Source organism: Nicotiana sylvestris, chromosome 2 (assembly GCF_000393655.2).
Source record: "Nicotiana sylvestris chromosome 2, ASM39365v2, whole genome shotgun sequence".
Lineage (NCBI taxonomy): Eukaryota > Viridiplantae > Streptophyta > Magnoliopsida > Solanales > Solanaceae > Nicotiana > Nicotiana sylvestris.
Window position 1 is genome coordinate 70,868,173 of NC_091058.1, and position 72,089 is coordinate 70,940,261.

At 38.3% G+C, this 72,089-nt stretch overlaps 2 protein-coding genes across 6 annotated transcripts; both read right to left on the reverse strand.

Annotated features, from left to right (window-relative positions):
• Positions 1-15,980: 15,980 nt before the first annotated feature.
• LOC104241040 (phosphoinositide phosphatase SAC6-like) lies at positions 15,981-37,135 on the reverse strand. Of its 5 annotated transcripts, none has more exons than XM_070167980.1 (22): positions 37,095-37,135; positions 36,956-36,972; positions 36,118-36,285; positions 35,943-36,026; positions 35,456-35,583; positions 35,261-35,352; positions 34,694-34,751; positions 34,483-34,539; positions 34,370-34,403; positions 34,171-34,251; positions 33,801-33,907; positions 32,671-32,757; positions 32,497-32,574; positions 32,221-32,291; positions 32,037-32,135; positions 31,033-31,132; positions 30,835-30,943; positions 30,660-30,732; positions 18,794-18,887; positions 18,162-18,254; positions 16,844-16,910; positions 15,981-16,381 (listed from the first exon to the last, which is right to left on the reverse strand). In XM_070167980.1, exons 3-22 carry the CDS (start codon positions 36,263-36,265, stop codon positions 16,251-16,253), a joined length of 1,791 nt encoding a protein of 596 aa, XP_070024081.1. In that variant the 5' UTR covers positions 36,266-36,285; positions 36,956-36,972; positions 37,095-37,135; the 3' UTR covers positions 15,981-16,250. The 5 variants fall into 5 exon arrangements, with proteins under 5 accessions (XP_070024081.1, XP_070024080.1, XP_009794246.1 ...); XM_070167979.1 differs by having other exon boundaries at positions 36,934-36,972; XM_009795944.2 differs by lacking the exon at positions 37,095-37,135 and having other exon boundaries at positions 36,956-37,084.
• A 2,599-nt stretch (positions 37,136-39,734) lies between these two features.
• Positions 39,735-44,249, reverse strand: LOC104241039 (catalase isozyme 1). The gene is made up of 8 exons (XM_009795943.2): positions 44,054-44,249; positions 43,602-43,698; positions 42,602-42,879; positions 41,295-42,071; positions 40,873-40,962; positions 40,603-40,670; positions 40,396-40,489; positions 39,735-40,019 (listed from the first exon to the last, which is right to left on the reverse strand). The coding sequence occupies exons 1-8, from the start codon at positions 44,066-44,068 to the stop codon at positions 39,960-39,962; spliced, it is 1,479 nt and encodes a 492-aa protein (XP_009794245.1). The 5' UTR covers positions 44,069-44,249; the 3' UTR covers positions 39,735-39,959.
• Between the last annotated feature and the right edge of the window lie 27,840 nt (positions 44,250-72,089).

The window sequence follows — 72,089 nt, forward strand, 5'->3', positions numbered from 1 at the left end:
TGCTTTTACCCTCGGTAATCTTGTTTGCTGATACTACATAAAAAATCTAGTAAACCCAGGGACCTTTGTCATCGTTGGTTTCTATGAAGGGCACAATGGTGCCTCCCATGGTGCACGCAGTGTCTTCCCCATGCAGCACGATATCTTGTCGGTCCCATTCAAACTTGACCATTTGATGCAAGGTGGATGGCACCGCTTTGGCCGCGTGGATCCGCGGTCATCCCAACAAAAGGTTATAAGATACCGCGGCATCCAATACCTAGAACTCCATAGTAAACTTAACCGGGCCGATGGTCAACTCGTGTACAATATCCCCCACGGTGGCCGTTCCACTTCCGTCAAATCCTCGGACGCAAATAATGTTCTTGTGGATCCTACCGTGGTCAATCTTCAACTGGTTCAGGGTGGATAATGGACAAATATTGGCACTTGAGCCGTTATCCACCAACGCCCGAGTAACTGCCGAACCTTCACATTTGACAGTCAAGTAGAGAGCTTTATTATGTTCTGTGCCTTCCACTGGCAGATCATCATCAGAGAACGTTACCCTGTTTACCTCAAAAATTTTGTTGGCAATCGTTTCAAGGTGGTTTACTGAAATTTCATTGGGCACATGAGCTTCATTCAGTATCTTCATCAGGGCCCGGCGATGCTCATCCGAATGGATCAATAATGATAACAACGAGATCTGGGCCGGTGTTTTCTTCAATTGTTCGACCACAGAGTAATCCTGCACTTTCATCTTTTTTCAAGAACTCCTCCGCCTCTTCTTCCGATACAGGTTTCTTTGTTACTGCTGGGTTGGACCTTCTCAACTCCACGGGAGCAAAACACCGTCCCGACCGAGTCAGTCCCTGCGCCTCACAACTATCCTCCTCCACTTGCTTTCCCTTGTACATTACCACTGCCTTTTCGTACTTCCAAGGCACAGCCCTGCTATCAATCACTGGCAATTGAACCACCGGCTTTATAATGGCCGGTTCCCTGCAGACCCCTTTCACAACAACTACGGGTGTGGATGATGTTCCTGATACCACCAATTTGGCTGGCTCTGGTTTCTTTGTTGCGGTGGACGGATTCTTCCCTAATATCACCACTGGTTTGACATCTTCCCCCTTCAACTGTACCCCTGCTTCCCCACCGGTCGGTTCTTCTTTCGGAGCGGCATGGATCATCATCACCGTCGGTGAGGGTTTCCTCGGCTCTCCTCCCTTGTACACCAACTCGATCATGTGAGCTTCGTGGTGTACTGGCAATGGGTTTTGGTTGATGTTGGGTGCCTCCGGCGTCTGGACCTCGATCTTGTTGGCATCAATAAGATCTTGTATTGCATGCCTCAACCTCCAACATTTTTCGGTATCATGCCCTAGCATTCCTGAGCAGTACTCACAGCTTATCGATCGGTCCAAATTTTGGGGTGGGGGGTTTGTCCCCCTAGGCTCGACAGGATTCACCAAACCTAGCTGCCTCAATTTGTGGAACAAGGCGGTATAGGTCTCTCCCAACTCAGTAAAGGCTCTCTGTCTCTGTAGCCTGTCATTTCTAGCAACTTGATTTCCTTGAAAGCCCGCCCCTGGAGGGTTCCTGTATGCCCTTGGTGGAGGATAGACATTTTGTGGTGGAGGGTATGTATTCTGTGGAGGTGCATATGCGTTTTGGGTAGGTGCATATGTGTTTTGGGGAGCCGGCGCGCGTCATTGCGGGCGAACCGGAGGCTGAGTGTATGTTTGGGCTTGGTGCACAGAGAAGTGTGGCTCTTGAGGTGGATAATAGTGTTGTGGCGGGCTGTATGGATAATTTGGATTGTGGGGTCTGGGTTGGTTGTAGTATGGTTTGCCGGACCTGGACCAACCGCCTGTCTCAACCGTGGCGACTTCTTCTTTCTTCTTCCTCCCCAGTGCACCTCCCGTGTCGCTCTAAATAGCCTGGGTCGTTGCCTTGAGCGCTGAGTAATTCAGGATTTTATCAGACCTCAGTCCATCCTCTATCATAACCCCTATCTTTACTACTTTGTTGAAGGATTTTCCAACTGTTGTCACCAAGTGACCAAAGTAAGTTGGATCCAGCGTTTGCAGGAAGTAGTCTACCATTTCTCCCTCTCTCATGGGAGGATCAACCCTGGCTGCCTGTTCTCTCCAGCGGAAACCAAACTCACGAAAGTTTTCCCCAGGCTTCTTTCCGGTCCTCAGTAATGTGAGACGGTCAGGGACTATCTCGAGATTATATTGAAAGTGACTTGCGAAAGCCTGTGCTAGATCATCCTAAGTGTACCATCTGCTGGGATCTTGTCTGGTATACCATTCCAATGCCGATCCACTTAAGCTTTGACCAAAATAAGCTATCAGTAGCTCATCTTTGCCGCCCGCGCCTCTCATTTTGCTGCAAAAACCTAGCAAATGTGCCATAGGATCACCGTGCCCTTCGTATAAGTCAAACTTGGGCATTTTGAACCCTGCCGGGAGTTGGACGTCCGGGAAAGAGCACAGATCCTTGTAGGCCACGCTGACCTGGTTGCCCAATCCATGCATGCTCCTGAAGGATTGCTCCAGGCTTTTGAACTTCCTCATTACCTCATCCTGCTCTGGAACCTTAACCGACTTTTCAATCTCCGGTGGGACCTCTAAGTGTGGATTATAGGTATGGGGTTCTGGTGCATTGAATGTGGGTTCAGGGGGATAGTACTGCGCATCGTGAGCCTGAAACAACGGCTCACTAGTTGATCTTTACAGTGTGGCTGGTGTGGGTCCCATAAAAGTGGGAACATTTGGTGTTGGGCAAGGTTGATGGGGTGGTGGAGCTTGGGAATCATAGGTGCTTCTCTCCTAATAATAGCGGTGATTCGGGAGGCTTGTTGAAGGGCCGGAGTGAGGGTATTCCGGCATATGCCCTAGTGGTTCAGGGTTCTTTTGTACTTTAGCCAAGGCTAACTGCATCGCATTCATCTCCAATCCCATCCTCTCTATCTTCTCCATTGCCTCTTTCAGCAACTGGCTTACTGGCCTTTCTTCCTCGGCACTATTTTCTGAAGTAGTCATGATTATTGGTACAGGTCCCTTGGATCTGGTTTGATAAGGATGTGTTGCCAGAATGCTTTAACAACTAACTGTCTGGTATTTGCGGAAAACAACAAACTTGTTAGCGTTAGAGTTTAACAGATTTGGTAATATCACGTTGGGGATGCAATGCTCCTAAGCAGTTAACCATTTCTAACATGTTTTTGCTTCAACCGCATGCGTCATCCCGGCTTGCTTTATTTGTGCCTTTAAAGTGTTTTGGGAACCCCCCCCCCCCCCGTTTTTCTCTCTATTATTCTTTTCTTTTTTCCTTCTCTCTCTTTCCTTTTTCTTTTCTTTTTTTTCTTTTTCTTTCTTTTTAGTGGCGGTCGAATCTTATGTGGATTGCCTACGTATCACGTCTCCGCGTGAATCAGATCGGGCGTAGTTCTGCCACAAAATAAAGACACAAAATTCTTTTGGAATGATTCAATTCATCACCAAAATTTGCTATTACAAACTACTTATTTCAAACAAAGAAATAGCGAAAATACAGATTCCAAAATTCTTAACATGACTTGAAAAAACAACATATGGGAAGACAATGGACCCATAAAGCCAACAAACAAGACTCGAACTAGGGATACATTAAAGATTTCAATTTAGGTGCTCGCGAGGCATCATTCGGCCTTTCCGCGGGTTTTGGTGTAAGACCCCTCTGCAAGCTCTTCAACTCATTCATGATCCGGTGGACGTAGCCCATGATGGAGGCCAGAAGGGTATCACGAGGTATTTGCTCACCTGCTAGGCATCTCATGTAGATGTAGTGCCCAATCTCATCAATCCTTCCTCGGATGTTGTCCCTTTCAACGAACAGTTGCTCTATTCGCCGGTTCTTTAGTCCCAGTATTTGAGCATTGTCGGCGAGTCGATCCTGAAACCTCTCCATTCGTTTTTCCATTCTGGCCATTAAATCATAACAGCGCCTTCTGTCTGTCCGGGCATCCCGGGCTTGTTTAAGGACCCGCTCCTGAAGAGTGGAGTTTGTTTCTCTCAACAGTCCAATGCTTATTTCAGAATCCCTTATGACTTGTTGTAGATGCTTTCTCCGTGCCATTGTTCCTTTTGCCCATCTGACCCGCATTCTTGCTATGCAAGCCTCGGATCTCTCCAAGTCTTCTCGGCTTTTGCTGACTTGATTTCTTAACTCTGCTATCAACATTTCATCGGAGCGACGTTTCTGTCGATTGTTGTTACTCTTACTGACTTGGCGAATTCGGGCTTTCAGTGCCTGGTTTTCTTTGGCTAATTTGTTCTTTTCACCCTGCTCCGAGGCGACTTGCACGTTGTTCTCAAATATAAGCCTTTCAACTTGTCACTTCAGCTTCCCGATTTCAGCCCGGTAGCCTTCCTCTCTCACTAACCAGCCCCACTGTTCCTGTGAATCATCCGTAAATTGTTGGACGTGAACTCTTTTAGCAGGTCTCTGACGAATCTGGAACCTTCTCCCGAACCAAACATCGTACTTTGGGTCTACCTCACCCTTAGCCAGTTCTCGAACCATAGTCTTGGGCTCAAGGAATCTACATTCGTGCCACAGCTTTCTAATTTTTCCTTCGGGGAATACGACCCCTGGGCTCAGCTCAATGGCGTGCTTGCTTAGATCCTCATCAGTGGGAATTACTTGAAATCTTCCTAGCTGGTGCAATACCCGATGAGGCGCATATGGTTGGAGGCTGCGAAGTCCCATCAAAAGAATATGACATTCCTCGGCCGCCATGTATATTACCTCAGTATCAGGCAACCACCCAAATGCCCATTCAATTTGGTCGGCTGTTGGTAACCTCAATCGTGCAAGCCATGCTTCGACACCTTCGGGGAATACAACGCCTGTCATCCGTTTCTCAAAACCACTGATACAGTTTTCTTCGGTCAATCCGTGGTTCATGTATCCCACTCGGTGACAGATGTGTTCTTGCATCCACAGCTGGAGTAACAGATTGCATCCCTGGAAGAAATTGCCCCCTTCTCGGCATATAGTTAAAGCTCGGTAGATTTCGGACAAAACCAAAGGAACCACAGTGTTGTTAGTTCTTTTAATTGCAACATCAGCCATCCCTACAAGGCCTATCTCTATTTTCTTATCATTGCGGGGACAGACCACGATTCCCAGGAATGCTGTTATGAATGCCAAAGTACGTCTCGCCTCCCACTTGTTTCTGTTCCCAGCATGAATTAGTCCGAGGTTCGGCTCTTCAAAACCCTGAGGAGTACCATACCGTTGATATAAGAATTGGAGAGCACAACATCCTCTCGACAAATCATCATTTTGCACCTTCCGACTAATGCTTAGCAAATCCAAAAACCCGTGCGGAGATACTGGTCTTGGTGAAAGTAAATATTATCCTCTTAATTTCCCATTCAATCCCGCATATCCGGGGATTTCCTCTAGTGTAAGTGAAAGTTCAAAGTCAACAAAACGGAATACATTGCGGGTTGGGTCCCAGAACGGTATTAGAGCCTCGAGGATATCTGTCCTTGGCTTGATATTCAGCAGATTGACAAAACCTCCCAAAATTCTTCCCACTATCTCTTTACTATCGCCTTCCAGATCATTCCACCACATGTGGAGTTGTAGAGGGACCTCGCTAAAGACTGAGAACGTTTCATTTTGATTTGTGCTCATCCTGTACATTTATTAAGGTGATTAAAGAATGAAAAACTTTTATTCGACTCAAAACAAAACTATCTATATTCCATTTTGTTTTTAATTGAAAATGAAGGACTTGGTTTTCAGATACGGCCTTTCAGCACTTCGGGGACGAAGATTTTAAGGTTGTGTAGGTCTACCGGTCAAAAAATCACACAAATGGCTGTTTGGGCAAATTCAGCCTTCCGGCGTCCCTTTCGGGAATACTCGGCTATTTATGGCAAAATAGCCTAACTCGATTTGTTTTTCTGATGAAATTAACATTTGGCATGTTTTGGTTATTTTAGCAAAAGGGGAGGTTGAACCCGTTTAGGGCTGCCTACGTATCTCACATCCGGTGAGAATCAAACCGGCGTAGTTCGCCAAATTAAACAAACTATATATATAAAAACAACAACATATTTTCACTTCCCTCGGCAAATAACCTATTTTGAAACAAAAATCAAGACTCTTTTCCTATTCATTTTTCATGGCAAGACAACCTATATATTTTTTTATTTAGTTTTTCAACAAACAATAAAACAACCTATTTTCCAAACTAACATAAAGACTCTTTTCGTTTTCTTTTCTGCGATCAATTTCCAAAACTAAAGACTCTTTTTTTTCTATTTTTCCTTTGCCTAAAACCAACTATCAAAAATAAAGATTTTTTTTATTCGACAGAGTTTTGACACTATTTGGACATTGTTATTTTTTCAAAACAGAAGATTAACCCTATACATTGCTATTTTTCTTTCTTTCTCTCTTTTTTTTTCAATATTCAAAACCGGTCATCATGCAAGTCCAAATCAAATAAATGCACAAGCAGTGAGTAGGATGCATCAGGATGGTCTTTTCTGTTTCAGGTTGCTATTCCTAGACGGACCCAACCCCTGTGTTGAGTCCCCTAAGTCAAAAATGCACATGATGCAGATAAGCGTTCCTACTAGGGATCCGGCATGAAGTTGAGTTATTCTAGGTTCAGAACCTGGGTGTTTGTTCTAGACCTGGCTTACCCGAGCGGACAGCTCGAGCCGAGGGGGGGCAGCGTACCGGGAATACAGAAGCTTCACCGGCTTAGCAACTTGTCCGAACCTCGTTCTAAATTGGGATTTGACACTATACAGAAAAGAAGTCGTACGAAGTACACCCTTCTTCATGATTTAGAAGACTCAGAGAGGAGATGGGTTTCGGCACAGTTTATACACAGTTCACGTAATATCAAAGCGGTAAAAGCAGCATTTAGCACATTAGGCTCAATCATGTAAAAATCAGATAAAACCAAATATAACAATTTATATGAGCTCGAATTTCTAACCCTGAACCACTGGTTCTGGGTTAAGTCCCCAGCAGAGTCGCCAGAGCTGTCACACCTCCTTTTTCCGGCACCGCGAGGTGCGTAGGGAGTTTTTTCCAATTAAAGGACAGTCGAAACGGGATTGGTTTAATTATTTCAGAGTCGCCACTTGGGAGATTTAGGGTGTCCCAAGTCACCAATTTTAATCCCAAATCGAGGAAAAGAATGACTCTATATTACAGTCTGCGTACCAGAAACCCGAGAGAAGGGGTTAGGCATTCCCGAGTTCCGTGGTTCTAGCACGGTCGCTCAACTGTCATATTCGACTTGTTTATCTGATTTTATACAATTATGAGCTCATGTGCAAATTTTAACTCTTTACCACTTGTATTATATTTTTAAAGGAATGTGAACATCGTTTAAAAACATGTCTTTGGATTGCGTCACATGAAATGCACCCGCAATCCGGAACATATTTTTATTCAATATTTTGGGATTTGGATTTGGGTCGCATGAAATGCACACCCGAGTTTAAGAAGGTAAGATTAATTAAATCGCGCCTAAAGAGTCTAACGCGTTATTATCATTTCTGGGTAAGGCCGTGGAATTTTGCTAAATGGCCTATCCCGAGTTCTAAGGAATCAACACATACATTTTTTGAGGGCCCCGCAATCTATGCGTTTTATTTGGCGAGGCTCGTCTCATTTTATTTAAAAGGTCGTCCTATAGTGGCTATGTTTTCTATTGAGTTTGTCTCTAATAATGAAAGAAGAAGAACGGTCCAACTTTATTTACATGCTTACAAGTTAGTTATAGTCGGGTTCCAAATATGATTTGCAAAATCCGAAACATGAACGCGTATATGGGCAGTTATTTAGATATTACGGGCCCAGGCCCAATATGCATAACGTGAAACTCGACCTGGGCCATCCTTATTCCAATTTGGCCTAGTTAACCTATTTTGTATATGTTTGACATTTATAAGGGGGCTGAAATGTAAAGTACTGCTTGTCTGATCAAGCAATATCCCTACCAATTTAAAAAAAAACAGGCTATTTGTTTAAAGAAGTAACTATTGGGTACCTAACATGCTTCTTGACAACAATGATGAACTAACAGAACAGGGCTACTGCAACATTAGTCCCTTTTAATTATAAGCAAAACATAGAATTCTCCAACTAAATGATATGTATAAAGGTTCAGTTACATCACAGCTAACTACATGGTTCTAGTAGAGAAAGTAAATTGTCATACATATAACTAATGTTCAGTATATTTCTAAAGCGAATTCAAAATAACTTCAACTCTTCATTTTTTTGTATTCATGCTTCAAATTTCAGCCTACATTGACCAATGTATCAGTTGTGTACCTGGTATAGGAAAGCAAAAGAAGTTGAGGAATGATCAGTGCAGTAGTAGCATACACAACAACAGCAGCAACAGAAAACAGCAACACAACCCCAGCAGTCAGATTTTTTGTTACCAACAGCAAACCCAGCAAAACAACATCCAATAATACCTAGTAGGAGAAACCAGCAACAGATTTAAACCAAACAAAAGTCCAGTGAACTTTCAGACCAACAGAAAGCCAAGAACACTCAACTGAAACAGTGTTCAACAAGTAAAGGGCCCAGTTTGCGGCCCAGCAGCATCAAAACAAATACAGGCTAAGCAGAGAAGGAAGCAGATGCAGAAAAGCAGTAGCTTCTGATTGTTATGTTCAAAAATCCAGCACACTCTTAACTCTCTATTACTCTGAAACAGCCTATCCTCTAAAGGTTGGAAGACCAGCCTTGTTTTTGCTTTTATTGTTCTATCAACCCTTAAAACTGTCCAGCCAGAAAAAAAACCTCTCCCCTTTTGTTCTAAAACCAACCTATTTATAAGCAAAGTAGGCAAGCATCAGGCTTCCTTGATCCCTTCAGCCCTTACCCCTTTAAACTAATCGACAATGCCCATCCTCATGACAGCCCTCTCATGGGTTTTTGTACCCAGGAGGTATGGGGAGACTATAATATTCAATTACCCCATGCTATCAAGTTTTGTTCCCCACTATTGTACTAGTTTAATCATATTTCATTACCCTACTGTCAGCCCAACTTAAACTGACCATTTTCTGAACAAACCCCAAACTACCCCTTTTAACCCCTGGTTATTACTGTTTTAACCTAAGCTTCAGCAACCTAAAGTTTGAACTTATGGAAGTTCAAACTCAACACCTGCCCAAGACTGACTTCTAACCTTTTCCTAAGTGCACTGCAACCATAAACCATTCACAGCTAAATTCAAATAATCAGCTAAATTACAATGGTTTGATCAAACATGTGAGGCTTATCAGAATCAGACCATTTGAACATTCAGCCTTGTAAAACAAATCGACGACGTTTATCTAATCGACTATACTAATTATAACATAGAACAATCAGTCGATAAACAAATAATACGAACAGGGCCCCAAATGGCTTCAGACAACTTTGCACAAAACAGAGGAACAACATGAATGGAACACTTGACGACACTGATCAAATCGAGTATGTATATCACCATACGTATTTAACAATAAATAGAAGAATAGTCGACCAAATAAAAAGGTCTTACGAAGACGGAGGAAATTGAAAGAACATATCAGAAATATCAACAAACTAACTAAACATGTTAACAAACTCAGACAACATTCAAACAAGAAACAGAAAAGAAAAAGGAAACTCACTCTGGAAGCTCAACAACAAACGACCCAAGCTTTGACTGGATTTGACCATTTGAGGTCGAACAGATTTTAATCGAGGTGTTCTCAACCGAGAACACTTCGATTAAGGTCTATTAGACCCCAACCCTCCGTTTAAACTGGCCGGATTCCCAAAGTTCTTGTGTTCTAGGGTTTGAACAGTCCGATTTGGGGCTTGAGGGTTTGTGGGTAGATTCGGACCAAACCAAACTTTGATTTTGAGGACGCGCGACCCCATACAACCAGTGCTTCTCCTTCTCCGCCCTTCTGTTTTTCTCCCTTTCTTTGTTCATAGCTGTACAAAGCCGAACAAACTTCTCTGAGAGAAATTTCGTCATTTCCATGGAGTAGAGTAGTTTCAAGGTGCTCGTACTCATCAGAAAGTGACCCTAACAACATCAAGGCCAAGTCACCATCATCAAAAGTTGCATCCATATTTTGCAAATCTGTGACCAACTTATTGAAACTGGTGATATGTTCATTCACCGTGGTACCAGGAACATAGGTGAAGCGAAACAATCTTTTCTTCATGTACAATTTATTTTGACTGTTTTTCTTCAAAAATTTATCATCCAGTGCTTTCCATAATGTACTTGCAGAAGTTTCCTTTGTGTATGAATATTTCTGCTCTCTAGCAAGGTAGGATCGAATGGTACCGCAAGCAACACGGTTGATAATTCTGCAATCTTCTTCTCCAATAACATCTGGTCTCTTTTCTTCAATAACAAGATCTAGCCCTTGTTGAAAAAGGATACTAGAACCTCACCTTGCCACATCCCAAAATGTCCTGACCCGTTAAAAAATTTCTACTGCAAATTTCACATTTGATACAATTCTTGTCATAAGCGAAGATGCCAATTATGACGTATTGTTGACACTTAATGTAGATTCTTCTTGCTTATTGTCTCCCATCTTTGACACAAATATTATTTAATAGCTGACGACACAAATCAAGATTATTTCCTTTCTGGTATGGAAGATCAGACTAAGCTGCAACCATAGAGCATACTCAAACAGAACCTTAATTCAGTTACTAAGATAAATCTTTTCTGATGTGGAAGCTCAGACTATGCTGCAACCACAGAGCATACTTAGACAGTACCTTGGCTCTGATACCAATTATTGCGGAAGTCAAATGTATATAGTGTGAGTGAGTCACAACTACTATACCAAAAATTATGACAGCCACCAAATAATAAATAAGACAATAAAGTAAAAATAAATGGAACACCAAAATTTACGAGGTTCGGCCAATTTTGCCTACTTCCTCGGACACAATCAATATTTTATTCCACTCCAAAATACAAGTGAAATAATACTAAAAAGAGAAGATACAAATGCCTTAAGAAGATAAGAAGGAAAATGAGAGGCGTGTCTAAATCCTTATAGGGAAAAAATCCCAACCAAATATGTCACCCACCGATGTGGGACTTTTGACATTTTCAACATATATAAACATGCAATAAATATAGATAATGGCAATAAATGTAATAAGAAAGGATCTACCACCCAATTATTGTGTGATTGGGATGTTCCTTTCTCCCGTCAGCGATGTGGAAGGATGGGAAGTGAAGATGGATATGGAATCTTTGGATCTTGTGAACGAAGATTGAGCAGCGTGTGTTTCAATAAGGTAATCAGTGAACAATACAACTTTTGTATATTCTTTCTTAGTCAACCTTTACAATGTGTTATTATCAAAAGGTGAAGATCCCCTTTTTTATTCTCTATCTCTTCCTATTTATAATGGATATTCTCAAGAAATCCTAAAAAGTACAAAACAAGAAATATTCAAAGGAATATTCCTTGTGTCCTCATCTGAACCTATCCTATCGTTATTTCTCTACTTCAGCTACTCGTCTTTGACTACGGCCCTCTCGAGGACGGCTTCCCGCTATTACACCGTGGTCGATCCCGTCCTTGATCCCATTTATCTACTATTACCAAATCGTCCAATTTACACCAATACATGGGAACCATTATTTCAGTATCCTGTGGCAAGGTTTTATCTCTCTCCTCAAGTCTTTTTTGGAACTTCGTTAGGGGAATTTAACAATAAAATGAAAAGGCGAATTGCAAAAAGAGTACCATAGCTAGTAGTAGTATGTGATTGCACAGCCAAGGTTGAGACTGCCATGTGCTACCTGCTTTAAAAAATGGAGGAGGACTGAATACTATAGACATCTAATTCCTCTGTAATATTTGTTGAGGTTTTAAGCTAAATTAGGCTTAAAAGAGAGTGAATGGAAAATGGAGGAAAAATGAAATATTTGAATTTCATTTGAGATTTCCTCCTTGACAAAGGAATATTGTCCCATATTGGAAGAGACAAAGATTTTTGATGGGTATATATACAATTGCACTTCTTCTGGCTCTTAAAGAGTTAAGAAGAAGGCAAGCCTCGCGTTGTCGTCGTCATCGCTCGGCTTCAGCTTCGGATTTCTTTGACCAAATAATTGATTGATTAATTTTTTGGACCAAATTTATTTGTTAATGATAAATATTAACAGAATTCAACGGAATATTAATATTAAATTCAACGAAAATATAAAACATTTTTTTTTCCGTTATCCGTTTTCAGTTTTTCGATTTTGTAACTGAAAATTAACCTCCCTCTTCAATTCCCGGTTTATTAAATAGCCATTTATGTTATGACCGTTTTACATAAACAACCATTCTAAAGAGTTGCACCTCTTCAATTTTGAACTCAACATTGGCTATAAATACCGGTCCATTCTCTTAGATTTTTCATACGATTTTCTGAGTTTTCCTCCTTTCTTCTGCATTGTTTTAACTTCAAAGAAAGCAACAGTAAGTGTGATTTGCTACCGAACTTTGTGTTCGCTAAAACACTGAGGTTTGAAGTACCACTACACCAGTGTTCGTTCTATCCTGGGAGAAAATAATCCACAATCTTGGGTACTAGGAGAGAGTTAAATTCTTTAAGGAAACACTGTGAATTCAGTAGTTGATATTAACTTCTGTTTCGTTTATATTTCTGTTTATATGCTATTTTATTTTCTCCAGAATTATTTTACAAATACAGTATACTAACAATATCATCTATAACTTTATAAATACATAAATCTGAACGTATTTACTCTAAATCCTGAATTCAGCTTTATCAATTGATGGATTGAAGTTAAAACATCTACCTTTTCGCAGGTGATTATCTCAGAAGCTTTGTTGGCTTTCAATTGTTACGTTTTGCCTTTATGTAGCCACATTTTAGTAATAACTTTTGGGACATTATTAGATCCGTCAAAATAGGGTTGGCCCGTGAGGCCCAACCCAACCCAGCCCGTTACTTGGGTAGGATTGAAATTTTTTTAGCCCATTTAAAATTAAGGCTTATAAGCCCGGTCCAAGTCAGCCCGTTGACCCTTAAGGTTTGACCAAGACTGGGCCAGGGCCGGCCCGTGGGCCAAAAATTAATTAAATTCAAATTTAAATATTTAAAAAAAAGTAAAAACTAAAATAATATTAACTATAATCCCTATTTTCCAACATTAGATTTACCCTTCCATATCAACTAGAATTTATATTTTTGACATGCATGTAGTATGACAAGATTAGTTTTTCTTTTGCTTAATTAACAACGAACTAGGAAAGATTTAAGTGACCAATAGTAATTTTTTTCAAAAGAAAATATTACTTTACGTGGCCAATAATCAGCTTGATTACTTTAATATATTATTAATTATTAAATTGCTCTTCAGTATGGAAAAAAGTCAAGTTTTAATACCCAAAGAAAATTAACAACACTAGCAAATTTTAAGAATTTTAAAAATTTTATGGACTATAATGATGAAATCAACAAATAATGTTAAACCTAAATTAAAAAATCTTAACATATAAACTTATTGAAGGAGTTCCTGAACCTAAGGAAAGTGAAAGAAAAGTACTAAAAAAAATATTCATGTAACGTTAAAAAAAGAAGAGCTACATATAGAGAATTTGCATTGCAATTACGAAATTCCTTGTCAAATATCAAGATTCTTAGCACACTCTAAATAAACTGAAATCGTCCATATGATTAAGAGATTATGCCATGAGAAAATATTCAAAGATTTGAAAAATATTTTTTTTTAAAAAAAAAAATTGAAGGGCCGGTCCGCCCTAGCCCGCGACCCTCTTAGGGCTGGGTTGGGTTGGCCATTTTAAGACCCATATGGATGGAGGGCCGACCCCTCCTAGCCCACTGAATTTAAAAGTTCACGAGGCTTAGGCTGAATTGGGCTAGGCTAGTCCGTTTTGATAGCTCTAGACATTATTATGAATTGATGAAGTAGGACAATCAAGTGTTTTTCGTAAAAACACTTCATCTGGAGCCACAATGTTGTGATTTAATTTCTAGTATATCTAATTCATCAAATTATTTACCAAATTTTAGTTGAAACAGTTCTAGAAGGGGAGACTTGGCGTAACTGATAAAGTTACTGCCATGTGACGAGAAGGTCACGAGTTCGAGTCGTGAAAACAACTACTTGTAGAAATACAGAGTAAGGCTGTGATGGGCTTACAATGCCTTAACTTTATGTTTTGCTGATCTAACAAACTTACTGTCAAAGAACCATATAAGGAACCTGACACACTTGATACACATCGTAAATAAACGGAGTCCAGCTAATGTGAACTGCTACAACATCAAAAGATAGAGAATCAACACAGGGACCTGATACCCTTGTGTTTCCCTGACAGCAGTATGAAGTCAACTGTCTACAGCTGGAAAGTGACTGCATGCACTGTACACAGAAACAGTGCAACACAGTTCTGCGGTCACTTCTCATTTGACCTACCAAGTGATTATACCATTCAAGTGATGTCATCTATGTTGTATTAACAAAAGGAATTACAACAAAACATCACTTGAACACTTGAGAATTCATTCAAACATTCAAGCATTCAATTCTCAAGTGCATCAAGAACAAAGTTTAACACTACTACGGACCAGTTCCTAGAGCTAGTATTTTTTATGTCCTTAGTTGGGTTGTAACTTTGTAAGTGTTCTTCATTGTAACTCCTACTTTACTTATCTAGAAGCGTTACTTAGGAACCCCTTGTAAAACCATAAACCCTTAGTGTTTGTCGTGACTAGAGTTAATCATGAGTTGAAGTCTTTATAATAGGTGTATTGCAAAATGGCTTGTAATAGGTGTATTACAAGTTAGTGAGGGATTAAGAGTTTAATTCCTAGATTGCATAGGTTGTAATCTAAAGTTGCTCATAGTGAGGTTGAAATCCTACAAGTATAGGTCGTGGTTTTTTATCCCCTTGAGCAGAGATTTTTCCACGTAAAAACTCCCTGTCTTATTTACTTACTGTTTCATTAGCATTCTCAGTGGAAACTCATAGAGGACCCGGTCTCTCTATAATTTGGTGGACTCATATATTCTATCAGACTGCGTACGATAGACCCTTGTGGTCCGATCCTTCCCCGAACCTCACACATAACGGGAGGTTAGTACACCAGACTACTTTTTTTTAGTCGAAACAGTTCTTCGAATAACTACTTTGCATCTATTTTATTGAATGGCGCTACATGCCATAACATTTTAAGGGGAAAGGATAATGAAGGACGAAGAAATAAATCAGACAAGTTAAGAGAAACAGTAAAGTATTACCATATCATGTGCATTGAATAATGCATCATCACGTTGATCTTTTTTTTTTTTTAAATAACAATGGTGTTCGGGCCGTCTTACGCGCATCTCGATTAATTCAATGTGTATATAAGATTCAATGTGATCCGACCCTTCCCCGGACACCACGTATACCGAGAGCTCAGTGCACTAGGCTGCCCTTTACTCAGTCTTACTTCTTAGTATAACAATAAGGAGTCGTTTGGTATGAGATATAAGAAGGTATAGGGGTGGTATAAAAATTTAATACCACCTTAATACTCTGTTTGGTTAGCAAACTAGGTATAAGTTATCCCGGTGTTAATTTTAACACCTGTATAACTTATACCTTATAGAGGGTGGGGTAATTAGCACCGGTATAACTTATACATTCTTCTTAGAAATTATACAATTGTCATTCTTAATACAACATACCAAACAGTGAATAATCAACAATCCCAGTATAACTAATTCTAACATAACTTATACCGGCATAAGACCTATTCCAACCAAACGACCCCTAAAGGGTTACCACTTACCATATCATGTGCACTGAACAATCCATTATCACGTTGAAGGGTTCATATTTTTCTAGACTGAAGATGTAGTAATCTCGCGAATGGTGATGATCCAAACAGATATACAATTGCCGAAATTACAAGCCAACAATTCAACTTCTATAATTCAATTAATAAATACCATTTCAACATACATATGATCACGTAACTAGGGCCTTTCAAATGAAATGATTTCAGAAATAATTGACATTCATGTAACTCGGACCTTTCAATTATCAAATGAATGGTCGAAGAGAAGGTTGTCAACACATGAAAAGAGTACAAAATTGCCAAAATCGTTACAAAGAATACGACAAATCTGGCAATTTCAGCTAATATAGCTACTAGCAAGCATTCTGAATCCAGGATCAACACTTTGATTGGTGCAGGCTAGGCCTGTTACAGAACATTCGACCGTTGGCCCTCACAAATGCAGCTATGCCCAAACTTATGCTTGCCCAGACCATTGCATATAGCAAATTCCGAAGATCAAAACGAACTATAGACAGGGAAATAAAAACAGGAAACATGTGTAAGGTTTAAGACATAGAGATCGTAAACAGGTAGTGTCGTGGCAACATAATAAGCAAAGAGGTTGTGAAAGACTAGATTTGCCATCCTCCAGAATTTTAACACATGCTTAGAGAAAAGATCAAGACAATGCAAATTAGAGAACATTAAATTATTCCTCATCTTAAATTATTTGGTTTTGCCGATTTTGATGAGATACTGCAACGTACTCCTTCTGCAGTTCGGTTCTTCTTAAATCCTTATTATGATGAAGTTAAATTATTTATACCTGACCTGAGTATAAAATATGATCGAAGAATTATTAGCCCATTATTACCTTATTCCTTTTTTTATAATGAAGGAATTAAAAGGATTTGGATTCTTGAATAGAACTTCAAAGATAATGATTGAAGAACACATTAAGAAAAACTTCTAAATTATGACAACTCACCTTTCCTCAGCGACAATAAAGAAAAGAATAACCCCGTCATTATCAGTGCCAATGCTATAGGAAATGACTGTAATCACATAAGATACTTGTCAGGAAAATGTCGACCCTAATTACTACTGACGGTATTGAAAGTTAAGGTAAACTGCATGATGCACACTAAAGACTATATGACTGTCATGAATAAAAAGGAAATGAGATACAAGAAATAAAAAGAAAATAATGTGAAGTGTAAACCCTGATTAACGGTTGTCATGCTGAATAATTGGGGAGTAGATACCTTGATGTAAAAACAGTTGCACCAGCCCAGAAAGCAGAAAATGACACCCCTTAGCGAATTGAATAATACCTAATCAAACTTAGCTGAAATTCACAAAGGTCTCTGATAAGCAGAGCAGCGCAGATTTCTTTCTTTCCTTCTATAGCTATCAGTACTGTATGATCATTATTATTGCCCTAAATCCACTTTGACCGAATGGGGCATAGACCAATTAGACCAATAAGGAACAAATTCTTATTTTATGGCTTCAATAAAGGCCTAGTATATGCTTTGGGCCAAAATCACTAACAATGTATCCGTAAAAGTGATAAGCTCGTCAAACTTTTAAATAACAGAAACATATAAGACTGACGGGTTAATAGTCGATAGATTGAACGGGGATCAGTGAACACTTCGGTCTTAAGTCAAAACAAATTAAGAGTATTGGTGTACATGGGCTGTCCAAATACTGGTAAATTCTAGCTGTGAGGGCTCAAAGAAGTTGCATTTATATCTAATTTGTGTTGGTGGGGTGAGGCCACAACTGGATTGATGGACAAAATTGGGAAGGATGCATCTCATTACATAATGCTTAACACTATATCCTGAATGTCCAACTTAAAAATAACTAAATGCTTTGACAGGTATTTGCAGCTGACAGTGACTTTTGAGGGATTATCAATAAAAGAGGTGTGGTGGGACAGCCTTCAGAAAGATTCAACAAAATTACATACCAAAATAACCTTTCTTCTGTGCAGCAATCAAATATCATTCTATCATTCTGTAGTTCTTTCACTCTTTATAAATCTATATGAGTTTCTTTTAATAAAATTAGAGATATTGTCACGTAAACCCGTGTTTTTTCCCTGTACCCAGGCTTTAAACCGAACATAAAGAGGAGGATACTTAAGAACTGGAAACATGAACTTCACTTAAACTACATTATAGAAACCTTACACTGATGAAGTCAACAATTTGCTATGCCAATATGGTCTAATCAATTGAATCTGATGAATGTGAGCATGTTAAACATGATTAAACAGCATAAGTAATAGCACTCACAGCTTTAGTCTCAATGCCTCCTTTTTGGGATGACGGTTTCATGTCTCGAGGGACAGATAAAATATAGTGTCCTTGCAATAAATCAATGGCATCCTTCATGATATGAAAAGAAGGAATTAAGAATTCAGTTTCCAAATTGGAAAGAGAAGCTCAAAATCGTCATGGCCAATTACAAATTAGGCACTGGTATACATAACAGATTGAACATTATTAATCAGAACATCTCCTAGTAGCTAGGGCAGCCCGGTGCACTAAGCTCCCGCTATGCCCAGGTTCAGAGAAGGGCCGGACCACAAGGGTCTATTGTACGCAGCCTTACCCTGCATTATTGCAAGAGACTGTTTCCACGGCTTGAACCCGTGACCTCCTGATCACATGGTAGCAACTTTACCAGTTACGCCAAGGCTCCCCTTCAGAACATCTCCTAGTAGTTAACAAGAAAATAATCCAATAAAATGGCAGCACATTGCAGATGGACTCGGGCACGTGAAGTTTAGTACAGTTCCAAAATTTCAACTGGCAGATTAGTATGAAACCAAGTTGCACGTAAAAACACATAATAAAGGCTACTTCCACTTGATGTGACGTACAAACCTGAGCAAAAACTAACTGCTGGTATGACGCATCATTACCTGTTTTGTACCATCAACAAAGTTGTTCAAGTAGTATCGTGTTAGAGCATTCCATCCATCAGTGAGAATCCCCTGGGCTGTTCTATGACCATATCTGCAAATCGAATAACAAAGTAGACTTTGGTAGTGAAAATGATGCATGCATAAAAGCTAAATCCCAGAGCTTAGTGCTCCAGGATATCATGCAAAACATGTGTTAAAATTTTAATCTCAAAACTGAGATATTTCGCAGGATGAACAGAAGTCCTTTTAGTCATATTACTGATTATAAAAGAATAAACCTAATTGGGCATGGATGTTATAAAGCAACTTCCAGAAGCCATGCAACTTGACACCCTCAGTGTTGTTTCTGGGTATTCAATAAAATTGAGACATCAGGAAACAGAGATATGTGAAAGATTCAATAGCACACACTCTGTTGAAAATGTCAAAAGTCCCACATTGGTGGGTGACATATTTGGTTGGGATTGTTTCCCTATAAAGGAGGCCTAATGTTTAGGATTTAAACATAGCTCTCATTTGCCTTCTTATCTTCTTAAGACATTTGTATCTTCTCTCTTTAGTATTATTTCACTTGTATTTTGGAGTGAATAAAATATTGGTTGTGTCCGAGGAAGTAGGCAAAATTGGCCGAACCTCGTAAATTCTGGTGTTCCTTTTATTGTTGCTTTATTGTCTTATTTATTATTTGGTGGCTGTTATAATTTTTGGTATAGTAGTTCTGATTCATTCACACTATATACATTTGGCTTCCGCAACAATTGGTATCAGAGTCAAGGTACTATCTAAGTATGCTCTGTGGTTGCAGTATAGTCTGATCTTCCACATCAGAAAAGATTTATCTTGGTAATTGAGTCAAGGTTCTGTCTGAGTATGCTCTGTGGTTGCAGCTTAGTTTGATCTTCCACACCAGAAAGGAAATAATCTTGATTTGTGTCGTCAGCTATTAAATAATATTTGTGTCAAAGATGAGAGACAATAAACAAGAAGAATCTACATCAAGTGTGAATAATACGTCATCATTGACATCTTCGCTTATGACAAGAATTGTGTCAAATGCGAAATTTGCGGTAGAAATATTTGACGGGTCAGGACATTTTGGGATGTGGCAAAGCGAGGTTCTAGATGTCCTTTTTTAACAAGGGCTGAATCTTGCCATTGAAGAAAAGAAACCAGATGTTATTGGAGAAGAAGATTGGAAAATTATCAATCGTGTTGCTTGCGGTACCATTCGATCCTACCTTGCTAGAGAGCAGAAATATCCATACACAAAGGAAACTTCTGCAAGTAAATTATGGAAAGCACTGGAGGATAAATTTTTGAAGAAAAATAGTCAAAATAAATTGTACATGAAGAAGAGACTGTTTCACTTCACCTATGTTCCTGGTACCACGATGAATGAACATATCACCAGTTTCAATAAGTTGGTCACAGATTTGCAAAATATGGATACAACTTATGATGATGGTGACTTGGCCTTGATGTTGTTGGCGTCACTTCCTGATGAGTACGAGCACCTTGAAACTACTCTACTCCATGGAAATGACGAAGTTTCTCTCAGAGAAGTTTGTTCGGCTTTGTACAGCTATGAACAAAGAAAGCGAGAAAAACAGAAGGGCGGAGAAGGAGAAGCACTATTTGTGAGGGGTCGTCCTCAAAATCAAACGAGGACAAAGAAGGGAAGATCCAAGTCAAGATCCAGACCCAGCAAAGATGAATGTGCCTTTTGTCGAGAAAAAGGGCACTGGAAGAAAGACTGTCCGAAGTTGAAGAATAAGGCCAAACATAACAATGGAAAGGCCATTATGGATTCAAATGTAGCTGATTGTGATGATTCAGACTTCTCATTAGTTACAACAGAGTCATCAACATCATCAGACATATGGTTGATGGACTCGGCTTGTAGCTATCATATGTGTCCCAACAGGGACTGGTTCGTGGAATTTCAAGAAGGAGAATATGGAGTCGTCCACACAGCGGATAACAGCCCTCTTACCTCATATGGCATTGGTTCAATACGATTAAGGAACCATGATGGAATGATCAGAACATTGATAGATGTTCGATATGTACCGGATTTGAAGAAGAATCTCATCTCTGTGGGAGCCCTAGAATCAAAAGGGTTCAAAATCATTGCAGAAAATGGAGTGATGAGAGTATGCTCCGGTGCACTAGTGGTAATGAAGGCTAATCGGAAGAATAATAATATGTACCGCTATCGTGGCAGTACAGTTATTGGGACAGCGACAGTAACATCCAGTGACGACAAAGAGGCAGAAGCAACCAAGCTATGGCACATGCGCTTGGGACATGCTGGAGGAAAATCCTTGAAAACTCTATCAGATCAAGGATTGTTAAAAGGAGTAAAGGCTTGCAACTTGGAGTTTTGTGAGCATTGTGTCAAAGGGAAACAGACAAGGGTTAAATTTGGTACAGCGATCCATAATACTAAAGGCATTTTGGATTATGTACACTCTGATGTTTGGGGTCCTTCCAAAACACCTTCATTGGGTGGGAAGCACTATTTTGTAACCTTTGTTGATGATTTTTCCCGAAGAGTATGGGTGTATACAATGAAAAACAAAGATGAAGTGCTGGGAATTTTTCTCAAATGGAAGACGATGGTGGAGAATCAAACAGGCAGGAGGATCAAGTGTATTCGCACAGACAATGGAGGTGAATACAAAAATGATCATTTCAATAAGGTCTGTGAAAATGATGGCATCGTCCGACACTTCACTGTTAGACATACACCACAACAGAATGGAGTGGCAGAACGTATGAACCGGACCTTGCTGGAGAAGGTACGGTGTATGTTGTCCAATGCTGGCTTGGGCAAAGAATTTTGGGCTGAGGCAATTACATATGCATGTCACCTCATTAATCGTCTACCATCTGCTGCTATTGATGGCAAAACACCATTTGAAAAATGGTACGGAAAACCTGCTGTAGATTATAACTCTTTGCACGTGTTTGGCTCAACTGCATATTATCATGTGACGGAGTCAAAATTGGATCCAAGGGCAAAGAAGGCTATTTTTATGGGAATTACTTCTGGAGTCAAAGGATATCGCTTATGGTGTCCTATGACAAAGAAAGTAATATTCAGCAGAGATGTTACCTTTGATGAATTTGCTATGGTAAATAAGGTAACAGAAGATACCAAACAAAATGAAGGTGCTTCTAAGCAGGTGGAGTTTGAGGGAAAATTTATTTTTCCTACACAAGAAGCAGAGGAGGAAACAAATGAAGATTACCCTCTGGAAGGAGAGCCAGTAGAGGAGATTCCAACTCAGGAATCTCAACAACAACTTGAATCAATAGCAACCAGCAGGCCAAAAAGAACAATAACGAAACCTGTTCGTCTCATAGAGACGGTTGCTTGTGCAACCTCAATTGTAGCTGATGATGTTCCTACTACTTATAAAGACGCTGTCCAAAGTTCAGAAGAAGATAAGTGGAGGATTGCCATGAATGATGAAATACAGTCCCTTCATCAGAATCATACATGGAGATTGGCCAATCTCCCGAAGGGAAAGAAAGCAATTGGGTGCAAATGGGTATTTGCAAAGAAGGAAGGATTTCCTAACCAAGTAGATGTTCGCTACAAAGCAAGATTGGTGGCCAAAGGATATGCTCAAAAGGAGGGAATTGATTACAATGAAGTGTTTTCTCCAGTTGTAAAACATTCCTCCATTAGAATTATGTTGGCTTTGGTAGCACAATTGGATTTGGAACTAGTTCAGATGGATGTAAAAACTGCGTTTTTACATGGAAACTTGGAGGAGGAAATCTACATGACTCAGCCAGAAGGATTCAAAGTTGCTGGAAAAGAAAATATGGTGTGCAAACTTGAAAAATCATTGTACGGATTGAAACAATCTTCTAGACAATGGTACAAGCGATTTGACGAGTTTATGTTGCGGCAAGGGTACAAGAGAAGCAAATACGATCATTGTGTGTATTTGCACAAGCTTAAAGATGGTTCCTTTGTATATCTTCTCCTATATGTTGATGATATGTTGATAGCTTCCAAGAATTCGGAAGAAATTGATAAGTTGAAGATTCAACTGAAGAAGGAGTTCGAGATGAAGGATCTGGGTGAGGCAAAGAAAATTCTTGGCATGGAGATAATTAGAGATAGACGTTCAAAGAAACTCTGTTTATCTCAGAAAGAATATTTGAAGAGAGTACTACAACGTTTTGGCATAGATGACAAGACTAAGCCAGTTAGTACTCCACTTGCTCCCCATTTTAAGCTAAGTACTACTATGTCGCCAAAAGATGGAGCTGAACAGGAGTACATGTCAAGGGTGCCATACGCAAATGCTGTTGGTAGCTTGATGTATGCAATGTCCTGTACGAGACTTGACATTTCACAAGTTGTTGGAGTTATTAGCAGATATATGCATAATCCAGGAAAGGAGCATTGGCAAGCTGTGAAGTGGATTCTACAGTATATTCATAATATTGTAGATGTTGGGTTAGTTTTTGAGCAGGAAGGCAATCAATCTGTAGTTGGATATTGTGACTCAGATTTTGCGGGTGATCTGGACAAACGAAGATCAACTACTGGTTATGTGTTTACTTTTGCAAAGGCATCAGTTAGTTGGAAGCCTACTTTGCAGTCAACAGTTGCTTTGTCTACAACAGAGGCAGAGTGCATGGCTATTACAGAGGCTGTGAAGGAGGCAATTTGGCTTCAGGGGTTGCTAAAGAGCAAGGCGTTGGACAAAAAAGTATCACAATTTTTTGTGATAGTCAAAGTGCTATTCAATTAGCGAAGAACCAAGTTTATCATGGACGAAGCATATTGATGTTCGGTATCATTTCGTACGAGAAATCATAGAAGAAGGTGGAGTCACGGTGAAGAAAATTCATACTACGGAGAATCCTGCTGATATGCTGACAAAAGTGGTGACTGCGGTCTCAAGTTTCAACATTGTTTGGATTTGATCAACATTGTTGAACACTGAAGATTGAAGATGAAGACACAACCAAAATTTGTTATTGAGAGAAAATTGAAGATGTGGAATTTTGCCAAAGTAGAGATTTGTTGAAAATGTCAAAAGTCCCACATTGGTGGGTGACATATTTGGTTGGGATTGTTTCCCTATAAAGGAGGCCTAATGTTTAGGATTTAAACATAGCTCTCATTTGTCTTCTTATCTTCTTAAGGCATTTGTATCTTCTCTCTTTAGTATTATTTCACTTGTATTTTGGAGTGGAATAAAATATTGGTTGTGTCCGAGGAAGTAGGCAAAATTGGCCGAACCTCGTAAATTCTGGTGTTCCTTTTATTGTTGCTTTATTGTCTTATTTATTATTTGGTAGCTGTCATAATTTTTGGTATAGTAGTTGTGACTCATTCACACTATATACATTTGGCTTCCGCAACACACTCACACAACAGATATATACAAAACTGGCAACAACAACAAAAACCACGCCTCAGTCCAAAACAAAGTTGGTCGACGATATGAATTCTTACTTCTTTCTAGATATGTACAAAACTAACATTAACCTAAAATCTGAATCATTTAGCAGCCAAAGAAAACATACAGTTGATAATTGAAATCCGATTATTTGACTAAAGCTTAGTGTGATGACCAACCATGTCATCATGCCACATAGGCGCCATTTGGCATATATTAATGCCATGTGGAAGCTTACATAAGAAGAATGCTAGCATTTGTGAGAAGATTTTGGAGAGGTGTGGACATTTACTTAGGAAGAACCTAGATCCTTATGGATTTGCTAGGAAAGTTCTTGAAATCTTCTAGACTTGTAGAGAATTCTAGAAAAAGCCCTTATCTTGTAAATATTAAAGACTTGTGTAATAATTAATATTTACACACTAGCCCCTAGGAAACTAGTATATAAAGGGGGCCATTCATTTGTAATTCACCAAGCAAACAATTCAAGTTCTCCCTAATAAAAAGCTTCCTTTAACAATTTTCTTGTGTTCTTTCTTCCATTCTCTTAGCGATCTTGAGTGTAGTAAGGCTGACTTGACATAGCAAGAACGTGAGCAAGTTGTGCAAGATCGTGAGCGAGTTGTCAAGTGCCGCACGTGTACTTGGTTAACAACTAAGGACGTGACAACGTGGTATCAGAGCGAAGGTTTCAACTAAGGGAATGGCGAACGACGGAGAAATTAACGCTGCCAACACCCAAGCCAACGTCATCCAGGATGCTGCTGGCAAGATCGGCCGTAGCAAAAAGAGGAATGCCACCAACCAGAGCCAGGAGGTGCCACCTGAGGTTGTGTCGAACGAAGGGCTTACATCCCAAGAACCATCTGCCACTGAGGCGAGCGAGGATAAAGTGGAGGTCCTTCCAGAGGACGTCTCGCTCGGTAAAGAGTGGGGGATGAAGATGAACGCGGGGATGGATGCCGTGGAGATCTTTGGCCAACGCTTGGGGAAGGTGGAAGGCACCCTTAACGTTCTTGAGGGGCACACTCTTGAAGAGATTGAGAGTATCTGAAATGACTTGGAGGGACGTACACAGATTGAGATGGAACTAAGGCAAACCATCACTGCCTTAGAGTGCAGACTCATGGAGGCTTTGAGTACTATCGATGCTATGAAGGCAAAGATAAAGTCACTCGAGGAGCATGTCAATGCTGGCATGACCGAGGTAGCCAGCAATGTTGTGGTGACGAGGGAGGCCAAGATCGAGGCTCCCAAACCCCCGGTGTTCAAAGGTGTTCGTGATGCACAAGAAGTGGAAAACTTCCTTTGGCACATGGAGAACTACTTCAGGCATGGCAAAGTGAGGGACGACGAGGCCAAGATCAACACTGCAGTATTGTACCTCTCAGAGACTGCCATACTATGGTGGAGAAGGAAGATGGCCGACGTCAATAAAGGTCTATGTACTATTACCACATGGGATCAGTTCAAAGCGGAGTTCAAGCGGCAGTTTTTTCCAAACAATGTCTTGTACGAGGCAAGGCGCAAACTTAGGGAATTGAAGCAAACAGGGAGCATACGTAACTATGTCAAGGAGTTCACTACCCTTATGCTTCAAATCCCCAACCTGACCAATGATGACTTGTTGTTCCACTTCATGGACGGGTTGAAAAATTGGGCTAAGCAGGAGTTGCAACGCCAACAAGTCACTGATATAGACCAAGCCATAGTGGAGGCCGAATCATTGATGGACTTCAGGCATGCCAAGCACGACAAAGGCAATGGCAAGGAGTCAAAGGTTAACAATGTCAAAGGTGGGGGAGACCGTGGCAAAGGCAAGGAGATACAACAACAATACTCCAAGACTCAAGATTTCAAAAAGTCGAGTGGCCGTCAGGGGTACGCCGAGAAGAAGGCACAGGTCGAGAAGAAGGGATGCTATATATGCGGAGGGCCACATGGATTCAGGAATTGTCCTGACCTCAAGAGCCTCAGTGCCATGGTACGTGAGCGGAAGGAGCAGCCACAAGGAGAGAGTCCGGGAACCTCACAGTTGGGTATGATTGGATTATGTGGTGCTGTCACGAAGCAAGCTATCCAACCTACCGAGAATGGCAATCAGTACGTGGATCTCACCATCAACAACAAGCCCGCTCGTGCAATGGTGGACACTGGAGCAACTCATAATTTCGTGACTGAGACTGTCGCAGAGACTGGAATTGAAGCTTGCTCCAACCAGCTCTCGCGTCAAGACCGTGAATGCCGAGATACAGAATACTCGTGGGGTAGCTAATGGAGTTGGTGTCAAATTGGGAACTTGGACAGGTATGACAAACTTTACCGTAACCGCTATGGATATCTGTGACATCATACCGGGGCAAGAGTTCTTTAGACATTGTCATACTTTAATCGACCCCTACCTCCAACGTCTCTTGGTTATGGAGCGAGAAGGAGCTTGCATGGTACCTACAGTGACTATGCCACACGGACAGATCCAAGCACAACTCTCAGCTATGCAGGTTGTCAAGGGGATCAAGAAGGGGGAGCCCACGTTCGTGGCAACCATTGAAAGTCTAGAGGAAGACAAGAATTTTCAAGAGACAGTGCCGCCTTGCATAGAGAAGTTGCTTGAGGAGAACAAAGATGTCATGCCCGAGGAGTTGCCTAAGCACTTGCCGCCTAGGCGAGAGGTGGATCACAAGATTGAGTTGGAGCCAGGGGCTAAACCACCCGCATTTGCCCCATATCGTATGGCACCGCCCGAGCTGGAGGAGCTCAAGAAACAATTGAAAGAGTTGTTGGATGCTGGTCATATTCGCCCATCAAAGGCACCTTTCGGCGCACCAGTATTGTTCCAGAAGAAGAAGGATGGATCGCTGCGCTTGTGCATATACTACCGAGCACTTAATAAGGTTATAATGAAGAATAAGTAGCCGATCCCACTCATTGCTGATTTGTTCGATAGACTTGGGCAAGCCAAGTACTTTACCAAGGTGAATCTTTGAAAGGGCTACTACCAGGTTCACATTGCGGAAGGGGATGAGCCAAAGACAGCATGTGTGACGAGATATGGAGCCTTTGAGTGGTTGGTGATGCCCTTCGGCTTAACCAATGCACCGACCACATTTTGCACCGTTATGAACAAGATCTTCCATCCCTACCTTGATCAGTTCGTGGTAGTCTACCTAGACGACATAGTCATCTACAGTAACACCTTGGAGGAGCACATGGAGCACTTAAGGAAGGTTTTCCAAGTCTTGCGAGAGAACGAGCTATACATCAAGAGGGAGAAATGTGAGTTCGCGCAATCAAAGGTGCATTTCTTGGGCCATGTCATTAGCAATGGCGAGCTACGCATGGACGATGCTAAGGTACGTGCTATCCAGGAGTGGGAGGCACCCATAAAGGTAACTGAGTTGAGATCCTTCCTTGGCCTTGTTAACTACTATCGCTGGTTCATCAGTGGATACTCAGCAAAGGCCGCACCATTGACTGAGTTGCTAAAGAAGAACAAGCCATGGGTTTGGACGGAGCATTGTCAAAAGGCGTTTGAAGGCCTTAAGACAGCTGTAACAGAGGAGCCAGTCTTGGCGTTACCTGACTTTGCCAAGACATTTGAGGTGCACACAGATGCCTCAGACTTCGCCATTGGGGGTGTCCTGATGCAGGATAAGCATCCCATAGCATTTGAGAGCCACAAGTTAAATGAGATGGAGTGGCGTTACACGGTGCAAGAGAAGGAAATGACTGCCATTGTGCATTGCCTTCGTACATGGAGACATTATCTGCTCGGGTCGAGGTTCGTGGTCAAGACTCATAATGTGGCTACTAGCTACTTTCAGACACAGAAGGAGCTCACACCAAAGCAGGCTAGGTGGCAGGATTTCTTGGCCGAGTTTGATTATGCGCTGGAGTATAAGCCAGGAAAAGGTAATGTTGTAGCCGATGCCTTGAGCCGGAAAGCCGAGCTTGCTGCAATCACTTCAGCGAGATGGGACATTCGGGAGGCTATAAAAGAAGGCATGCAGCATGATCTAGCAGCCAAACAGCTTATCGAGTTAGCCAACAAAGGCAAGACGAGAAGGTTTTGGATAGAAGACGGCCTACTACTTACCACAAGTCGACGGGTCTACGTGCCTAAGTTTGGGGACATTAGACGGCAGATCATAAGGGAGAGTCATGATACAATGTGGGCTGGTCATCCAGGCCAACATCGCACCAGGGCCTTGGTTGAGTCAGTCTACTATTGGCCACACATGCGAGATTATATAGAATGTTATGTGCAGACTTGTCTTGTATGTCAGCAGGACAAGGTGGAGCAACAACAGCCCGAAGGACTTTTGGAGCCACTACCAGTTGCAGAGCGTCCATGGGAGAGCGTGACTATGGACTTTATTACTTTCCTACCGAAGTCCGACGGTTATGGTACTATTATGGTGGTCGTGGATAGATTTTCCAAATATGCCACCTTCATGCCCGCCTTACCGGGTTGCACAGCTAAGGAAGCCGCCAAGCTATTCTTTAAGAACGTGGTAAAGTATTAGGGCTTACCAAGGCATATCATCAGTGATCGAGACCCCAGCTTCACTGGGAACTTTTGGAGAGAGTTGTTCGACATACTTGGCACAGAATTGCACTTTTCTACTAGTTTTCACCCACAGACGGATGGACAAACGGAACGGGTCAATGCCTTACTAGAATGCTACTTGAGGCATTATGTAAGCGCGCATCGGAAAGATTGGGCAAGGCTCCTAGACATTGCCCAATTCTCTTATAACTTGCAGCGGAGTGAGTCCACGGGGCGGAAGCCATTTGAGCTAGCCACAGGCCAACAAACACAAACTCCACATTCATTACCAGCCGCGTTCGAGGGAAAGAGTTTGAGGGCTTATCATATGGCCAAAGGATGGGAGGAACAACTCGACACTGCTAAGTCTTACTTGGATAAGGCAGCTAAGAAGATGAAGAAGTTTGCGGACCGTAAGCGGCGTCTCACGGACTATAGAGTTGGGGACATGGTCATGGTGAAGTTTAACCCAAGACAGTTCAAAGCACTACGGGGCATGCATCAGAATCTGATTCGCAAGTATGAGGGGCCATTTAAGATCGTCGGCAAGGTAGGCAAGATCTCATACAAGCTTGACATGTGTCATCGTATCTTAAGATCTACCCTGTCTTCCATGCTAGCATGCTTAAGCCATATCATGAAGATAAGGATGATCAGAGTAGGGGCCAATCAAGTCGAGCGCCAATGACTATCATCGCCTCGCATGATCGGGAGATTGAGGCTATCATAGATTACCAGGCCAGGCGAAAACAAGGGCAAAAAGCCACCGCTATGTTCCTCGTCCATTGGAAAGGGCAATCACCGGAGGAGGCCACGTGGGAACGATATGAAGACTTGTGGCAATTCAAAGATAAGATTCGAGAGTTTATGCAGCAGCATTGCGCCGCGGTCGTCATAATATTGGGTAGGGGAGAGTGTGATGACCAGCCATGTCATCATGCCACATAGGCGCCATTTGGCATATATTAATGCCATGTGGAAGCTTACATAAGAAGAATGCTAGCATTTGTGAGAAGATTCTAGAGAGGTATGGACATTTCCTTAGGAAGAACCTAGATCCTTATGGATTTGCTAGGAAAGTCCTTGGAATCTTCTAGGCTTGTAGAGAATTCTAGAAAAAACCCTTATCTTGTAAATATCAAGGACTTGTGTAATAATTAATATTTACACACTAGCCCCTAGGAAACTAGTATATAAAGGGGGCCATTCATTTGTAATTCACCAAGCAAACAATTCAAGTTCTCCCTAATAAAAAGCTTCCTTTAACAATTCTCTTGTGTTCTTTCTTTCATTCTCTTAGCGATCTTGAGTGTAGTAAGGCTGATTTGACATAGCAAGAACGTGAGCAAGTTGTGCAAGATCGTGAGCAAGTTGTCAAGTGTCGCACGTGTACTTGGTTAACAACTAAGGACGTGACATTAGTCTTTATAAATCAAGATCTCGAGATAAACTATCCATGGAATTTTGCAGTTGGCATTGAAAGATTCAATGGGGATAGTCTTGCTTTTGATATGAATGTAATTGTCCAACAACTAGTACCAATGTCAATGATGGTTCATCCATGTCCATAGATTCAGGAACTTCGCCAGGGTCCAAATCCTACTGATATGCCTGTATTTGTACTAATGCACTCTCCAATATACGCTTTGCATATGAAGATAATTATACATTTTTTCACATACAGAAATATGAAATACATAACAACTTTTCACATCTACATAATGTATTAGTACACTAATAACCTACCCCGTTCTAGCAGTTCCGAATAGTTCATGCTTGCAAGATGTTATCAAAAATGTTAAGTTAGTAGATATATGAAAAGAATTTCAACACTCATTATGAATATCATTTTTCTATTTCAGCAGAACAAGAAAGTCGTTACCTGACAAAATCTCCCTTTAAAGCTGGAGTACCAGAGTACTGGATGCTTATATCATCCCCATGGTTGGCCCACACTGAAAATAGTTTTAAGGTAAAAGAAAAAACGGTTAAGACAAAGAAGTTTAATATCTATCAGCAAAGAAGCTTTAACACAGATATAAAAAATAAGTGCTCACAGATTTTGAAGCTTTCATCAAGGTTGGGGTGTGAGCTAATAGTTTCTTCAGCATCGAAAATACCAAGTCGTCTGAGCTGGAATTCCAGCATTTTCCGACCTAGCATGCTCTGCAAACAAACATCATCAATTAGAACATCTGTAAAGTGTGACGAGAAGTTAACCTAAATTTGTACGAGTTCCTCAGGAGGGAAGATACCTGAGTTACATTTGTACGGTCTAGGCAGTCAATGCAGTTGGTCCTCACAACTCCAAGTTGCAGCTCAACTTTCTCACCTTTTTCATTTAATAGAAAGTACCTATAACATAAGAATAAGAAATCCAAATTTAACGATCAAGATCAGGTGAAAAAACAATTAGATACTACAAGAAGAGAACTGGTAAGGGATGCGCTTCTATTCCACCCTGCTTAACAAAAACCCAAACACAAAGACTTACTTTATGATGCATTCAAATTTAAAGTCTCTTAAAACAACACCATGCAATTGATTGTTATTTTGGTCCACACAGAAGCTCTGTCATTGTGCCCAATGCCACCCCACGCTCCCTTTTTTCTACTCGCTCCTCTCTCTCATAATATTTCCTGACTCAATCTGCTATTTGGTTTAGTTATTCAGTTTCACCCTAATTTTCAAACCACATAAGAAGAGCTCTCTGTCTGCTGCTAGTGTGCTGCCTCTGCATGCGATACAGGTGTTTTGGTATAATCTTTTGATTTGGAGATGTATAACATGAAAGGGGACGTTCACGTTTCGCTGATTTATTTCTAATAGTTCCTGCTATGATAGAGTATACCCAGTTAAGTATTAATGTAAAAGTTGTCACAATGACTTCAAGTAGATTCAAGTGCATACCATGCTACCTTAGGTTGGATTTCTTGACTAGTTCTTGGTTAAAAAAGTTCAAGCCAGGTTTTACTGGTTTGTTTGCCTCCCAGACAGCATAAAGAGAAGAAAAACAGTTAAAATTGTTTACAATTAGCCCACCATACCCTCCACCATATCGTCCCTCTCGATTCAGGTAGAGGAGATTCAGATTCAGATTTGGAGCATACTTTTTATGTTGTCCCAAATTAGTTGCATCTAGTAATGGGGTAGAGAAAACTGAAACTCTATACAAGATAGTAAACTAGTAAACCTAAAATATATATTTGTATATACATATTGTGTTGTGTGTCAGATCTACACTCGGAAGAGGACATACCTATTTTTAATGAAGAAATCCTCAATTTGATCATAGAGGATAGAAAGACGCTCAAAATGAACATGCCCACATATGTGGTGAAAATCAAAGTGCAAGTATCTGCAAAAGTCACCAGATATTAGAATGAAGTGTGCTGCCTATAGATTAATACCACTTACCACGAGAAATAACCTTACAGACGTACTTCGCATCCTCACCAACAACATGCTGCATTGCATTCGCGAACTTTTCACTTAGGTGTCCTTCTCCTCCATGCTGATAAGAGTTTTGGAGGAAAAAGTCAAGGACGGATAGATAAAATTGTCTAAATTTTTCAATGCAAATAAACATCTTATGTTTTTTTAATACATATCACATTAAAAGATCAAAGATGAGACTTCCTCCAAGGTATCCAAAAAAAAACATCAAGCCACGTTTCTAACAGATCAACTAGCCTAGAAAAACAAGAATGATTTTATACCTTGTTGACAAGATCAATTGATAAAACATTTCCATACTTCTTTCTCAGATCCAGGTAGTGTCGCTCAACAACTCTAGGCTGTAGAATGTTACACAACAAATTCATTAAGAGTGAAAGGCACAATAAGAGTGTTAAAGAATTGAGATACTAAAAAAAGAAACAGTGGTACTCAACTGCTTCTATAATTCTCACTATCTCAAACTTGGGCTTATATGTCAAATCAACAATCTGATTCCATAGTAATGGGATTGACCCTCTGACCTACAAAAGGCAATAAGTCTTACTCCTATGAAATAACAGGATACCTCAAACAAAAAGTGAAAATGAACATATGCACCTAAGTCTTTCACATAGAGCGCGAAGCATTCTAAAATGTGATATATCAGTAAAACTCAAGCATTCATTTAAGATTGTGAATTTCCGGACCTTTCCTTTCGCTACTAGCCAAAAGGATTTCCTTTTCTGTAAAGAGATGACTTTGATCATACACATAGTCATTATCAAATTGGACACCAAAAGGGATCTTTTATGCTTCTCGTTATACAGCTCTACAGCTTCTGAACCCAGTCAAATTAGATTCAGGAGACATGTCATTCTGGCCCACATGGAAATGAAAACCCACCCACATTTTTTATTAAACTAGTAAAGAATAGGTGATAAGAAACCTGTCAAGAAAATGTTAAAGAGATAAAAACACACCCACACACAAACACTGATTATGCGGGAGGTTATCTACTGCTAAGCAACTAATAAAAATTCAAGCAAATAGAAGATGAGCTATTGTCAGGCAGAGAGTTAATAAGTTTTATTGTCGTTGTCATACCAAAATGTACATTGCATCTCGGAGGTCCTGTATTGAGAATTAAACTGTCTTTCATCAGTAAGCTCACGAGAAAACTTTGATAAGTCAAATAACTGACGCAGTACATTATAAGAAGGATTTCTATACAGAATGGTCTGAACACCAAAAACCGTCTTGATAATTGATTTAGTTATTTCTTTAGTCTGATGACATCCTGTCCTCCACCCTAGTACTCTCGATTCCTTCTAATCAAACCCTTCTTCTATCACCAAAAGACAGGAAAACACACACACAACTTGCACCAGAGAAAGTAGAACAAAAGTTATTAGTTTAAACATTTTATCTCAACAAAATCAAGTCAACATCAAATTCTAATGTAACAGGATTTTAAACCCCCCCCCCCCCCCCACAGTCATATCTACATATGTATAAAAGGTTATTTCATGAGCAACAAAAGTGTTGGTGTAGAAACAAGTCAGAAATAAAGTTTGAACAAGTGTACCTGAACAAATGATGCTGTATACCCTTTCATCTGGATAATTTGCTCACTTTCCACAAAATTTGCAACAAATCCATCAGAATCAGCCCCTCTTCTCCACATTCGAGTGCCTACATTGATGAGCCAATTGCAGTAACCAAGAGAAAAGGTTAAGACTGATTAACTAACAGAAACTGAAGACCAGAGTAAAAAGAAGCGAGTTGCAACATGGATTCTATATAATTTGCATTCGTTTCATATACACGTTAATGAAAATGGATGATTCTTCAGAAAACTCATAACACTATCTGTGACCTTGTCCATTACTTTCATTGATCAGGCTTTGACAAATTGTAAAGTCAAGAGAAAAACAACAAGAAGAAAAAAGGAATACCAGTTCTCCTGTTGCATCTCCTTGCAATCAGCGTAATATCAATGATGTCTTTTCCAATTGCAGATTGAAAATTGTGAAAACCTTAAGATAAGTTAAGGCGTACATAAAAAAGGAACAATAATAGCTCCCATCACGCAGGAGTTAAAGTAGATGTGCTACTTGGAATAATCTGTGAATTTAACTGAATTTACAGGGATACTGCCTTGGACGACAGGAAGCAAGAATGGGTCAAGCTGTAAATTCAAGGCATAACAAATGAGTCAAAAACTTAATGAGAGAATAAAATGAACCCAAAGCACATAGATATCTGACCTTGTTATCTATCATCACTTCCATCATATAGTTGTTCCAAAGAAATCGAGGGTCTGCCTGCATAAAAGAAATTAAAAGCGATCTTTGAGATTACAGTTGCTTGTCCACCAACTAAAATAATTTAGAAGCAAGAAAGCTGCTGCATTTAAATAGATGACTTTAAGCAATCAGAGCTACACCATCACATCTATAGGACATTTACAACACTTACTTGTCTCCATAGAGGAAGCAACTTGGATTCATCACCCAAATCATGCAGTCGCTGAGCACTGCAGTGTGAACCATAAGTATTTTACTGTTAAGCACTACACCGTGATATCTTAACAATCAGATGAAAGACAATCAGCAATACAAATGTGTCAAATATATTCCATGCGGGCTGCAGAAGATAACATTTCCAAATTGAAAATAGAGTAATACTTTATATTTAAAAAGCTCTTAGCTCATAGAATTCACCTGTAAAAATGGTAACCTAAAGAGGTCTAATACCGAGAAATGTTGAAAAAATAAGAGAAATTGCCTTAATTTGTCGTTGAAGACAGTGACCTAAATTTCTTTCAGGGGTTCAATGATATGAGAAAACATAGAGGGAGTCCAAACAAGTAATTCGGTATACACTAACCAATAGCCCCCAGAAAGGACCAAAGACTAAATCTCTAAGCTTTAGAATTTGGAAAATATATACTTACATAGAAAATGGATTCTGTGCCTAGCCGAACATAAAAATAAAAAAAAGAAGCGACATATAAGCAGGTAGAAGGTTGAAAAGACATTTCACCTTAATGTTAAATTGACATCATAAGAGAAGTACAGACCAGGAGTCCTCTCTGCAACGTTAAGCAGTGCCAAAAACTGAGCTTCCATGTTTTTCTGCCAAAAGCCAAAGCTATATCATAGGTACATAAATGAAAATACTAGCATGAGATTAAAAAGAAACAGGAATAGGAAAGTAAATTGGAAATCGGAGACCTACCTGTTCAGCAGGAGAGTTCTTGAGAGAGTGATCGCAAGGAAAAAATTTCATTGATGAAACTTTAAAGATAGGGTGCCCGAAGTAAGATCCCACACATTCCCGTTCCGTTATGACAAGTAAATATGAACCTGAATGCAAGAACAGCACACATTAGATCAGAGCAAGTTTAGCAAGCTCAATAGCACGGCCACTTACTATCATAAGGCATAGTGGGATAAAGAGAACTCCATAATCATTCTTTTCTGGAATTTTGATGTTTCATTCGACTTCTTTCTATATATTCTGTATCTGTGTGTGATTATTTTATGGAACAAAATTTGAGAGAGAATGATTAACAAAAGGGGACAACCTTGACATGTATAAGGGATATTATTATTACTTGATATAGAGCAAATTGATAAAAGAATTTTGATTTACTGACAGCTGACCTGCTATTGAAATATAAAAGCAAAAACTTGAACTTTTAGTGCTTCCTAAAACTACTTACCAGCCAAAAGCTTTAGCATGCCTATAACACCAAATACTGTCTGAATTTTGGGAACACGAACCGAACTGCATTCTGGAACCTCATCTAACATAGAGAAAACATACAAGAAATAAAATATTGTTTGCTTAATACATATTCCAGAAGAAATTCATAAACAGGAACAGAAGCAAGTAACCTATTAGTTTCATAGATCCATCCATGCGACTAATCTCCAAACATGAACCACAGGATCCATCAGTAGGCTCAACAACATACTGATCTGGGAATTCCCAAAGTCGCATCCTTGTATATAGTTTCTGTGAAGGATCTGCCTTCTCCATCATAATTTAAAATGCTACGGACACTGAAACACAGAGTTGATTACCAAACCATTGCCTTTGTGGATCAATTAAAGTGGAATATGCAAAATATGAAAAACCAACAAAAGAATTCAAAAGGCCGGGTGACAGTGCCACAAGCACTAGCAAACTAGTGCAAATGAAGCAGCTATGTTAGGTAACTAACACAACAAAATAATGCAGCTGCAAACTCGAAACAAATTACATGTTAGGGTTACATTAATTGTACGTTGAAAGTACTTTCTTTCCTCAGAAACATTAAAGTAATTACCTTTAGCAGTTGTTGATTCTCCATTCTGATGGACTAAAAATCATATAATGAGAGAGAATCATGATTCTCCATAGCACAAGTAGTATGTCACATATGAAAGCTTTTGTTCTTTCTATTGGATATATATTCAAGACCAACTCAATCCACGCGAGGACCTAATCCTTCCCCTTCAAATGTTTCACACATTGAACCTTGTTTTTGGAAACAAGATCGTTATTTTGCAGACAAGAATTATCTCAAGAAACGTATCTAACACATTCTTGACACGAAAATTCCCAAGGAAGTTATTGCCTTTATGGACTAAGAATTTCAGGGACATTATCAAAAATTCATTAAGAATCCCGTATCACAGATGATTACAGAAAGTGAAAAATTGACGTACCTGAGAAGAAAAATGGACGTACCTGAGAAGAAAAATTGCCTGAAAATGAAAAGGAAAAGTGAAGTAATGAATCAACAGGTCAAGGGAGGCTTAGCCCAACCCAACCAAACCAAAAAGGATCAAGAATGGTAACAATGGAAGAGAAAAAATAGAAATTTTACGGGCAAATGGCATTAAGGGAGTGGGATATAACGGCTGATTCGCGTAAAATTAACGGAATACCGAACTATGCCTTAGATGTCGCCGCCCAGTTAGTGCATGTCACTTTCTTGTACTTGTCCGTTTTTCTTGTATAGGATTTAACATATATCTAGTGAAAAGGTTTACATGTAACGCCTTGTACCAAAATCTTTCGTGTCTCATCTCCATGTTCTAATACGTTGTGTTCCATTTGTCACCCGGCATGGTTTGGTGGGTACCACACAACAAATATATGAATTTAACATATACTATAACTTATGTCCCCTGAAGAATTATTATTATACTATTTGTGTATTTTAACATGTAAGAGACAAATTCAAAATTTAAGTTGATGGATTAATTTAGTATCCATGGCAGAGTCCGAGGAGCACAAAACACAACACGAAATTGATGCTCGCTAATCAAAGATAGTATAGTAAAATAGCGTCTTCATAGGGATTGAATTTAAATAATGTTCGAATAATTTCTGGTTTAATTGCTATTCAGGAGGATCAACACTTGAGTTAAATGATTATGAACTATGTTTAACTACTAAAATAGAGAAATTGACAATTGACTGCAATGAACTAGAGATTAATAGAGTTGATTTCTTATAAATGTGAGAAATAAGGGTGTGATACGATATGTGCAAGATAACCATTTGGGATTTAACTCTAGTTTAATTCACTCTAATGTTCTAATGATTCTCACGAATTCACTCGATGATTAGTTCAAACGTGTAGTCAAGACTCCTCTCTCGATTAAACCTTAACTCTACGAGGTGAACTAATATAAGAACTGTGAAAGTATGCAAACATGCATTAATGGATTAGCCTTTAGGAAAACGTCTCTCGAATATTCTCCTAACTTAATTTAATCAACAACTCAACAAGTTCTTTCGATTACTTAAGAGAAACAATGAAATTTAAATCAAACAAAATAATGCCAAAGATAATCACCAAAATATTCCTCTTTCGATCAAATAGACCAGTGAATAAAATTGCAATAATTTAAAACTCCATAAACGAATTCAAGCAAGAACTAGAGTTAAAATTCACAAATATTTATCAAAACATCATATCCGTCACACCCTAAGGTAAGCTACTCCATAATTATGGAGGAATTCATCACAAAAAGAGTTAAAGAATAAGAAAGTATCAATCTAACGTTATAATTCAAACTCCCGTATTGAATTGTTGGAAAGATGATGAAATTCTGTGTCTTATAGCCTCCAATGCTCTCCCAAAGCTTCCAAGGTTAAAAGTCCTCTAAAAATCGTATTTTTGGCGTATTTATACCATGTCGGAACGGACCCGGATGAAACTACCCTTTTCAAGCCGAAGTGGGACACTTGGACCACGAAAATACACTGGTGCGGCGCCCTGTGCGCCACATTAGTGAGGATCTTCATAGAGTTGATTTTTTTCACTTTGCAGAATTTTGCACTAGTGATATGAGCCCCGCAGCGGGGTAGTGCAATTTTCTTAGAGTAATTTTTATTTTCTCACTTTTTGATATTCAGAGTTGGTCCTCAACCCCCGAACGTGACCCCGACTTAATTTCTTGGGCTTTTACTCAGACTTCAAAGCTCCACATCGTTCGATTTAGTTCCAAATTATCTTTTTAACTCGGAATCACTTTCTCCAAGGCATAAAACACATAATGAGTGCAATACACTAACATTTAAGCTCAAATACAAGTAAAATGCAGTAATTGAAGTGCAAACTACGATTGAAATACATGTTTCTAGCCTACTATCAAAGCCACCTTATAATTCAGGGGAAAAATATATCGTATAGGTAGGTAAATTTTTTTATATGCATATATACATGTTGACCCCTTTAATTTTTTTCATTGGTTTACTTTTATATATTTTGACACCCCTTAATGAAAATTCTGACTTCGTCACTGTTTAGTACTACAATAATAATTGCACGTACGATCAAATATTTATAGATACTTAATAAATTTTTTAATATACAATTATATATAAAGGATTTGCAAGCTATTAATTTCACGTGAACCCATAACTAATTCTCTAGATTCACCCTCGTTGTAAAAGGTAATCTGTTTTTTTTTTCCAGGCTAATAATCTCGTTTTTTTTTCCAGGCTAATAATCTAAGGTTGGAACATTTACTCTTATCTTGCATGAGCAGTTTGCACATTTCTTGGAAATGTTTTCACATTTTAGACTATAAAACTTGCTCCCAATTCTGTTTCTAATCTAGCTACACAATTTACTAATTAAACATTTCCTTCTCGGTGCAGGAAATGCATGGTTACATATCCATACGAATGATCAATGCTTAACGTAGAACTATTTGAAGTAAAAAACGCAATTAAGCGAATATACGCACATTCCTAGTTTCGAACTATATGCTATATTCTTTAGTCAGGAGCTAATTTACTGTAGGTCCTGAAATTTACTGTAGCGTTCTGTCGTGTTTATTGAATAAAGACATTATTTGAGCTTTAGATTCAGCTATATATTGGACAATTATGTTCATTTCTATATATCTGTTGTTTGAACCGATAAAAGCTAAGGTGCTCCACTGTCAAGACCTCTCCCTGTTTTGCTACCCAAAAAAGAATTCATGGCAAAATTGATGATAAATAAGTATAGTACAAGAAAAGAAATATTATCTGTAACTTCCATTGTTTCAGTCATTCATATAATAGCAACACCATAATGAATGCATATGTATTAGGAATGCTCTATTTATTCATCTTAATTTGATCGCCACCACATTATACATCTTGCTTATATGACTGGAATGAGTTATTAATAATGCTTCGAGACTCTCGTATTGACATCACCTCCTCCGAACCATTAAAAGCTTCATCTTCATATGCTTGGTCTCACATTAAGCCTAGAAGCAAGCTTTTGACCCAGAGATTTGTCAGCCTGCAGTAATCCATTTAACACAGTCAGGAAATTTACAGAATCAGTCATCGCTCTATGAAATGCTTGGGATTATTTTTCTGACATTAAGTGAAGTTAACAGGACTCGAGGTTGATTCACTGAACTAGAATCGTTGAAAACACATGCCGAGATAAGCTTGAAATCTTGACCTAATAGTCTAGAGGCGAATTCAAAATCTAGAGTCGGTATGTTAAGAATGAGTGCGATCTTATAATATGTATATGTTTTTTTTTTTTTTTTTTGCATGTATACATTGTTTGAGCTGAAAACAAAGAGTTCAGTTGAACTAGCAGAAACTGCCCGAAATTCACCTATGTCTAACACATAAATAAATATAGGGTATGCTGGAGTACTGACCTGAGACCAGTATGAGATCCAAATGCTGCGGATCTCATAAGTGATACGAGGATCAGACAAGGCCTCCACCCACCGACGAATAAAGCGTTCTTGCCTATGATTGAAAAACACAAGTATATCAAACAGAATGGAGGAGATAGGGTTTAGGACTACTGAATGTAACTTAATTAACAACACCACACTTTAAGATAGGTCAATCATGTTTACCTGTCTGGTGTGAATGAGCGGTACCTATCTCCTGCTTGCTTAAAATTGTTCTCTTTCTGAATGACACACTGTAAGAATATTCAGCAGCACAAAAGTTAAATATAAGTCTTTTGTTGGATTAAGGATCCAATACAATAAGCATCTCCTGGATAACTACTTAAGTTGTTTGGGCCACTGGATCAATTCAGGGTGTCAACTTTACACTGATCAAAATTTGTAATTTTAATTCAGCTTCAAGCATTATTAGATAAAAGGTAGAAAGGAACAAACCTTCTCTCGTTTGCCAGTGCACATTGTAGAAGGAATTGGATACTTCTCAGCATGGCGAACAGGATCATACCTTGAAGGGAAGTAGTCGATCTGTAATTCACCATGCATTAACTATAACGTATAAAGTAACACCATGATTGAATCATCAAATAACAATATCATCTCAGAAGAACTATTTCAATGGATATGAACGTCCACACTAAGGTGAAGGCACGCCATATGTGTGAAATAACTGGTTATTTCCTTCTTCTTTAAGTTACTACATCACCTTTGCTATGAAAAGTACGTTATTTTTATATGTGGTAAAAATAAAGAATATTAGCCTGATGGTGTAAAAAAAAATTAAAACTTTAAGCACTCGAACTCTTTAGCAAAATCTGAATCAAACATGGATATGTACTGTTATAGGAGATAGAAAGTACCTCCTCGTCCCTGTGCATAAAATTCATAGAGCCATCATAGTGATTGTTGTGATGAGCACACTTTGGAGCATTAGCAGGAAGTTGCAAATAGTTTGGTCCAAGTCGATACCTCTGGGTATCAGAGTAGGAGAAAATACGAGTTTGAAGCATCTTGTCATCTGAGTAATAAACACCTGGAACCACAATAGAAGGGCAGAAAGCGAGTTGCTCATTCTCATTAAAGAAGTTATCAATGTTCTTGTTCAGAACTAATCTTCCCACCGGCTGCAACGGCAAGATATCCTCTGGCCAAGTTTTTGTAACATCAAGTGGATCAAAATCAAATCTGTCTTCATGATCTGGATCCATAGTCTGAATGAAGAGCTTCCATTCAGGATAATTTCCAGCGGCAATAGAGTCATAGAGGTCTTGAGTAGCGTGGCTGTGATTTGCTCCTCCGATACGGGCTGCTTCTTCTTCCAACAAGGACTTGACACCACATGTGGGCTTCCAGTGGAACTTCACATAGGTTGATTTCCCAGCCTTGTTGATCAATGTGAATGTGTGGACACCAGAACCGTCCATATGCCTGTAATCTTGTGGAATACCAATATCGTCGAAGAGGAAAGTGAACATGTGCAGGCTTTCAGGAACATGAGAGAAAAAATCAAGGACCCTCCAATTCTCCTGGATATGGGATTTAGGATTTGGCTTCAGCGCGTGGACCATGTCAGGGAACTTCATTCCATCACGGATGAAGAAGACGGGGAAGTTGTTCCCTACCAGATCAAAGTTTCCCTGAGGCAGAGGAGGCATATCAGAATTCAGGCAGAAGATAAGGATTAACTTCAAATACAATCAACAAATCCCAAACATAATGCAGGCATGTTTAAAAAACTAAATACGAGATCATTTCTCGATGAGAGTATGAAAAATTAGGCAGCATAATAGTGACTGCAAGGTATTGAATATCACAGGGCGCTATGGTCTCTACTACGGTGTTAAGCAACATGAACAATCACTATCATATTACATAACCTGATAGAAGCAAATAAGTAGACCCATATGCAGGGTATTTAAAAATAGGTCCCTAAGACATGCAGATACAAACATTAAATGAAGTCCATATCGTGTTTAAGCTGCAAAATAACATCCTCTACTAAGCAGTCCAGGCAACACTTAATTAAGGAGGAACATATTTGTAAGTCGTGTGCAAATAAGGAAAGTGATAAATATAATCCAGTCTGTATATGGAAATTGAAGATATAATGCTGAATGAATGAACTAGTATTTGTAACTTGTCAAATTAAATGTTGCAATTCGCGTACCTCTCTGGTGTAGAACTTGACAGCAAAACCACGAGGGTCCCTCAGAGTTTCAGGACTACCCCTCTCATGTATAACAGTGGAGAATCTCACAATGACAGGAGTCTGGACACCGGGAGCTCGAAGGAAATCAGCACAGGTAAGGTGAGTGATGTCATGGGTAACTTCGAAAAACCCTTTGGCACTAGCACCTCGGGCATGAACAACACGTTCAGGGACACGTTCCCTGTCAAAATTGGCAAGTTTCTCCACCAAATGGTAATCCTCGAGCAATACAGGACCTGCCAAGAAAATTATGAGCAGCCACAGACACAAATATGTAAAAGAGTCTATCATACAACAACATCGCTCTCAGTATCAAGTTCGATATAGTAATCTAAAAATAGAGTGATAACATGTTATAACTGGTTAAATTGCACTGATTGTAAAGTTTCTTCATACTCTAAGCATGTAGTATAACTTAAACTCTGTAAAATTAACATTAGTCTTACAAGGTGCTCATTATGTTAGCAAACATCTTGAGAATAACTTAACAATAGCTATTTTCGAACTGATATTGAAATAAGCAACGTCTTAGCTAAGCGTGGAGCATATAATAATATTAACTCGTTACACTTACAACAATGAGTTTAACTTATGTGTGACAGTGTAAAAAATATTTACGCAATCAGGTCAGTTATTAGTAAAGTACAGCTAAATTCTTTTGATAAACATTAATTGTTGATCCGGTAAAAATGGTAACTAACTTCCTATCACAAGTTAAATTCACTAATAGTGTAAAAATATCTTTATACTGTCAGTGTATACAACTTATATCCAGAAGTTAAATCCTACAAAAATTATTGGCAAGAACACATTTTTGCACACAACCAGAAGTAGTTATCAAGAGACATGAGGCCATCTTCATAAGTCTCAGTTTCCACTCAAGTTGTTGCAAAATGGAAGTATAAGAAATTCTTGTTTGAACTGATTTTAAGACAAAAAAAGTCAATATGAGTCATACCTCTTGCACCAACAGTAAGAGATGAATTGTTGTTAAAAACAGGAGCACCAGAATTAGTGGTGCAGAATGGAGAATTGAAGGCACTTGACGGACGGTACTGCATTATAACAACAACAGCAACAGAACCATACATAAGTTTCATAGGAAATTAAGAAATTCTGAAATTAGACATGACATGCATGCACACAGTAAAACAGTGAACTGCAGCCAACTTACTTAGAGAAACATTAGGAAAGTAGTTAAGCAAACAATAATAATAGTATTGTTTGTTCAAAACCGAAACTCATATAGCCAATCAACTAGCGGGTTCAAAAATCGAGACATCTGGTTAACGATGGAGATTCCAACCATTCCACCACGTTCCCTCGGTAATAACACTATTATAATTTAACAACAGCTGAAATTTCCAAGTGAGAAAGGGCATAAGTTGGAGAGAAGAATTAGAATTGTACCTTGTATGGATCCATTAGTTGCCTTTCTTTTGCTTCAGAAAGCTAAAGAGAGAGTTGTAGTTGAATAACTAAAGAAAAAAGAGGATGAAGGGGGACGTGTGGTCTTAACCAATCGACTCCCTATAAATAAATGAATATAATAAGAAGAGGAGGGAATGGCACGTCTTATTTAATTTTGAATAATTTGTTTTCCCTTCACTCGGTTAATTCTCCTCCTCATAAGCACAGATATAGACCCTTTGGCAGAATCCAGAAAATCAGAAAAAGGAAAGAAAAAAAAAACAGAGATTATTCGTGCTTAATATAGTAAGCAAATTAAGCCTATTTTCATGAAAAAAAATAAAATACTAAGGCCGATAACCCTCGGCCTAAAAAATTAGAAAGTATGAGTGCTTTATTTTCTAGTAAGGAAAGGGCTAATCTTATATAAGAATATTTGAGATTGAACTAGTTTACATAGGGATAAGTGTGACATCTAATAAATTACGTATACAGTTATACTTGCTAATTTGCCTTCAAAGACAAATTATATAGTATTTGACTAAAATTGACCAAAAAAAGAGTGGAATACATATAAAGGATTTATATAGTCCATCCAACTAATTACGAAAGTTGATTGGTTGATTAATTATACTAAATTACTCAATTCAAAGAATTCATGATGACATGCAAAATCATAGGCGGACTCAGGATTTTTACGTGATGGAGGTACATTATTTCGCTCAATCAGTGTCCCCTAAAGGCTTTTAGTATTCAAGGTATTAACTGCTTTAAATTAACCATTTTAAAGATATATACGTATATATATATACAAAATTTTGGTCGAAATTTACGGGGTCCGGTAACCCCACCCATACACATGGGTCCACCTCTGTGCAAAATTCACTAAGAAGGGAGAAAAACTTACTAATATTTGACTTCTGAGTTTATATTAGGTTGCAAAATGTGGAGGGTTATCAAGCCTAAACCTAGACTAATTATTTTCACAGAAATAAACTATATACCAATATTACCTCCATTATATAAAATTAGAGAAAACAACGCTAGCTAACATCAATCGAGCGGAATTTTACGAAAAAAAAGGAAAACAAATGGCCCAAAATTCGTGGTTTAAGCTCCTGGTGGTTAGGAAAAAGGTGGGTCCGAATAGAAATTTCGTATTTATTTGTGAACGTGATAAATAGTAGAGTTGGATAATACTTCAAAAAAATATGAGAACATGATGCGTTCAGAGTTTCCTTATCTTGTTTTATTACTCATATCGATGCATCTAGGCTGTAGCTAGCAACAAGCCACAATAACCTTCTCGATATCACAAAAAGGCAGAAACAAGAAGTGATGAGGTGGTTATTTGGAGCCACATACAGAATGTAACATCAAGAAGAAAATAGCAGAAACACTTGACATTATAAATGAGTACGTGAAGATCCTTTTCACATTATTTTTATTCTTTGGAGGGACTGGAGAAGGAAAAAGAGTCTGAAGAAAGCACAGGCGACATCTCTAAAAATCGGAGCTTAGTTGGCTACGAATTCACGCGAACTCTATAATTTTTGTCAAGTTGTATATATATATATTTTCTAGGCGTTTGGACATAAAAATTATAATTTATAAAAAAATAGTATTTGGAGTTAAGTTGAAAAATAATATTTATGTTATGAAATAAAGACTGTAAAGTAAAGACAAATATAGAGAGAAACTGTTATATTATTCGAATTCAAACTGTTGTACATAATAAACTGAAATCTCTTCTATTTATAGAAGAAAGGAAGCTGCTCTGTAAGCTGCTACTACAAGTTGCAGTGTAAGCTACTATAAGCTGCTGTGTAAGCTGCTACTACAAGCTGTTGCGTAAGCTGCTGTTGTACCAGATATGGATAATCTTCTATTGAGAGCAATATTTATCCATAACGGAGTACTGAATGGATAAGCTTATTATATTCGGTATGAATAATCTTCTACCGGGGGTAATATTTATCCATAACCGGGTACTGAAAAGATAAGCTTATTATACCCGGTATGGATAATCTTCTACCGGGGGTAATGTTTATTCATAACTGGGTACTAAAAAGATAAGCTTATTATACCCGGTATGGATAAACTTCTACTGGGGGTAATGTTTATCCATAACCGGGTACTGAAGTGATAAGCTTCTTCAGGAAGCTTATTTCCAATATAGTACTAAATAGATAAACATATTTACGGTGGAGTCCCATATGGATAAGCTTTTTCAGGAAGCTTATTTACAACGGAGTACTAAATGAACATCCATAATATAATATATTTATAACACTCCCCTTGGATGTTCATTAAAAGATAATGTGTCTCATTAAAACCTTACTAGGAAAAACCACGTGGGAAAAAAATTTTTAGTGAAGGAAAAAGAGTACACATATTTAGTAATACGCATTGTTAGGTGCCTCATTAAAAACCTTATAAGGAAAACCCCATGGGAAAAAACCTTAGTAAGGGAAAAAGAGTGCATCGCGTATTTTACTCCCCCTGATGAAAACCTTGTTTCAAATATTTGAGTCTCCGCATTCCAATCTTGTATACCATCTTCTCAAAAGTTGAAGTTGGCAAAGATTTAGTGAATAAATCTGCTGGATTATCACTTGAACGGATTTGTTGCACATCAATGTCACCACTTTTCTGAAGATCGTGTGTGTAGAATAATTTTGGTGAAATGTGCTTCGTTCTATCTCCTTTTATAAATCCTCCCTTCAATTGGGCTATGCATGCAGCATTGTCTTCGTATAAAATTGTGGGTCTTTTCTCACATTCCAAACCACATTTTTCTCGAATAAAATGAATTATTGATCTCAACCATACGCATTCCCTACTTGCTTCATGAATAGCTATTATCTCAGCGTGATTTGAAGAAGTAGCAACAATAGATTGCTTTGTGGAGCGCCATGATATGATAGTACCTCCATATGTAAATACGTAGCCGGTTTGAGATCGAGCTTTATGGGGATCAGATAAATAACCTGCATCTGCATAACCAACAAGGTCTGCACTATCTTTGTTAGCATAAAACAAACCCATATCAAGAGTTCCCTTTAAATATCGCAATATATGCTTAATCCCGTTCCAATGTCTCCGTGTAGGAGAAGAACTATATCTTGCTAGTAAATTAACAGAAAATTCTATGTCAGGCCTTGTAGCATTAGCCGGATACATTAGTGCACCAATTGCACTGGGATAGGGTACTTCGGGACCAAGGAGTTCTTCGTCCTCTTCTGGAGGTCGGAACAAATCCTTATTCGCTTCAAGTGATAGAACAACCATTGGTGTACTCAATGGGTGCGCTTTGTCCATGTAAAAGCATTTTAAGACCCTTTCTGTATAGGCAGATTGATGGATAAAGCTCCCGCCTGTTAAATGTTCAATTTGCAGACCAAGACAAAGTTTTGTCTTTCCAAGATCTTTCATATCAAATTCTTTCTTAAGATATTCAATTGCCTTTTGGAGCTCTTCTGGAGTTCCAACAAGATTTATGTCATCAACATAAACAGCAAGTATAACAAATTCTCATGCCATTTTCTTTATAAAAATACATGGACAAATAACATCATTTATGTAACCTTCTTTCAACAAATATTCACTAAGGCGATTATACCACATGCGCCCAGATTGCTTTAAACCGTACAAAGATCTTTGTAATCTGATTGAATACATTTCCTGAGATTTTGCTTCAGGCATTTTAAATCCTTCAGGAATTTTCATATAAATTTCATTATCAAGTGAACCGTACAGATAAGCTGTAACTACATCCATTAGATGTATTTCAAGCTTTTCATGTAGTGCTAAACTGATGAGATATCGAAATGTTATGGCATCCATAACAGGTGAATATGTTTCATCAAAATCGACTTCAGGTCGTTGTGAGAATCCTTGTGCAACAAGGCGAGCTTTGTATCTTTCAACTTCATTTTTATCATTCTTTTTTCGCACAAAAACCCATTTATGACCAACTGGTTTTATACCAGCAGGTGTTTGGACTACTGGTCCAAAGACCTCCTCTTTTAGCAAGTGACTTCAATTCCGATTGAATTGCCTCTTGCCATTTTGGCCAATCAGATCTTTGTCGACATTCTTCGACAGATCGAGGTTCAAGATCCTCACTATCTTGCATAATATTAAGTGCAACATTATATGCAAAAATATTATCCACCACTATTTCAAATCGATTTAAATTAATCCCATCACCGTTCGAACTTATTAAAAGTTCTTCACTCACATGAGCTTCGGGTTCATTGATTTCTTCATAAATCTCAGAACTAATCAGATTTTGGGTTTCTTCAGGAGATCCCTTCATAGTATCGTTTTGATCATTTGTCGATTTTTTTTCCGAGGATTTCGATCCTTAGAACCCAAAGGCCTACCATGCTTCAGGCGTGCTTTAGGTTCACTAGCTCTCATGCTAGTAGATGGTCCTACTGAGACATCAATTCGGATAGGCACATTCTCTGCTGGGATATGTGACTTAGTTATCCTTTTCAAATCAGTAAATGCGTCTGGCATTTGATTTGCTATATTCTGTAAATGGATGATCTTCTGGACCTCCTGATTACATATAGGGGTACGGGGATCAAAGTGAGATAATGATGAAACTTTCCACACAATTTCTCTTTTGATTTCCTTTTTCTCTCCCCCTAATTGTGGGAAATTTGTTTCATCAAACCGACAATCTGCAAATCGAGCAGTAAATAAATCTCCTGTCAATGGTTCAAGATAGCGAATAATAGAGGGTGATTCAAACCCAACATATATTCCTATCCTTCTCTGTGGTCCCATCTTACTACGTTGTGGTGGTGCTACTGGCACATATACAGCACATCCGAAAATTCGTAGATGGGCAATATTTGGTTCATGACCAAAAACTAATTGTGACGGAGAATATTTATTATAATGTGTCGGTCTGAGACGGATAAGTGATGCTGCATGCAAGATAGCATGGCCCCAAACAGTAGTGGGCAATTTTGTTTTCATAAGTAGTGGTCTTGCTATCAATTGCAGGCGTTTAATAAATGACTCTGCAAGGCCATTTTGAGTATGAACATAAGCTACAGGATGTTCAACTTTTATCCCAACTGATAGACAATAATCATCAAAAGCTTGAGATGAGAATTCTCCAGCATTATCAAGGCGAATAGCCTTTATAGGATAATCTGGGAATTGTGCCCTTAATCGAATTATTTGGGCTAATAGCTTTGCAAACGCCAGGTTGCGAGATGATAGTAGGCACACATGAGACCATCTTGAAGATGCATCTATTAGGACCATAAAATATCTAAACAACCCACTTGGTGGGTGAATAGGTCCACATATATCCCCATGTATACGCTCTAAAAAGGCAGGGGATTCAATACCAACCTTCATCGGTGATGGTCTAGTGATCATTTTTCCTTGATAACAAGCATCACAAGAAAATTCGTCATTTGTAAGAATCTTCAAGTTCTTTAATGGATGCCCACTCGAATTTTCAGTAATTCGTCTCATCATTATTGATCCGGGATGGCCCAAACGGCCATGCCAAAGCACAAAAGTATTTGAATCCGTAAACTTCTGGTTTACGATAGAGTGTGCTTCAATTGTACTAATTTTTGAATAGTATAAGCCAGAAGATAAAGTTGGTAACTTTTCTACAATGCATTTCTGGCCAGAAATATTCTTTGTAATACAAAGATATTCCCTGTTCATTTCATCTATTGTCTCTACATGATACCCATTTCGGCGGATATCTATAAAACTCAACAAGTTTCTTCGGGACTTGGAGGAGAACAATGCATTGTCTATAATAAGTTTTGTTCCCTTGGACAGAAATATTATGGCTCTTCCGGAGCCTTCAATCAAACTTATATTACCAGAAATTGTTGAAACATTTGCTTTTTCCTTATGCAAATAAGAAAAGTATTTCCTGATCGTTGAATATGGCATGAGTTGTTCCACTATCAATAACACACATATCTTCATGATTTGTCTTTGATCCAAACATAATTTGAGGGTTATCCATATTCTTCAAAATAACATAAATAAAATATATTATAGTAAACATCATTATCAAAGCATAACTTTTATTTATGTACAACAATTACATAACCATACTATCTATTACAAACAACAAAAATTAAAATATTTACATTTCTACAGATTCACTACCGATTACATGACTTATTTCTCCTTCTGGGAGTGCAAAGTAATCAGCTACATCCAAATGCATGAAGTCTAAATTATCTTCAGAAATAAAATTTGCTTCAGCATTTTTCTCTGTCTTCTTCAGGGAGGCTTGATAAAGCTCAACCAGGTGCTTTGGCGTACGACAAGTACGTGACCAGTGCCCTTTTCCTCCACATCTATAGCATGCATTTTCTACATTTGGCGCTTGCACCGCTTCATGCTTTTGTTCCTTCCTTTTCCACTGCTGGTGGTGAGGAGGCTTCTTTGGTGCATTATTATTACCATGATTGGGGTTTCTTCCCCGACCACGACCATGACCACGACTGGGGCCACGACCTCTTCCACGTTTAGCTTGGTGGAAGTTCGTCTCATTCACTTCAGGGAATGGACAAGAACCAATAGGTCGACTTTCATGATTTTTCATTAATAGCCCATTATGTTGCTCTGCTATAAGAAGATGTGAGATAAGTTCAGAATACTTTTTAAATCCCATCTCTCGATATTGCTGCTGCAGGAGCATATTCGAGGCATGAAAAGTGGTGAAAGTTTTCTCCAACATATCATGATCAGTAATATTATCACCACATAACTTCAATTGGGAAATAATTCTGAACATAGCAGAATTATACTCACTGATAGATTTAAAATCTTGTAGCCTTAGATGAGTCCAATCATATCGTGCCTGTGGAAGAACGACCATCTTCAGGTGGTCATATCTATCTTTCAAATTATTCCACAGTATGACTGGATCTTTAACAGTAAGATATTCCATTTTCAGGCCCTCATCAAGGTGATGGCGTAGGAATATCATTGCTTTGGCACGGTCTTGGTTTGATGCCTGATTTTTGTCTTTGATGGTGTCTGCCAGACCCATCGCATCAAGATGAATTTCAGCATCAAGCACCCAAGACATGTAGCTTTTGCCTGATATATCCAGGGCTACAAATTCAAGTTTAGAAAGATTTGGCATTATTTAGGAAAAGAAAGTTCTTAACTCTAATACTTTCAAAATATTTGCTCGAGATGGTAGAGCTTCGTGCTGATAACGTGTTATGAAATAAAGACTGTAAAGTAAAGACAAGTATAGAGAAAAACTGTTATATTATTCGAATTCAAACTGTTGTACATAATGAACTGAAATCTCTTCTATTTATAGAAGAAAGGAAGCTGCTCTGTAAGCTGCTACTACAAGCTGCTGTGTAAGCTGCAGTGTAAGCTACTATAAGCTGCTGTGTAAGCTGCTACTACAAGCTGTTGTGTAAGCTGCTACAAGCTGCTGTGTAAGCTGCTGCTGTACCAGATATGGATAATCTTCTACTGAGAGCAATATTTATCCATAACGGAGTACTGAATGGATAAACTTATTATATCCGGTATGGATAATCTTCTACCGGGGGTAATGTTTATCCATAACCGGATACTGAAAAGATAAACTTATTATACCCGGTATGGATAATCTTCTACCGGGGGTAATGTTTATCCATAACTGGGTACTGAAAAGATAAGCTTATTATACCCGGTATGGATAAACTTCTACTGGGGTAATATTTATCCATAACCGGGTACCGAAGTGATAAGCTTCTTCAGGAAGCTTATTTCCAATATAGTACTAAATAGATAAACATATTTACGGTGGAGTCCCATATGGATAAACTTTTTCAGGAAGCTTATTTACAACGGAGTATTAAATGAACATCCATAATATAATATATTTATAACAATTTAGAATTTGAAATTATGTTTGGACATACATTTCACTTGAAAAATTACTGCAGTTCTGTGATTGGGGAAAAAATATTTTCAATTTTTTTTTTGAAAAAGTGGTCAAAATCACATTTTAATTTTTGAAAAACTCATTTTCGAAATTTTTTCAAAAACTTGCAAAACTTCTTGGACAGACATATCTTTGAATTTTTTTTTTGGAAAAAGGATTTTTTTTATGTACAAACGGTGTCTAAGAAATCCATAAACTAAGTTTTAGGGTACACACGTTGCGTGTGTTCTTTCACTTAATGAGTATACAATTTTAAAATAATTATATAAATTTATATTAAAAAATTATGTTCGAGTTATTATAAAAGAAAAATGAAAGAAAAATATATAAGAGTTTTAAATATAATGATTACTGATCTTAATAATTTTATTACTCAATAAAGTAAGACACTCTGCATTACAGAGGTATGGTATTTTCCTATACATATGCGATATTTTCCTATTTTCAATTTATAAATGAGTGTATTTTTATTTTAACACTCCTATATGACATATATAGATAGAATATTTATATTTTTTTATTAATTATATAAGTAGGCCTATATAAGTATTCATTATCTTTAATGATTATTCCATCGTCAATTGGTTTATATGTGTAAGGTAATTTACATAAAAGTTGAGATATTTAGGCTAGTGATCAATTTTATGTGTTTATTCTACGTTTGTGTTTAATTGAAATGGTGAAATCTGAATAGATTTTTATGTTTTAAATATTAGGATTTTGTACATAGTGCGAATAAAGAAGAGTTTGGTAAATAAAACTTAGTAGATTTTAAATACCTAAAAATTTAAAAATAATTAAATGGCTATTTTGTCTACTATGAACTCTATTTTTAATTGGGGGGGGGGGGCAATGACAAGGGCCTCATACTTTTAATATACGGTTAAGTGTTTAATATACCCCATACTATTGATTATAGTATTTAGAAATCCTTCTTTATACTATTGGTACCTATGGGTCCTTACTGTTTGAGAATTAAATATTTATATTCCTCCTTTAACGGAGGGGAAACGTGTCAGATCCCCATAATATTTTCAGAACCAACTTAATAATACACATCCTATATTATGACCCAACCCACCTTTCTTCGTTTTCGACACTTATATATTATGAAATAGTTCGCCATTTTTTTTTGAGTCAATCTTCTTGGAGAAGACTTAAAAAGGATTTTCCGAGCATGGTTAAGATCAATGTAAAAATTAGAATGCCGCATCCACATTCTTTGGAAATGAAAGACCCAGGCCTGCGAATATTATAATCTTCTAAGAATATTACTAGATGAGAGTGATTAGAGGATACTCTAGGCAAATCTGGTGGAAGCAAAACGACTTTTGTATAGAAGCGGGCAGTCCCCATTCAAAAGGATTCTATCTAGTTTGGACCAAATACAATGTTGACTGGTTTGATTATTACTCCAAGTCTATTTGTTGTCATTGAAAGTTCAATAAAATAATCTAAATGAGAAAATCATATATTCAAAGCTAATCACTTTAATAAAGGCATTGAAGTCAGGAGGCCGACCCCCAAATTTTTTCTAATGGGTCCGCAATTACATTAAAGTTTTACCTACTAGCTATGCGAAGTTAATGCAAGTCAATAGGTCCTTCAATCATCGAGTACACTATCAACTTCCCACACTTATCATGATAATATCACCGATATTTGGCGCTTATGGGGCCTTATCATACACATGCACTACTAAAGTCTTCATAAGAACTCTGGGGCGAGGGCCAAAGTGAAACTGGATTAACGATGAGAAGCGGCCAAATAAATAGCAAAGGCACCAAGACAGACGGTTGGTTGAACCGGGCGATAGCTTCGCGATCGATAGCTCAGTAAGGTATACCACCTGCTCTACTTCTAATGATAGATAGAAAAGGTGGGAAAGGGGATGAGGGACGACAAAGGTACAAAAAAAACTACATGACATACACACGTTAAATGGTAACCCCATTATGAACAATCATTAAGGCAGTCTCCAATCTCACCCGGCTCGGGGCAATCACTTGAACAAGGCGGGATTGATCGATCTACATAAAAAATATTGGCTTCCCTTCCTAGGAGCGCATCTACAGAATAAAGAGAACACGCGCCACACTCCTACTGTATCAAGGCTATCACGACCCCAATTTTCCTCCGAAAGATATCGTGATGGCACCTATTTTCTACGACTAGGTAAGCCTAACAATCAATAACAACTTGACATAAATAATTAACAAAATACTAAACAAGGTTGAATTACTGATATAAACCCCTGAAATAGAATCTCAACAAATACTTTCCCAAAACCGATAGAACTGAGTCATAAACTCTACAGAGAAAAATTAGAGAAACTATTACATCACTGTCCGAAAGAAAATACAACAGTAAACAAGAATAAGGGAAGGTGACTCCGAGTCCTGCAGACTCCGAGCATGCATACCTTGAAGTCTCCGTAAGATATCTAACAAATGATCTCTAATGACTGGCACGAGCAGACGTACCTGGATCTGCACAAAAATTATATAAAAGTGTAGTATGAGTACACCACAACAGTACCCAGTAAGTATCAAGCCTAACCTCGGTAGATTAGTGACGAGGCCAAGTCAAGACACATACTAGGATATAACAAATAGTATGAAAATGTAATAAGAATAAATAATAAAAAGAAAATAAATAACTAATACGAAACAAGATAATATCATGAACTAATACCGGAAATTAAACATGGAAACAACTGAAGAGAACCCAAATGATCATATAGGGACAATAACTGCTTGAACACGTGTAACAACCCGATCAGTCATTTTGAGAATTAACGTCCTATTTAGTGGCTTAAGGTCCCGATCAGCTTCATATCATGTATTATAAATTGCGTGTGTGGTCGAGTTCGATTTTCGAATGATTCGAGATTCATTTGGAAGAACAATTCTTCTTTTAGCAACTTAAGTGAAAAGAGTTGACCGGAGTTTGACTTTTATATAGACGAATACGGAATGGTATTTTGATTATTCCAATAGCTTCGTATGGTGATTTTAGACTTAGGCATGTATTCGGCTTTGGATTTAGAGGTTTGTAGGTTGATTTGATGTATTTTGGCAAAAAATTGAAAAGTTGAAGGTTTGGAAGATTGAAAGGTTTGACTGGAAGTTGATTTTATGGATATCAGGCTCGGATTGCGATTTCAAAAGTTGAAATAGCTTCATTATGTCAATTGGGACTTGCATGCAAAGTTTGAGTTTATTCCGGATTGATTTGATATAATTCAGCACGAGTTGTAGAAGTTGAAAGTTCTTAAATTCATTAAGTTCGATTTGGGATGTGATTCATAGTTTAATGTTGATTGATAGGATTTGGGGACTTGAGCAGGTCCGTCTTATGTGTCAAAACATATTGGTATTTTCGGACGGAGCCCCGGGTGTGTTCCTGATAGGATACGGGCCATTTTCCTTCTATTTTGGACCGTTGATTTCTTGTTATCTGGTGTTCTTCATCACGACCGCGATGAATAAATCACGTTTGCGTACTGTCCTGAGAAAGCTAGCATTTTTATTTTTTGCAGTCGCTAAAGGACAATTGCATTCACGTGGCTTTGAGGATTTCCATATTCGCGTTCGCATTGGGGTATACGCGGTCGCGTATAAGGAATTGGAAGGGGGCATGAGGAAGTTGCTCTCCGCGTTCGCAAGATGTGGAGCCCATTCGCGATGTTTGCTGGGGATTGAGTTTCGCGTTCGCGACTATACACATGCGTTCACGAAGGGTTAAATTTGCCATCTTGTATGTTTTTGCTTCGCGATCGCTGAGCATTTCCCATGATCGCCAAGAGGAACATCTAGGCAGAATATAAAAGTATTCTATTTCGAGGGTTGTGATATTTTTATCACTTTTGGGGTTAGAGAGCTCGGTTTTGGGCGATTTTGGAGGGGATTTTCATGCTTTGGATTGGGGTAAGTGTTCTTCACCCATATTTGATTTTATATCGTGATTACATCTTTGTTTTTATAATTAAATTAGTGATTTGAGTTGGAGAAAATTGTAGATTTTCATAAAAACTTTCTAAAATGTCAAAATGAGGATTTGAAGACTTATTTGATGTAGAAGATGGATAATTTTAGTACGACTGGTCTTGTTATGGAATGATGTTCGGATTTTGTAAGTTTGGTCGGGTTCTGAGGCGTGGGCCCAGTGTTGACTTTTAAGTTTTCATCAAAGATCGAAGCTTTATTATCCTAAATTATTTCCCATGGTTTTTATTTATGATATTAAGTTATTTTGGCTAGATTTGAGCTATCCGGAGATTGTTTCACACGAAAGGATGCTTTTAGAGTATTAATTTGTCTTCTTTGAGGTAAGTATCTTGCCTAACTTTGTGGGGGGGGGGGACCACCCCTTAGGATTCGAGTTGTTTGTGTTGTTTCTGTTATGTGAAAGACGTGTACGCGAGGTGACGAGTACGTACTCATGCTTATATGTGGAAATTGACCGGTTTAGATTACTTAGAGTCTTTTCATGCATTTAATTGAACTTATCATAACATGTTATATCTCTCATGGATAAATTTACTCTTGCATGCTTTACTTGACGTTGTTTGCACTCATTCTATCTTTTATTGTTATGCATGCTCTTATATGCTTTATTTGATATTGTTACAACTTTTATCATTATGCAATTTCTTTTATTGTTGAGTTACTCTTAGTTGAGATTGTTGTTACATGATATCCTTTTTTTGCCAGGTTATTCTCATGCATTTAGATGTAGTACTAGTTTGTGTCATCTCTTTCATTGTTAGCCTAATTCATACACTAGAATCTGAAGTTGCCACTTCATGGAAATACCTTCACTATCGAGTTTATCCTTAACAAATAATTGAAATTGAGGCTATCGAAAGTCATTAATCTATTTTAATTTAAGTTGTGTTTAAAGGAGGTGTTGTTCCTTGTTGAGTTACTTTCCCATTTATTTTGATGTTACTGAGAATCTATACACATTGTGTTTGAGCCTTGGGCTATTTGTTGTGAAAATATTGATATTGTTGGATCTTTGGAAAGGTTGTGGCCTATGTGCACTTGTGGTACGAGTTGATATGTCGTATGGTTGTGATGTTAGTACATGTGAATTGTTGTGGGGTTTGGTTATTGTTATGCGAAGTATAAGGGTGACATTTCACCATTATTGTTATATGGGGCATAAGGTTGGCATCTCAGTGTTCCTGAACGTACGGAGTGATACAAGGGGCTATTGTGTTGTTATCCGGGCGGAGCGATAATGGTGGCTATTATACGAAGTGATACGGGTGGCTATCAGAGCGATACGAGTGGCTAATGATATTGTTAGGGCGGAGTGATATAGGTCGCTATCGGAGAGATAAGGGTGGCAATGTGGATGATGTGTGATGGCTTGGGGACATTGTGTTGGTAATTTTTGTGTGATGGTGCGCTTTTCCTTGTGTGTGCCATACACCTTACGTGACTTATTGCATTGCTTCGATGAGCTATTCGATGTCTTTGAAATTACTTATTGACTTGGGCTGCAGTAGTATACTCGCACAAGCATACACCGTAGCATGTCACTTATACTAGCTTAGGAGTATGAAACTTGAAATTTATTGATCATTCCCCTATGTTCTTGTATTATTTGTTTTCATATGATTGTGAGCCTGTGACTACACTGGGAGGATTGTGGTTGTGATCTTGTGACTACGCCGGGCGGATTGTGAATGTGAGCCTGTGATCATGCCAGGTGAATTTAGATATTGGCACGTGAATTGTCCGTGCGGTTGTGATTTGAGATGTGAGCATAAGTGTTATGCCCCGAGCCTGGGGGCAAGACCGGCACCCGGTGCCTTACCTATCCTTGCGTACCACATGCGATTAAGAGGCTCTAAATATGTAATGTCATACTCTGGCCATGGGCCACATTACAAGATAATGTGCGAAGCAAAACATAAAACTAAATAGAGACTAAAGCTGACTAAATGTCGATATAAAGCTGGGTCGTCAAGGCCGTCATAACCACTAAAACTGACAAGCCAACAAAATATACGTATATGGCCTACAAGTCAAACATACTGCACTAACTGACAGGATATGTCTACAAGCCTCTACTGATAGATGTACTGTGATCGGAACAGGGTCCCAACTTACCCATAGCCTATCTACATATATACACAAGATGTACACAAAACTTCTAGACTAACTTCGAAGGATGGGGAGCTTACCGATAAAGCTGAATTGGGGCAACATCTACTAAGGAGCTCTACCTGTTTGTCTGTCTGAACCTGCACGCATGAAATGAAGCGCCCCTAGAAAGGGACGTTAGTACGAAATAATGTACCGAGTATGTAAGGCAATATACTGAAAGCTGAAACTGAATTGATAATATAATAACTGAAAGCGACCGGGGGTCAAGGATAATCTCAAGATATGCTCATCTGTTGATACTGACTCTATTCTCTCAATATAGTAAATAAAATAGATGTCCAACCTTATAAGGCTTGGTATATATATATAGGTGCTCGACCATACTAGGCTCTGTATCTCGATCAACTGGGCTCGCTTGTAGACGCTCGGCCATAGTAGGCTCGGTATATACCATCTGATCAGAGGTTGCCCAATAGAGGTCTGCCTATCGATTATAGCTCGATGGTAATGAAAATACTGTAATACTGTCCTCCTAACTAACTTTCTAACTAACCACTCTAATAAGTTAGCTAACGCTCATCTTAATCACCTTAGCTAATTATGGTTAGTACTCCTACTTATCTCAAAAGAATCCATGTATATTTTATGACGGTTAGATGTAGAATTGGAATAGATGTGTTAATGTATCATGATGAAGCTAGTTCTTCATGTTGCTAATCACAATATCGGTATTATAAACCATGTATTATTATATTATAACATTTTGCTATATTGTTATTACAATGTGGAAGATATATAAAAATTTAATTTGTACACGTAATAAGTATTGCACACTTATTGAGGAAATGCAATGTAATTCAAACGAACCCCAGTGACCACAAAACACAATTGATTTGATAAGATAATAAACATACCAAATGTAATAGACCAAGCAATATCTGCTTATTCCTTATAGTTTCTTTGAATGACGTACAATTCATGGAGACACAAGCTATATATCAGGTAAAAATATTGACTAGTATTTAGCATTAGTTTTTGCCATATAAATTGGTTTAAAATTTGAGTAGTTCTATATAGGCTCTCTGTTCTCTTGACTGGAAAAAGGAAATACTCAAATGAATATGAAGTCCCGATAAAGAGAATATTTTAACTTACAAAACTAGAAAAATATATGCAAATTTCGGGATATGGATTTTTTTATGCTTTGTTATTAAACTCGTGTAATTACGGGATCATGTCAAAATGGAAAAAGGGCTTAGCCTTAACATACCTTGAGTCAGGGGCGGGTCTACAGTGTAAATTGGGGTTCACGTGAACCCATGGTCTTCCCAGCAAATTAATTTTTCCATGTACATAATTTAAAGAAAGGGTCTAATATTAACTTTGCGAACCCATGCTCTATAAAGCTAAGTGGTTCACTGGTTGTCCGGTTGTTTTACTTTCCCAACAGCAAGGGATCGAATCCCTCTTGGGATTTTCTCATCCTGTTGTTCTCTATTTGTTTTTTTCTTTCTTTCATTTGTTTTTCCGCCTAAAATCTATTAGTCTTCCTACTCCGAATTTTATGCTAACCTCGATCTTAATTGCAGTCTCTCAATTAATTTTCTCTTTACCCTTTTTGCTTTTTACCGAATATTAAATTACACAATAACTTGCTTGAATATTTTTGTTTCAATAAATTTTTTTGACTTTTGTCTATAATGTTTTATTGCAACATATAGTTTATTTTGTAAGTAATTCACATATATAGAATTAGTCATATGTTAAGATTTTTTTGTGTTTCTTTTTGCACTAAAATTTGCACAAGTTTTAAATTTTACGGTATTAAATTATTATTAGCATTTTATTTTTCCTCTTTATTTTGAATTTTGATGGTAAGAACTGAATGTTTTAAGAAGTGTATAAGTTATCTCTTTAAATAATATTTAAAATTGAAAATAAGTCATAAAACACTAAATGTTTCCATATCTATTGACATTGTTGACCAAAAAAAATAAAAAAATTGACACTATTTACAAGTATCAAATTTGGTTAAAGCCAGTAGTTCACCCATGGACTTAAAAACCTGGATCCGCCTCTGCCTGGAGTAGGAAAAAATCCGTATAATATTCTTGGAAAAGATTGCACCGTACTCCTTTAGAACCGCAAAATTTTACGTTGCTATGGTTCTAATAATTCTCGTTGGAATTGTTTGGTTGCAAGAATTGTATTAAAATCTTGCTGGATGGAGTTTGAACATAATGTCTATGAAACCAATTCTGGTTTGAAAATGTTTAGAATAGGATTTTAGGAAAAAAACCAAATCTTGTAATGTTATGAAACTAAGTTTTATAAGGTCTTATACTTACTTACACGTAAGTGTTTTGTAACTTTAAATGGACACTAAGCCACTATGACTAAGTGTCATAGGCCATAGAAGTGCTGCCACGTGGGGGTGGGGGTGGAAATTATTAAATTTTTGTCCACTTATTAGGTGATTAGGTAATGTTCCGTTACCCGGTAATTAACCAATTACCCACATAATTAAGAATTATCTCAAATTACCTAAAAATACTACTCATTTTTAATATTCTTTATACATCATACTATCACGGTCATATGATACCTTATATGGTACTAGTCTATTAATATCGGGTATTATAGCTCGGACTGTATTTTATCCCAAATCGACAACCTTCAACGAAACTCGTTTTCTTTAGTTCGTGTACCCTTTACCTTCATGGCACTTACTTATTGCTTGTTATAAATAGCATAAATATGCTAACCTTAGGATATTCTCATCCCCGGGTTTATGTCAATTAACTGAAGATGAAACTTTAACGTACGAAAAATGCGAGATGTAACAATAAGGTGTTGCGAGAATATGATGGTGGGTTGAGACCTATTACTTATGACTATGAGATGAGGTAACTCGGGTAATTTTGTTGCTAAACTTGTGTTAGAACGGCTTGATTAATTGGTTGTCGTTTGTGTTTCTTATTTGGTTTCAATGATACTTCACGATGTTCTTATTGCTTTACTATTTATATCACATGTTGATTCTTGTTGCCATTTACTAATTTCTGCTTTCCATTATTAGTTTTATACTTCTATGCTACACAGGTTATTTTGTCTAGCGAGTGTCTTGACTTATACCTCATCACTACTCCACCGATGTTAGTCTTGATACTTACTATGTACCGATCGTGGTGTACTCATACTACACTTCTACATATTTTTGTGCAGAGCCAGGTATTGGAGATATCAGACTCGGGTGGAGTTAGCTTATTGGTCACGAAGATTCAAGGTAGAGCTGCTTGGTTGTCGCAGTCCCTTAGAGTTCTTTCCTTTCATTGTACTGTCAGCTTGCTATTTGAACAATATTGTATTTTTGTAAGGCCCCATAAAATTTTACCTACAAACCCGGGATTTCGTGGTGCCGAGATAGACTTATTTGTTAAAGATTGTAGAAAGCTTGCCACGGTACGGACTTTTTGGGTTGAATAGTGCGATGAGGAGTTAAAAGAAATTGTTGGCAGAAAATGACATTTATGCGACCCACTATGCTGCCACAGAATCACTCTGCGGACCGCAGAATGGCCATAGAGTGAAGCAAAAAATTGAGCAAAATTGTAGACCAATTCGCGATCCATTATGCGGCCGTACAATAATTTCGCAGGCCGCACATTGATCGCCGATTCAACATGAAAAGTTTTTGGAGGGAGGTTCTACGGTGCATTATGCGGCCACAAAACAGGTCTGAGGACCACATAATAGTCGCAGAGTAGGGCAGACCTGTCCAGTTCCGGAGGGCCATTTCGCGGACCGCAGAAGCATTATGCAGTCGCATATGCGACCATAGATCCTGTTCTGGGGCTTCATTTATGGATTTTTATAACCCGACCCTACTTCATTAAAATAGATGCAATGGACCATTTTGAACAAAAATCTAATACTTTTAGAGTGAGAGAGTGCCCTAGAGTGGGAGAGTGATGCTCAACAAATTATCCTTCAATCCTTGCTCGAATCCTTGAAGATTAACAAGGAAAACTCACTAGGTCTTCATCCTAGAGGTAAGATTCTATACCCTCGCTCATAATTTCGAAATTAACTAAAAATGGGTAATGAGCAAGACAATTCTTGGAAATGAGAGTTGTTTATTTTGCATGCATGTGTTATCAAAGGGTGTAGGAAGGTTGTAAGCTAAAAATGGTAAAGAGTGGGTTGTGGGATGATGGAATCCTCCATAAAAAGGGCCTTGAAACCTTAATGCACATCTAGTATTTGATAAAATGCTCAAATGAGCTAGAACCATGATCATCTTCCTAATTTTAGTTCAATTTGTTACATTTCTAAAATAGATTGAAGTTGCTAAGAATTCCAGAACATTTTAGAGTTTTAGGAAGCTCAATTGAGGTATGTTTGCTAAAATCTTCTCTTAGAATTGAATCCCACGGTGTTCATGTAATTGGTATAAGTTGCAAGTTGATCATTATAAAATTGGCTATACGGAATATGCTTGTGTTGAAAAATATATGTTCAATATGTATTCAAAATTATTTTATCATGTTATCTTATCATTTGAGGATATGTACAAAGTTTGGGATGTGTTTTAAAAATGTTAAGACTGCAAGTCAAGCTCAAATAAAGGTTGTTATGCCAAACTGTGTGAAAAGTCTCTATGTGCCTCAGATTCTCAATTGCTCACATGTGTATTTAAATATTGAATGGAAAGCCTTGTTGTTGTTGATGATGATAATGATGTTTGAATGTAGAAAAAGGAATTTGAATTATGAAATATGGCCAAGTGCCAAGAATGACTTTATAATTGTGGCCACTAGTGCCAATGAATTGAAAATTTGTGAAAGAAGTATGAAGTGAGATGATTGATAGAAAAGGGTATTGTCTCGAGTGAGACGGCCTAGCCGATCGGGCCGTGATCAGACACCATGTCACACACATGGTGGTGATTGTGCTAGAAATTGTATTTGAAATTGTGTTTGTGGTGATGTCTCAAATGATACGGCCTAGTCGGTCGGGCCATGATCGGACTCCGTGTAAGAGCACGGTGGTATTGTGAATGATGGTATATCGGTATTAAAGATCTCCTAACATAAAAACATGGAAACTTGAAAACTTATGTGGTTCTTAACTTGATGCTTTGGTATTATTTGAGGTTTCTATTGATTTCATGATTTTCCCCCTTGTATTATTATTCATTCTATTAAGATGATGTTTAGTTATACATACTAGTACTATTCGAAAGTATTAACATCCCTTTTGCCGGGGCCGCTGCATCTTTAATGGATGCAGGTGGTTCCACAACAGGCAGCATTGATCAACGATAACAGTACACCCTCTTCCCAGCAAACTTGGTGAGCCCCACTTCATTTCGGAGTCATGTATCTTTTGTTCGTTATATTATCACTTTTTGAGATATAGCCGGAGCCTTGTTGCCGACACTACTATTATACTTTTTGTAATTATTAGAGGCTCCGTAGACATAGTGTAGGTTATATATGGGTGATGGGAAAGTCAAATGAGTTATGTTATGCTTGAATCATTTCTTCCACTTCAGACTATGAAAAAGGTGTGTATTTTGAGACTTTAAAATGAAGTAACTAACGGAAATGATTTGGTATTGTATACATGATCTCCCTGTTGTCTAATTAATGAGAATATGTCTTCTCTTGTTCATGAAGTGAGTTTGGGTAGAAAGTTTCTAACAGGCTTGCTCGGCCGAGTTCACTCGGTTAGCGCCAGTCGCGCTCCCCGAGTTTGGGGCGTGACAATTTCGATCTTTGAGATCCTTCCATATATTTAGTTAGAGTTCGTGATTCTGTATTACCAGTCTTGGGAGGTTGTTATGATTATTGCCGTGTAGGCTCATTTCGCTCTTGTTTCGGTATTCATATTAAACTTTGTTGTAATTTATCATTGCTAAAAACTGGCTTAATTGTTATAGTAATTAGCTTACCTAGTTTTAGAGACTAGGTGCTATCACGATATCCTACGGTGAGAGTTTGGGGTCATGACTACAAGGAAGAACAAAACAACAAGAACATTCCCACCAAAACTCTTTGCAACATGAGATAAGCAACAAAATAATACAACAAGGTATCGCCTCGTGTACAATAAGAATCATCACCGAGGTATCGCCTCGTGTAAATCAAGAATCATAACCGTTGAACCTCCTCGTATTCACATTTCTCAATTTCAATCATAATCTTTCCGTATACCGCCACGTGAGTCTTACATTTGAAATAGGTTTTAAAAATAGTTTTTCCGAAATAGCTACACGCACTTTATTCAACCTTATGACGCCGTATGGCTTCACGTAGTTCCCCTACAAGCAACACACACATAAGTCCCACTTTATACCGCCACATTCACATTAACCCCAAGCCTTATACCGCCGCATGTGCGTCAATAACATATCACAATAATAACTCGCACCACAAGTGCCCATATATCACAACTTGCCAACAACCAATAATATCAATGTTTCCACAACAATAGCCTGTGGCTCCACCACAACGTGTACAAGAGTATTGACAACAATAATGAATGTAAATGCTCAACAAGGAAGATGTTTCAAAAATAAAAATTTCGCCTCAACGCGATAACGACCTATACAACTTCAACACTAATAACTCAACAATGAGGGATAATGTATACCCACAACATTAAATAAGAATAACTCTCAACGGAAGAGATATCGTGTAACAATAACTTTAAGTAATGGAAATCAACAAGGAAAGAGATAACATGAACAATAACTTCAAGCATGATAATCAATAACGAAAGAGATAACATGGACAATAGCTTCAAATAATGATAATCAATAATGAAAGAGATAACATGCAACAATAATAGAGGCAACAAGTTCAACTAAAGCATGAGAGAAATTTACCACTTAGAATGTAAAACAAGTGTTAACAAAATCATTTAAGGCACATAAGCATAGAATAACACAAGTAATAATAGATTGACTAGGAGAATTTAGAACATGATATGACAATTAAATTAAAGCATGGAAAGAGTCTAAGAAGCCCAAACCAGTCAAATACCATGCACAACTCGTGTACCCACTCGTCACCTTGCGTACACAGCTTTCACATAACATAAATAAATCAATCAATACCAATCATAAGGGGTAGTCCCCCCCACCACCACAAAGTTAGGCAAGACACTTACCTCAACTAGGCCAATTCAACACTCGAAAATAGATTTTCCCTTAAAATTTGCCTCCCCACGGCTCAAATTTAATCAAAACCGACTTAATATCGTCAAATAATGCTAAAAAATCAATTGCAATAGATAAAGCAAAGATCTTTACACTTTTTCCAAAAAGTCAACAAAAGTCAATCGGGGGCTCGTCCTGTCAAAACCCGGGTCCAATGGTAGATTCTGAAAACCCATGACCCCACGAGTTCATATATGTGATTAGTTTCAAAATCTGAGTCCAAATCGACTCTCAAAACTCAAATTCTTATTTTTCAAAACTTGACAAAGTTTCATAAATTTTTCACTTTGATTCACATGATTTTAATTTTAAAATCTAAGATATGTTGATGGAATATGATTAGAAATAGATTAGAATCACTTACTCAAGGTTTGTAGCTGGAAATTCCCTCTCCAAATCGCCTCCTACCGAGTCTAGGGTTCAAAATTCCCGTCTCCCAGCCCTTTAACCAGCTGCAGATGTCACATTTGCGACATAGGGTTTGCATTTGCGAACCCTCGCAATTGAGGGATAGGGCTCGCAAACCTCATGAATCCTCGCAATTGCGAGAAAAGGCTTCGCAATTGCAAAATGGCCATCATCGCAAAAGCGTACTTTTGTTCGCAATTGCAAACCAAACTAAAATCCTATAGCCTTCACAAATGCGAAGGGGAAATCGCATTTGCGACATCTGACCCCCTACTGTCACCTTCACAATTGCGAAGTTGGTTCTTGCAATTGCGCCATCAGAGCACCAACACATTAGTAGTTCAAATTCAGTGCAAAACCATTCAGATACATGTCTGAAACTCATCCGAGCCCTGGAGGCTCCAAACCAAACATCCACACAAGTCTAAAAACATCATACGAACTCGCTCGCGCGACCAAAACTAAAAAATAACATCTAAAAGGCACGAATCGATCACTAAAACGCATGAATTTCAAAGTAAACTTTAAGAATTTCTAAAATTACAACTAAACGTCTGAATCTTGTTAAATCAACACCAAATGACACCAAATTTTGCAGGCAAATTCTAAATACCATAACAGACTTATTCCACGTCCCAAAATCAAATTCCGAGCTTGATATCTAAAAGTCAACCTACGGTCAAACCTTTCAACTTCTAATTGTCAAATTTTGACAAATCAACATAAATCAACCTACGGACTTCCAAAATCAATTTCGGGCATACGCCCAAGTCCAAAATCATGATACTAAGCTATCAGATCCATAAAAACAATGTTTTGGGGTCGTTTTCATAAGAGTCAAAGTTTGGTCAATTTTTTCTAATTTAAACTTCTAAGTCAAGAATTAAAGCGTTCGAATAAACCCTAAAGCTTCCCGGAATGGAACTAACCAACCCCATAAAATTGTAAACACACATGTGTGAATCATAAAAAGGTGTAACATGGCAAAATAACACAAAACAACTGATCGGGTCGTTACAAGGGCCTTTAGCTTTTACTAAGAAAAAGAGATTACTTCTAGCTAGCTTTTTCCCTAACCCTAACCAATGAATTATAGGCCGGCTTAGGATAATTGAAAAAGAATTCACTTTCAGTAATCAGAGGCAGGTCAAGGGCCGGCGGGCACGCCCCTAGATTTTTAAGTTTGGGAATTATGCCGGACCATTGCTACGAGCTTCCGAAATCCAATGGAATCTTCGCAAAGTCGATCATTATGAGTGTTACGATTCATTAGATTGGCAGGTCCAATCAAAGGATGTCGCTCCAGCAGCTTTAGTACTTAGTACTTAGTACTTAGTTAAGGCCCCAATCCTTCACCGGTTCTTCTCTAGCTCTACCTACAACCTTTATCAGCTTCTATGGTTCTCTTCCTGCAATGCGAATCTATATCTCTTTGCGGCTAAAACCTATTCTAATAGGACCCATATTCAATCTCTTAACTGACTTTTGAACACTAGTTAGATTTGGACCTACTTATATTAGCCATAAGCGATCATCAAGAGAAGTTAAAAGAAAAGAGACTTGACATTCCAAAACTTCGCTCGCGGGCTCGAAACGAACGGAGCGAAAGGGATTTAAAGTTCTAGGGAGAAAAAAAAACGAGCATTTTAGGCCACAGAGCCAACGTTTAGGATAAGGATAAAGGAGGTCATACATATAGATAACTCCTCTCGTTGTGAAGAGAGTGAGTCTATAGAGCTTACGAGCCGGCCGATCCACTGTAGTGGAATTTAGTGAGCTAGCAGACAGTCCCTCGCGGCTTGAATTAGAGAAGCTTGCTTTCATCATCCTTACCCAGATCTCTTTTATTCATTACTTAAAAGGCCCTGACAGTACCTTAGGGAAATCTAGAAGGACAGCTCGCCGAGCCTATGGTGGACATAGGTTGGGTTGTCGACTATTACAACCATTCAAAGGCATTTTTCATTAGCTGGAGTAGGAAGGGGGCAGAATTCAATAAGTTATTATAAATATAAGATAATTAAAGCATTAGGAATCAGGGTGATCACACGCTTCACATGGTATTTATCGTCAACAGAGAGAGCCGCTCGATATAGGAAGTCGACTTTAAAAAAAAATCATTCTGTCACGATCCAAAAACCAACCCGTCATGATGACACCTAACCTAACCTGCTAGGTAAGCCAAATCACAATAAAACATAATATAATAATAATTATAAAAGTCAAAAATAAAATAGTTGAATTTTATACATCTCCGCAAAGACTGGTAGTACAAGTCATGAGCCACTAAGACTTAGATTTTACAAAAACTGAACTGAAATAATTACATCATCTGTTTGATTGTACGTGAACATAATTCAAATCTAAAGCTACCGAGGACAAGTGATAGCCATAACTGGAACATGAGTACATTTTCAATGCCACCTCCCTTCATATACAACAGCAACAACTCCAAGATCTGCACGTAAGGTGTAGAAGTCTAGTATGAGTAAAACCGAGCCCATGTACTCAATAAGTATCCTATATAACCTCGGCGAGGTAAAAGAAGCAAGAACTATAAATGATACTCACTAACACCTGTGTAGTTCATAATTTCAACAAGTATAGAACATATATATGAGCAAAATAGAAAATCTAAGGTACAACCACTTTGATGCTCAAAATTCTTTGTTTTAAAGGGTTCTACTCAATCAACAATCTAGCATTTAAAGAATATTTGCAAGTAAAATCAGGAAAACAGTCGAGGAAATTTAACGTAAAGATGAAGTGCAATGACCAAATATCAGTCTGTTGCGGCGCGCAACCCAATCCAATAACAGTAACTAGCTCTCCCAAAGCTCACATCAACAAGAAACCCGCCGGTTTCTCACAAATCCGCGTGTACACCATCAATAAAGAAACATGAGAGGGTGACCCTAGGGGGATATCATAGCTAAACACTACTCCGAGCATGGATAAATACCTGGTGTTCGCATAGGGGCTCACACTCCTCACATATGCGCAACCCATAGAACATAGCTATCACAAATAATTCAGGAAACTAGTGCCTCAACTAAGTTTAGATAAGATACTTACCTCAAACAAGCCAAATCCAATACCAGACAAGCCAAACAATACCCTAAAAACACCATCCCACATGCTCCGACTTCCGAACGGCTCGAAACTAGCCAAAAACAACTCAAGAACATCAAATAATGCCATAGGAAACAAATCCAAATGATAAAGGTTGAATCTTTACACTTTGACTCAAAGTCAACTAAAAAGTCAAACCCAGGCCTGCATTTCGGAACCGGACAAAACTCACAAAATCCGACAACCCATTCAATTACGTGTCCAACCATACTAGTTTCACTCAAATCCGACTCCGAATATTCAAAACTCAAAAATTCACTTTATGAAATTTTAGACAAAACCTCCAAATTTCACTTTGAAATCATCATTCAAATTCCAAAAATGAAGATGGATTCATGAAATATAACCAAAATCGAGTGTAGAACACTTACCCCATTTGACGTGGTGAAAATTGCCTCCAAATTTCCTAAATTTGTGCTCCGCAACTCAAAATATGACCAAATGAACAAACTCTCGATATTAAATATTTCTGCCAACCTATTCTTCCTCGTTTCTTATGCCAAATAATCTCGAAACTTGCCTTTGATGCCTCCAATGGATTACTTGGAAATTTCAGTCAAGTTAGGTTTTTGAATCACTCCATTTGACCTTACAGTGAAGGAGATATGTTGGTTTCAATATTTAAAAATAGTACAGATTTTTAAATACGAATTTAGTGGCAATTTCATAATTAATCTGAAAAAAAAATGACAACCCAATTACCCAATTCTTGATAAAATTACTATAAATTCCTCATACGATATCGATACTTGATGATTCCATTTGTTATGGTTCCAAAATTACGATATGGATCTAATGCTTCAATAAAAACAGAAATTGGAGCTAATTTGGTACCATTTATGCTTGAAGAAACGACGTTGAAACATAAAAAAAAACGAGCACAACACAACCAAAACCTATCCGAAACTCACCCGAGCCTCTCGAGACCCCGTCCAAACATACCAACAAGCACCATAACATAGCACAAACTTACTCGAGCCCTCAAATCACGCATAACAACATCAAAACCACGAATGATACCTCAAATCAAACTTAATCAACTTCGAATCTTTCAACTTCCAAAACTCGTGCCGAACCTTATCAAATCAACTCAGAATGAACTCAAATTTTGCACAAAGTTCCCACATGACATAACGAATCGATTCCAATTCCCCAAACCACAATCCGAACCTAATATTATCGAAGTCAACTCCCGGTCAAACTTATGAACATTCCAAACCTTCAAATTCCAAATTTCGCCAAATAGCGCCACACCTTCTAGAAATATCTAAATGCAATTCTGGGCATATGCCCAAGTCCAAAATCACCATCCAGACCTAACAGAACCATCAAAACTCTAATCCGAGGTCAAGTACTAAAAAGTCAAACTTGGTCAACTCTTCCAACTTAAAGCTTCCTAGTTGAGAATCATTCTTCCAAATCAATTCCGAATAACCTGAAAACCAAAACCGATGATTCACACAAGTCAATACATCATATGATACTACTCAAGACTTCAAATATCTGAACAGAATGCAAATGCTCAAAACGACCGACTGGGTCGTTACATTCTCCCCGACTTAAATATACGTTCGTCCTCGAACGTGCTAAGAGTCGTTCCAAAGCCATCAAATTACCGTGTAACCTTACCATGCACATACCCGAGGGTGATACCATGTCACCCCAATCCATGTAAGCCTGGAAACACATCATAAATGAAGATCATTACTTTAACCTTAGTCCGTAAGCCTTAGTACCCAATTTACAACATCCAAAATTCCTTACAAGACCCGATTCTCATATGTAAACATTGTATAAGTCTGAACAGGTTTTTATCAAGCCATAACCATAACCCAAGATGTAATCACATGATATACCACACAACTCACATACTCGTATCAATAATTCTTGATTATAGTAGTTGCTTAAAACAAACCCAATATCGGTAGTAAATCTCATATCAAATAAAACCTCGTTCAAAACCTTCGTACCCTGTTGATGACGAAAGAAACACATTGTCGCGCCCCCTTTTTCCTCGCAGAGTTCGGGTTTCGACATTCATTGGGAACAACTCATTTCCTTTCGAGAATTGGGTATTTAAATTTGAAGAGTCGCCACCTAACGGATTTAAGGTGCGTTAGGGCACCTAGAGCAAATAACTCATGAAAAACAATTTGCATTACCAGAGACTTGGGTAAGGGCTCGAAATAACCTCGAGGGGAAGGTGTTAGGCACCCCTCGCAGTCCACAATGGTGGGTCCCGACCGAACTTGATTTATGTGAATTAGTCATTCAATAGATAGATAGTTTAAGCACACATATAAGATAGAGAAAATTTGAAGGATAAACAGTCTAAGAACATATGTACGATAAAGGAATTTTAACAAATAAGCAGTCTAAGCACACATATGTAAATAAGATGAGGGAGGTCCTAGGTTTTTCATCCTATAGGATCACATCTGTACAATACCCGGTAAACCTTCCTCAACTAGAGGGGTTACATATGGCATTGGCTCACAAGTCATCATATCTTTTACTACCCAATTATCCTCCCCTTGGTCATAGCCTAAAAATGTTCTAGCAACCTTAAGATGTATCCTATGCGTGCGCTACTCGTCCCTTTACTTATATAGTTCTGGAGGTATTTAAGACTTCTAGTTAAGGTGGATCTAGACTCTCATACAGTAATTAATAGGAGAAACTATAGGCGACAAACAAAACATGTAGGACTGGACCAAAGATAGAACAATTAAAGGCTAACATTTTACCTCCACAAACAGAGCAAGTAAGTGCACGTCACAAACAACAGTTTTCAGATATTTAAGAGAGGCCCTAGAACAAGATATCTAGGTGAGCATGACAAGCATAGAATAATCAGTATTGAGTTAAGACCAAAGTGTTAAAAACCTAATCAGTTTGCCTACTGATTTTAAAACCTGTTGAATCTGGGTAGTCATAAGTAAGTAAAGCATAATTTCATAGTTTATTAAACCTTGATTACCTAAAGGCTTGCCTACGCGTGGATTAGCAGTAACATGTTATGTAGACATTAATAAAGACTATAATTCTGAATCAATAATTGGCAGACAGATTTTTTTATTGAGTATATATGTTGTCTAGGTGCTGAAGAATGATCATAGGCGTTGCAGAACTGGTTTCACATTTTCATTTCTAAGAGCATGATGTCTAAGTGTTGAGATTGTTTTTAATACT

What these genes read in the sequence shown, in the direction of transcription:
- LOC104241040 (XM_070167980.1), bottom strand. Translation starts at nt 36,265, where the DNA reads ATGATGGAGAAGGCAGATCCTTCACAGAAACTATATACAAGGATGCGA. An exon ending in TAGTGAGAATTATAGAAGCA is followed by an intron (nt 32,575 to 32,670) that starts GTTGAGTACCAC and finishes AACATTCTACAG; the next exon opens with CCTAGAGTTGTTGAGCGACA. An exon ending in TTGTTGATGGTACAAAACAG is followed by an intron (nt 18,255 to 18,793) that starts GTAATGATGCGT and finishes CATATCATGAAG; the next exon opens with GATGCCATTGATTTATTGCA.
- LOC104241039 (XM_009795943.2), bottom strand. An exon ending in GCACTGGCAAACGAGAGAAG is followed by an intron (nt 40,671 to 40,872) that starts GTTTGTTCCTTT and finishes ATATTCTTACAG; the next exon opens with TGTGTCATTCAGAAAGAGAA. An exon ending in GGATCTCATACTGGTCTCAG is followed by an intron (nt 40,020 to 40,395) that starts GTCAGTACTCCA and finishes GGATTACTGCAG; the next exon opens with GCTGACAAATCTCTGGGTCA.